The sequence below is a fragment of the Stomoxys calcitrans genome, chromosome 1 (assembly GCF_963082655.1).
Source record: "Stomoxys calcitrans chromosome 1, idStoCalc2.1, whole genome shotgun sequence".
Taxonomy (NCBI): domain Eukaryota; kingdom Metazoa; phylum Arthropoda; class Insecta; order Diptera; family Muscidae; genus Stomoxys; species Stomoxys calcitrans.
The window spans coordinates 251,074,262-251,146,350 of NC_081552.1; the positions used below are offsets into that span (position 1 = coordinate 251,074,262).

At 38.5% G+C, this 72,089-nt stretch overlaps 6 protein-coding genes across 12 annotated transcripts in view; 3 read left to right on the forward strand and 3 right to left on the reverse strand.

Annotated features, from left to right (window-relative positions):
* Positions 1-220: 220 nt before the first annotated feature.
* LOC131997751 (serine protease 1-like) lies at positions 221-1,096 on the forward strand. The gene is made up of 2 exons (XM_059369254.1): positions 221-471; positions 538-1,096. The coding sequence occupies exons 1-2, from the start codon at positions 221-223 to the stop codon at positions 1,094-1,096; spliced, it is 810 nt and encodes a 269-aa protein (XP_059225237.1).
* A 3,300-nt stretch (positions 1,097-4,396) lies between these two features.
* LOC106092594 (serine protease 1) lies at positions 4,397-5,321 on the reverse strand. Its single transcript, XM_059370870.1, has one exon. The coding sequence runs from the start codon at positions 5,264-5,266 to the stop codon at positions 4,439-4,441; it is 828 nt and encodes a 275-aa protein (XP_059226853.1). The 5' UTR covers positions 5,267-5,321; the 3' UTR covers positions 4,397-4,438.
* A 4,651-nt stretch (positions 5,322-9,972) lies between these two features.
* On the reverse strand, positions 9,973-13,888 carry LOC106092590 (serine protease 1). Its single transcript, XM_013259477.2, has 2 exons — positions 13,342-13,888; positions 9,973-10,351 (listed from the first exon to the last, which is right to left on the reverse strand). The coding sequence occupies exons 1-2, from the start codon at positions 13,865-13,867 to the stop codon at positions 10,044-10,046; spliced, it is 834 nt and encodes a 277-aa protein (XP_013114931.2). The 5' UTR covers positions 13,868-13,888; the 3' UTR covers positions 9,973-10,043.
* Positions 13,889-18,548: 4,660 nt separating this feature from the next.
* Positions 18,549-19,985, forward strand: LOC106092591 (methylosome subunit pICln). The gene is made up of 3 exons (XM_013259478.2): positions 18,549-18,741; positions 18,813-19,119; positions 19,458-19,985. The coding sequence occupies exons 1-3, from the start codon at positions 18,623-18,625 to the stop codon at positions 19,665-19,667; spliced, it is 636 nt and encodes a 211-aa protein (XP_013114932.2). The 5' UTR covers positions 18,549-18,622; the 3' UTR covers positions 19,668-19,985.
* Positions 19,986-22,902: 2,917 nt separating this feature from the next.
* Positions 22,903-45,738, forward strand: LOC106092593 (PHD finger protein rhinoceros). Of its 6 annotated transcripts, none has more exons than XM_013259482.2 (8): positions 22,903-25,772; positions 25,853-26,685; positions 26,779-26,973; positions 33,824-34,043; positions 34,145-34,334; positions 34,420-34,985; positions 35,062-45,412; positions 45,443-45,738. In XM_013259482.2, exons 2-8 carry the CDS (start codon positions 26,126-26,128, stop codon positions 45,481-45,483), a joined length of 12,123 nt encoding a protein of 4,040 aa, XP_013114936.2. In that variant the 5' UTR covers positions 22,903-25,772; positions 25,853-26,125; the 3' UTR covers positions 45,484-45,738. The 6 variants fall into 6 exon arrangements, with proteins under 6 accessions (XP_013114936.2, XP_059226789.1, XP_059226792.1 ...); XM_059370806.1 differs by having other exon boundaries at positions 22,903-24,346; positions 24,803-25,772; positions 35,062-45,738; XM_059370809.1 differs by having other exon boundaries at positions 22,903-23,536; positions 24,803-25,772; positions 35,062-45,738.
* A 19,822-nt stretch (positions 45,739-65,560) lies between these two features.
* LOC106092596 (JNK-interacting protein 1) overlaps positions 65,561-72,089 on the reverse strand; it is a 10,850-nt gene continuing 4,321 nt past the window's right edge. The window contains exons 3-5 of one of the 2 annotated variants that reach the window (XM_013259487.2): positions 66,312-67,072; positions 66,013-66,197; positions 65,561-65,931 (exon numbers count right to left, since the gene is read on the reverse strand). In XM_013259487.2, coding sequence (XP_013114941.1) covers positions 65,859-65,931; positions 66,013-66,197; positions 66,312-67,072 — 1,019 coding nt within the window. In that variant the 3' untranslated portion in view covers positions 65,561-65,858. Of the gene's footprint in view, positions 65,932-66,012; positions 66,198-66,311; positions 67,094-72,089 lie in introns of both variants that reach the window. The other variant, XM_013259486.2, reaches the window with a different exon arrangement.

The window sequence follows — 72,089 nt, forward strand, 5'->3', positions numbered from 1 at the left end:
GAAAAGTCTCACATTTTTGCCTGTAAGAATGGCTCGTTGACAACCATCTATTTGTGCTTAAAGATATGAAGTTGTGTAATGGCCTTTATAAGAAATCTCTCCACTTGTATTTGTATATCCAGTCATAGTTAATGGGAAATTTAATGATGGCATGAACCGAACTGGCCTATAAATATGGCTGCGTTATTATATACCATAATCATTTATTATATCAACTACCATGGATATATGGAGATTACTAGCTTTGGCTATCACCTTTGCTTCATCTGAAGTTATCCTTGCTCGCCACCACTTTGTACGTCCTCTATCAAGAATAAGGAATGTGGGAATTACAAATGGCCATGAGGCTGCAGAAGGCCAATTTCCCTATCAAGTGGGTTTGGCATTTTCAAATTCAAATTTGGGCTGGTGGTGTGGCGGTTCATTGATTGGCAATGCTTGGATTTTGACGGCAGCTCACTGTACCAGTGGGTAAGTTTTAGAGTTTTTCATAAGTGAAAGCCTATTTTAATGTTTTCCCATTTTTTCTCGGGTTAGTGCCTTTTCCGGAACAGCTTTTTTAGGCTCTACCAAACGCATCAATCCCAAGATTGTACGCACCTTCTCCAACAGCAGCATTTACCAACATCCAAGCTATGATTCGGTGTACTTGCAAAACGACATCTCACTGATAAAGATACCAGCAGTGGCTTTTAATACTCGCATCGAAAAAATTAAATTACCTGCCAACTCGTATTCAACCTATGCAGGCCAAAGAGCTTTTGCTTCTGGCTGGGGCTTTACCAGGGACTCCGATACATTTCCCAGCTCAAAATTACTCTATGCCTGCTTGGATGTTATCGAGAACAGCAAATGCGCCAAAACCTATGATAAATTTAACATAACGAAGAAAATTCTATGCACTGCCACAGGAAATGGCACGTCTATATGCAACAGAGACGGCGGCGGACCCTTGGTATTGGTTAACCGTAAAATTCTCATTGGTGTAGCATCCTTTATTCACACATCCGGATGTCAATCGGGCACTTCTGCAGGTTTCATGCGTGTTACCGAATATTTGGATTGGATCAAAAACATTTCGCGAATCTCCTACTAAGCGTATTCAGCAGGGCATTTGTAATATTGTGTTGCCCAAAAAGTAATTGCGGATTTTTTATATAGTCGGCGTTGACAAATTTTTTCACAGCTTGTGACTGTGTAATTGCATTCTTTCTTCTGTCAGCTATCAGCTGTTACTTTTAGCCTGCTTTAGAAAAATAGTGTAAAAAAAGTATATTTGATTAAAGTTCATTCTAAGTTTTATTAAAAATGCATTTACTTTCTTTTAAAAAATCCGCAATTACTTTTTGGGCAACCCAATATATTTAGAAGTAAGTTTTTGTACAGTTTATGATTTTTATAAAAATTTGGAATTTACAATGCAAATGTTTTTTTTAAACAATTAAGGCGTTAATTTTGGCCGGGCCGAACTTTGGATACCCACCACCTCGGGTATATATGTAAACCGCCTTTCATCGAAATCCGGTGAAAATTGCATACCTTATGCCCCATAGCAGTTATAATGTACTAATAAGTACAGTTGCTATATCTAAAAATAAACCGATCTGAACCATATACGACACGGATGTCGAAAAGCCTAACATAAGTCATTGTGTCAAATTTCAGTGAAATCGGATTATAAATGCGCCTTTTATGGGGCCAAGACTTTAAATCGAGATATCGGTCTACATGGCAGCTATATCCAAATATGAACCGATTTGGACCACGTTGCAGAAAAATGTCGAAGAGCCTAATACAAAGCACTGTCCCAAATTTTAGCAAAATCGTATAATAAATGTGGCTTTTATGAGCCTAAGACCCTAAATCGAGATATCGGTCTATATGGCAGCTATATCCAAATCTGAACCGATCTTGGCCAAATTGAAGAAGGATGTTGAAGGGCCTAACACAACTCACTGTCCCAAATTTCATCAAAATCGGATAATAAATGTGGCTTTTATGGGCCCATGACCTTAAATCGAGAGATCGGTCTATAAGGCAGCTATATCCAAATCTAGACCGATAGGGGCCAAATTGAAGAAGGATGTCGAAGGGCCTTCCACAACTCACCGTCCCATATTTCAGCAAAATCGGATAATTAATGTGGCTTTTATGGGCCTAAGACCCTAAATCGGAGGATCGGTCTATATGGCAGCTATATCCAAATCTGAACCGATCTGGGCCAAATTGACGAAGGATGTCGAAGGGTCTAACACAACTTACTGTCCCAAATTTCATCAAAATCGAATAATAAATGTGGCTTTTATGAGCCCAAGACCCTAAATCGGAGGATTGGTCTATATGGCAACTAATATAACCAAATCTGGATCGATCTGGGTTAAATGCTCATTAAATCCGGATTTGAAGCTCTCGTCAGCTGATTTTATAAAGATAAAACAGATGATCGAGCCATTAAATCCGGTTTTAAAGTGCAGTGGCGAGACGAAGGCCACCTTGGCGCAGAGATTAGTATGTCCGCCTATGACGCCGCACGCCTGGGTTCACATCCCGGCGTGAACATCAGAAATATTTTAAGGAGACACCCTTACTATTGCTGGCTACATTTTTGAGGTATCCTGTCATGTTACATCTTCTCTACCAAGTGGTGTCCCTATGCGACACGGCGTTCGGACTCGGCATAAAAATGGAGGTCCCTTATCATTGAGCATAAACATTAATCGGACTGCACTCATTGATATGAGAGAAGAATCCCCTGATTCTTAATGGAATGTTCATGGGAAATTTAGTAAGGCTCTGTGCGGTTTTTACTCCCGCAGGATTATGTTCGGTAGGCAGTGGGGCGTAACCCCCAAGATGATTTATTGGTCATCGTGAGACCAGTACTAAGAAGCACTAGTATGGTGGAAGGCCATGGAGAAGAGGACACGTACGAGGGAGTTCGAGAAGGTCCAGAGACAGGCCTGCGTCGGGATCACAGGTGCACTGAGATCCGCAGCGCAGGCATTCCTTGAAGCGATGCTGGATATGCAGCCCATTGAGGCCTATAGCCGGAACTGCGTCTCGCTTAGGCTGAGAGAGCTCCGCATGCTGAAGGAGGACAGTTGCGGCCACAGTTCGATTCTGGGTTTTAGCTATGCGGAGTGTAGACTGAGGAGGATCTCAGACTACCGGGGACCGACTGGGGTGAGGACATTCGGGATTCGTTTTCTTGGAAGGGATGAATGGAGAGCGAATAATTTACTTGAGGAGAATTAAACCTCGATCTACACCGATGGCTCGAAAATGGAGTCAGGGACTGGTTTATGGGTCTACTGTGACGCACCCAATATCGGTATACCTCTGAGACTGTCGGACGACGGTACGGTCTTTAAGGCAGAGGTCTGTGCCATTACAGAAGCCGCAAGAGAAATTCTGATAGGGGATTAACCGCCCTCAAAACTCAGGATCTGTGTGGACAGTATAGCGGTGCTCAAGGCCTTGGGGTCGGGGATGGTGCGATCGAGATGCGTGGCGGATGGTTTGGAGTCCCTGGATAGGCACCGGGTCGACGATTTGACATCGGTTCCTGAACATGAGGGCATTGCAGGAAATGAGAGGGCGGACGAGTGCGCCAGGATCGGTACATCTGGGCCGGGAGGACCGGCCACCGGTCTTGCCTACGTGCAATTTGTCGAGGTACTGAACACAGTAGATGACCAGAGCGGTGTCGGTCGCAAGATGAGACTCGGTGGATGGTTGCCGAACTGCAAAGGCGCTCTGTCCTGGCATTGACCGGAGTAGAACCTTTCCATAAAAGGTCGATGAATAACTTAACAGGGGTCATTACCGGGCCCCGTGCCATAGACCGCATCTCGGCGCGCATGGGAATACCGCACAATGACTTCAGCAGGAGTTGCCTCAATTAGGATAAGGAGGAGACTATCGAGTACTTGCTGTGTTCATGTCCAGGTCTGCAGAAATGTAGGCTCTCCTTTCTGGGGACCCGATTCTTGTGCGATCTGGACGAACTTGCGTACGTACCTCTGGTAGGTCTCCTGAGATTTTTTGACGAAACAGGATGGTTTCGACGGGGGTACCACAAGCTCCGGCGTAGGTACATCCTTGCCCGAGTGGGAATGGACATTTTTGCTTCTATTCTTGTAATACCTCTAGTCCGAGGTCTCACATCTTTTTTGTCTTCCCTTTTTTCTAGGGTACCACAATGCGCCAAACTGAACTCACCTATGGTAGGCATCCCACTCAATCTAACCTAAACCTATGACCTCAATCTAACCTCAAATGACAGACTTTTTACTAGTTTCTTCAATGCCATCCCACTGCGCACAGTGTAGACACGGGTTACCGTTAACTGATCGCCATAATATTTCAAAAATACGTTCTTAAAACAAAAACACCATTCTCGATTTAAATCCCAAATAATTTATTTATTTTTAATGTTTTAGTAAGAAATACCAGTAATACCCTTAACCCAATCCAAGTAGCTGGTGACGCGAACGAAACCGGCAGGAGCACCAGATTGGCAGCCAGCAGTAGAGACGAAGGAGGTAACACCAACCAAGATATTTTCGCTAACCAAGACCAAGGGGCCGCCAGAATCACCACTGCAGGTGGATGTACCCTTGGGGGTGGCAGTGCAAATAGTTTTATCGGTGATGGTCAAGCTGCCATAGGTGTTGGCACACACACTGTTGGTGATGACATCCATGTAGGCATATTGCAATTTGGAGGCAACAGCAGTGGCGGAATCAGAAGTCAAACCCCAGCCGGAGGCAACGGCTCTTTGGCCAGCATAGGTCGAGTAGGAGGAAGCCATAGCGGGAAGACGGACCTTTTGGATGTAGCTGGTGAAGGTCACAGAGGGGATCTTGATCAGGGAGATGTCGTTTCTCAAGAGGATCGAGTTGTAGCTGGCATGTTGATGGAAGTTGCCGCTGGATACGGTGTATTGAACCTTGGGGCTGGTGCGAATGGTGGCGCCCAAGTAGGCGGTAACACTGGAAGCACCGCTGGTGCAGTGAGCAGCAGTCAAAACCCATTCAGTACCAATCACGGAGCCACCGCACCACCAGCCACCGCTGGAGCTGGAGAAGCTTAGACCGACTTGGTAGGGGAATTGACCTTCAGCAGCATCTTGGCCGTTGGTAATGCGTCCTTCGCCGCTGATCACAGCGGGCAATTGACGGGGGTGGATGTAATTCTGCTCGGGCAGGATGGTTCCAGCCGAAACAGAGGCGACAGCCAAAGCGAGAATAACGAATAACTTCATGATGTCCAATACAGAACTCTGATGCCGCTTTCTTTCGTTACTCCCGTATTTATACCAATGGAAAAAGTATCTTTCTCCATTATCGCCCTAGTTCTGGCGAATCATTTAATTGATCTAGCCGCATGTCTGTCGCAGAATTATCGCACTAACGTCATAAATTTTGATAAAATCATAAATAGACAAACAAATTGAAACCTATATAAAAATATATTTTTATATCAAGTATGTACTTCACATCAGAGCGATAACCGATACGCAAAAATTCTTTAGCTACTGTAAAAAGTTATAAACAAAAGTAAAAAAAAAAACCCTTATTGGAAAGACACAACTGTGCATAGGTTTTTACAATTCAACTATTAACGGACTAATGGATTAGCGTGAAAGGTTTATGACAGTATGGTCATAGATGAAGTGGTAAAAAAATATTGGAATTTCATATAGTTTTCAAAAACACTCTCTAGAGTGTGGGAAGGGCGAAAATGTCCCGGCACAGGATGACTATGAGCAAGACAAATTAACCCAGGTAGTGTAGAACAAACAGCTGAGTACAATTTTTTCTCGCAGAGTGCATTATCTGTCAACGAGATTTCACAACATTCGGTTGTGTGTGTGCTTTATATTCACCATAGGACACACAAACAAAGAAAAATGACGCGAACTAATAACATACTCAAAATCAGAGCTCGACTAATCGTTGATTTTGACTAAAAGTCCACTCGTTTTTGTGTTATTGGCCAACTTATCCTACCTGTTACATTTGTGTTGACTATCGGATTTAAAAAGGTGCTCACACGCGAACAACTGTTAGCAGACGGCCAGTTTTGACATTATTAAGATGGCAGATGTTTGTTTGCATTCTCTTTGTTGTTATCTTCTTTCTCCCATATTCTCTGCTCATATACGCACACACAAATTTCTTTGCAAAAGTCGATCAGCTTGATGACAAGATGACGGATTGCATCATATGATTTGTGGTTGTTGTACAAATAGACCACCTTTAATTGTTTCGTCATGGTTGACTATGATCACCACACTAGTTGGAACTCCGAGCTCTGATTTGTGTGGTGTTCATCGTCATCCCGAAAAGCTCAGCATTTAAAAATTGCGGATAATGGAATACACAGAAGGTGTGATTTAATAAAACAACCCTAGAGAAGCAGTCGCGGACAATCAGCGGAATCGAGTGGAGAGTCTCAGCGAGAGGTCGGCCTGCTCTGGCTCATGTTAGATACTGGGGATTTTCTCGGCTAATCTTATCCCCTTCTATTACCGGTGATTATTAATGACTTTGTTGATAACGGTACAAGACGGATTTAAAAAGGTGGTCTCACGCAAACAGCTGTTAACAGCCGGCCAGGTTTGACGGTAGTAAGAAGTCAGATTTTTGTTTGCATTCTCTTTGCATTAAATTTGTATAGTTTTATTGATATTTGAATTATTCCATCAGGACATAATCACCAGGTAGTGCACCGTAAACAGCTGAGTACAATTTTTTTTTCGCGAAGTGCACTATCTGTCAACGAGGTTTGGTAGTGTGTGTAGGTCACAGCCTATACATAAAAAACAGCACTGGCAGAATCAACTGTTTTTGCAAAAGACGAGTTTTGCAAAAGATGTTTGTGTTTGTTGCTATTAGCATCGTTGAATACGTTGGAAAGTTCCTTATAAAAAAATAAGGAAGTAAGATTTGATTCGTTTTCTATTTCGCTTATGAAACAAGTCGTATTAAAGAGCCCTGTTCTAATTTAGATGTGTGCTTTACAAAGTATACATTAAGTACTTTACTTGAACTTGACTTGGAAAATTCCCACATTAAATATTCATAAATGAGACAAAGAAAGAGAGATAGACCCATTGATAAGTATACCGATCGACTCAGAATCACTTTCTGATTCGATTTAGCTATGTCCTTCTGTCCGTCCGTCTGTCTGTCCGTCTGTCCATGTTAATTTGTTTGCAACTACAGGTCGCAATTTTTCATCCGATCGTCTTAAAATTTGGTATGGGCTTGTTTTTTGGCCTAGAGACGAAGCCTATTAAAATTGGAAAAAAATCGGTTCAGATTTGGATATCGCTTCCATATATATGTTCGTCCGATTTGCAGTAATAATGCAATAAAATAGTCATTTGTTAACCGATTCCCTCAAAATTTGGCAGGAAGGATTTTCTTCTGGATCTCGATATTAAAAGTGAAGATTATAGAAATCGGTTCAGATTTGGATATAGCTCCCATATATATGTTCGCCCGATTTGCAGTAATAATTCAATAAAATGGTCATTTGTTAACCGATTCTCTCGAAATTTGGCAGAAAGGATTTTCTTATGACTCCCAATATAACTGGTGAATTGGGTTCGGATTTGGATAAAGCTCCCATATATATGTTCGTCCGATTTGCAGTAATACAGCAATAAAATGGTCATTTGTTAACCGATTCATCACGAAATTTTGCAAGAAGGATTTTTTTTATGACTCTCGATATTGCTGATGAATTTCATAGAAATCTGTTCAGATTTAGGTATAGCTGACATAAATATATATCGCCCGATTTTCACTCCTAGACCCACTGCCAGCGCATTTATTGACCAATCTTCCCAAAATGTGGTACAATGCTTTCCTCGACGAATTCCACAAATCCATAAAGTTTGATCGAAATCGGTTCAGATTTAGATATAGCTCCCATCTCCCGTCATTTGTCAACCGTAGTTACATTATTATTACATTTTGAACATATTTGCTTTTCTCGAAATTTGATAAAGTAATTTTAATAACCTATCTGAATACATCCGCCGAGGTCCTTCAAAATTGGTTCAGAATTAGATATAGTCCCACTTTTGTGTTTAAAGGGTAGGTGTAGGGTATTATAAAGTCGGCACCGCCCGACTTTTGCATTTCCTTACTGGTTTTTTACTTTTTTTATACCCTCCACCATAATTTCGTCATTCCGTTTTTAACACCTCGAAATATGCGTCTAAGACCCCATAAAGTATTGGGTTGCCCAATAAGTAATTGCGGATTTTTTATATAGTCGGCGTTGACATATTTTTCACAGCTTGTGACTCTGTAATTGCATTCTTTCTTCTGTCAGTTATCAGCTGTTACTTTTAGCTTGCTTTAGAAAAAAAGTGTAAAAAAGTATATTTGATTAAAGTTCATTCTAAGTTTTATTAAAAATGCATTTACTTTCTTTTAAAAAATCCGCAATTACTTTTTGGGCAACCCAATATACATTATTGATCGCCATGACATTTTAAGTCAATCTAGCCCTGTCCGTCCGTGTGCCGAAAACACGCTATCTTTCGAAGGAATAAAGCTAGGCGCTTGAAATTTTGCACAAATATTTCTTATTAGTGTTGGGATTGTAAATGGGCCAAACCGGTTCATGTTTTGATATTGCTAGGGGCGCATTTCTCATCCGATTTGGCCTAAATTTAGCATGAGGTGTTTTGTTATGACTTCCAACATCTGCGCGAAGTATGATTGAAATCGGTTCAGAACCTGATATAGCTGCCATTTATAACAATCTTGGATCTTGACTTCTTGAGCTAATAGAGGGCGCAATTCTTATCCGATTTGGCTGCAATTTTGCATGAAGTGTTTTGTTATGACTTCCAACATCTGCGCGAAGAATGCTTGAAATCGGTCCATAACATGATATAGCTGCCGTATAAACCGATCTTGGGTCTTGACTTCTTGAGCCATTAGAGGGTGCAACTCTCTTCCGATTTGGCTGCAATTTAGCATGAATTGTTTTGGTATCACTTTCAATAACTGTGCTGAGTATGCTTCAAATCGGTCCATAACCTAATATAGCTGCCATATAAACCGATCTTGGATCTTGACTTCTTGAGCCACTAGCGGGCGCAATTCTCATTCGATTTGGCTGAAATTTAGCATGAAGTATTTTGTTAAGACTTCTAACAACTGCGATAAATATGGATCAATTCGGTACATAACCTGAAGTAGCTGGCATATAAACCGATCTGGGATCTTGATTCTTAAGTCTCTAGAGGGTGCAATTTTTATCCGACACTTATGTTTGATTTTTCAATATTCGTGTCCAATTTGGTCTTATTCGATCTATAGCCTCATACAGCTCCCATACAAACCGATCTCCCGATTATGCTTCTTGAGGCCCTACAAGGCTCAATTCTTAAACGAATGGACTGAAATATAACCCAATGACTTCTACTATGGTCTTCAACATTCAATTCTCTTATGGTCCAAATCGGACTATAACTTGATATATCTCCAATAGCATAACAATTCTTATCCATTATTTTTTATTTGCCTAAAAAGAGATACCGCGCAAAGAACTCGACAAATGCGACCCATGGTGGAGGGTATATAAGATTCGGCCTGACCGAACTTAGCACGCTCTAACTTGTTATATTTATGATAAAATTTTCTTCACATGTATTAAACAAAGTTTCATAAACATAAGAACATCATAAACGATCAAATAATCGATAAATGTTCCTTTCATTAAGAATTTTCATAATATTTTAGATTTTTTCATAAATATAATAAAACTTTTCATAATATTTATGAAACCCGATCATTACATTTATGAAGGAAAATTCTCTTTGTGCAGGATTTCAAAGACCACGTTGTTTTCGACCAAAAATTGCTTCTTTTTGTGCCTTTAAATGGATATTAGCCCTGGAATCTGATAAATACATGTGGGACGAAGAGTTGGTCAGTTTAATCAGGATTTTTTTTATATTTTATTATTTTTTATTCTATTCATTCATTTTATACTCTAAACACTTATATCCATTATTGCTCATAAGCAATGCCAGTATTGGCCTTGATCCACTCCAAGTAGCGGGTGACACGCACAAAGCCAGCAGGAGCTCCAGATTGACAACCGGCCGATGAAACGAAGGAGGTAATACCAATCAATAGATTATTGTGGACCGTTACCAAAGGACCACCAGAATCACCTTGGCAGGTTGATTTACCATCGGGTGTGTAGACACAGATAGTATTGGCGGTAACTACAGATGTGCCATAGATACCGGCACATACGCTATTGCTCATGACCTGGAAAACCACAAAATTCAAATCTGCGGCAACCGAAGAAACTGTAAAAGAAGAGAAAAAAAGATATACACATTGATATAATCGATAATAGCTTTAAATTATTATGGATAATATGCCCATCGACGTCAAAAAGTTATCCATTTCATATTGATAGACATATTAATTACCTGAACCCCATATAGTCGAGGACAAGACAAGAGAATCCTTGAAGATCTTCAAACCGTTTAAGTCACTCGGACCTGATGGAATATTTCCGGTGTTGCTACAGAAAGAGGTAGACTATCTGGCGTCTCATCTGGCCAATATTTTCACAGCGTTGCTAGGACTTGCATATACTCCGAAAACCTGGCAGGAGGCAAGAATGGTTTTTATACCCAAGTTATGTGAGACCAAAGGCCTACAGACCCATAAGCCTTATGTCTTCTCTACTTAAAACGTATTGTGGACACCATGATAAAGAGTAGGACATCCAACGAACTGCTCAAATACAAACAGCATGCCTATGTCAAGGGAAGGTCGGTGGAGACTGCCCTGCACGAGGTTGTGCATAAAATAGAAGAATCCTTCGATGCCAAAACGTACACCCTGGCCGTATGCATTGACATCGAGGGGGCCTTTAGCAATGTGCGACACACTGATCCAATTCTTAGACCAGTACCGGGGGGACCCGGGCCATAGAGACTGGATAAACCATATGCTAAGGAACAGGTGGATAAATAGTGTGTCACATGGCATAAATATAAGGGAGAAAAGGGCACAAGGCACGCCACAGGGGGGGCATATTATCACCACTCCTATAGGTGACCACCATATATGACCTATTACGGATGCTGACTAAGGAGGGATTTTGAATTTGTTATAATACTTCTAAAGGGCAAGGCTACGAACAAGCTATGCAGAAGGGCCGAAGGGGTCTTGCATATGGTATATGACTGGACTAGATCCAGAGGTCCAAATGTTAACCCAGAGAAAACTGAAATATACCTGTTCACGAGGAAGACGAAGGTGGGCCAATGTAACGCACCACGTTTCCCCAATAACACGATTTCAATATCTGACAAGGGCAAGGTCTTAGGTGTGATCTTGGACAGGAAACTGAATTGGAAGTGTCACATTCAGGAGCGTACTGAGAAGGCTCACAGATGTTGGGCACAATGTAGAAGGGCCGTAGGCTCGAAATGGGGCCTGTATCCGAGCATAGTCCACTGGCTCTACCGGAGCGTGATTAGACCAATATTTACTACGCCTTAGTAGTTTGGTGGACAGCTATGGAGAAAAAGTGCAACATAAGGACCATACAACAGGTTCAGACAACATGTTCAGAGAACATTGACATCAGATTCGGGCTTTACTTCCAAAGACCTTTCATTTGAGTCCACATATTACTTTGGTCGTAAATTTGTCTTCTTTGGGAGATGTTCTCGGGGTGGGGCGCCCACCCTAGGTACCCCATCCGAAATTTGGATACCAAATTTTTCTTGGTAAAATGCAAATTTTGCAAACTTCTCACATATCAATGAGTTCAGTCTGATTCAAATTTTAAGCTCAATGATGAGGGGCCTCCTTTTTATAGCCGAGTCCGAAAGACGTGTCGATGCGACACCTCTTTGGAGAGAAGTTTTACATGGCATAGTACCTCACAAATGTTGCCAGCATTAGGAGGGGAAAACTACCGTTGAAAATTTTTTTCTGTTGGTCTCGCCAGGTTTCGAACCCGGGCGAGCCAGCGTCGTAGGCGACATGCTAACCTCTGCGCTGCGGTGGCCTTTTGTTGGTAGGTTACTATAAGGGAGCACACAAAATTTCGCTTAAATCGCACGACCCATCTCTGAGATCCGGCGTTTCTGAAAATTAGGGTAGGACCCTCGCCCATCAGATATCAAAAAATTTAGTACCCACGGGATTATTATACACCATCAGTGAAAATTTCAAGAAAATCGGTTCAGCCGTTTCTGAGTCTATGAGCAACTCACAAACAAACGAACCTACAAACAAACACAAATTGATTTTTATACCCTCCACCATAGTTTGGGGTATACTAGTTTCGTCATTCTGTTTGTATATATATATATTCTTGATCGTCATGTCGATCTAGCCATGCCCGTCCGTCTGTCCATCCGTCCGTCCGTCTGTCGGTCGAAAGCACGTTAACTTTTAAAGGAGTAAAGCTAAGCGCTTCAAATTTTCCACAAATACTTTTTATTTGCGTAGATCGGTTGGGATTGTAAATGAGTCCAAGTTTTAATATAGCTGCCATATAAACCGATCTTGGGTCTTGACTTTATGAGCTTCTAGAGGGCGCAATTCTCGTTCGATTAGCCTGAAATTTTGCACATGATGTTTTGGTATCACTTCCACCAACTGCGCAAAGTATGGTTCAAATCGGTCCATGTTTTGATATAGCTGCCATATAAACCGATCTTGGGTCTTGACTTCTTGAGCCTCTAGAGAGCGCAATTCTCATCCTATTTGACTGAAATTTTGCACGTGATGTTTTGGTTTTATTTGTAACAACTGTACAAAGTATGGCGTAAATCGGTACATAACCTGATATAGCTGCCATATAAACCGATCTGGAATTTTGACATCTTCAGCTTTTAGAGGGCACAATTCTCGTTTGATTTGACTGAAATTTTGCACGTGGTGTTTTGGTATCACTTCCAACAACTGTACTAAGTATGGTTCCAATCGGTCTATGTTTTGATATAGCTGCCATATAAACCGATCTTGGGTCTTGACTTCATGAGCCTCTAGAGGGCGCAATTCTCATTTCACCACAGTATATCACCGTATTTGACAAATAATGTATGACAAAATTTCGATTTTGTATTAAAAATCCGCACTCTACAGACAAATTGACATCGATATTCACAAAACTTAATGTAGCGCTGAAAAAATTTTTCCTTTACAGGTCTGTCATTAAGTTTTGTGAATAAGGCCGCAAGTGATTTTAGTTAAAAGTACATATTTCCAATATTCTAAACTTCTTATCTAGGCATTGTAGATTTAGCTTTAATATTTTTCTACTTACCATCGGAAGTACGACCCCAGCCCGAGGCAATGGCATAATCTCCAGCATATGTGGAGTGAGAGGAAGAGATAGCTGGCAATCTAACCGGTTGTATTGAACTGCTGAAGGCAACTGTTGGTATTTTGATCAACGAAATATCATTGGACAGATACTGTGCATTGTAACCACTGTGCTGACGAATGTTCGATGCTTCCACCGTAAAGCTGACTTTGGGATTAGTGCGTTCAGTGCTGCCCAAATAGACGATGACACGCATTGCACCATTTGTACAGTGAGCAGCGGTCAGCACCCAATTTTCCCCAATCAAAGATCCTCCACACCAACTCGAAGAGATGATACTCTTTTGCAAAGTCAATCCCACTTGATAGGGGAATTGGTCTTCAACAGCTGGCTCGCCATTGGTTATGCGTCCCGTGTGAATATTCCTGAATTGCAGATCCAACAATGGCACTGCATCATTCACCCTAGGAGGTAAAGACCAAGCATAGGCCAACACGTTAAAAAGTATGAACCAACAAAACTTCATATCTGTATTAAGGGTTTTTTTTTTACTAAATACCATTTTCGCCAGTCTGCTGTTTTTATACAATTCAAGTTCGAAATTTTTGATTTGTTGAATTATTTAAAATCAACAAATACGGAATACAATGCAATCTTGTTCGTGGTAAGTGTTCCATAGATAAGATAATAGTCTGTTGGTATAATCATGTATAGAATGCCTATTTATTTACTTTTTAATATTGGCCATTCTTTGTTTTGACATTTACCACATGTAATACCACCTACCATAGGCAAATTAGGGGACGATGAACAGTTGAACAACCCAGTTATTATAGCCTCCACTATAGGATGGGGGTATACTAATTTCGTCATTCTGTTTGTAACACCTAGAAATATGTGTCTGAGACCCCATAAAGTACATATATTCTTGATCGTCATGTCATTTTAAGTCCATCTAGCCATGTCCGTCCGTCAGTCTGTCTGTCCATAGCACGCTAACTTTTGAAGGAGTAAAGCCAGCCGCTTGAAATTTTACACAAATACTTTTTATTAGTGTAGGGCGGTTGGGATTGCAAATGGGCCAAATCGGTCCATGTATAGCTGCCATATAAAACGATCTTGGGTCTTGACTTCTTGAGCCTCTGGAGGGCGCAATTCTCTTTCGATTTGACTGAAATTTTGCACGTAGTGTTTTGGTATCACATCCAACAACCGTATTAAGTACGATTCAAATCGGTTTATAATCTGGCATAGCTGTCATATAAACCGATCTTGGATCTTGACTTCTTAAGCCGCTAGAGGGCGCAATTATCGTCCGATTTATCTGAAGTCTTGCACGTAGTGTTTTGGTACCACTTCCTACAACTGTGCTAAGTATGATTCAAGTCGGTTCATAATCTGGTATAGCTGTCATATAAACCGATTTTGAAAGCACGCTAACTTTCGAAGGAATAAAGCTAGCCACTTGAAATTTTTGCACAAATACATTTTATTAGTGTAGGTCGGTTGGGATTGTAAATGGGCCAAATCGGTCCATGTTTTAAAAAAAAATTTAATTCACTCAAGGATAGCTGCGATAGAGGTATCCATTAGGCGGTCGCTGGTTGAAGCTGCTTCTGTAGGGGAAAAAAAGCCTCGTTATAGGAAGTGATGCTAATGCACATCACCACATATGGGGAAGTTCGGATGTCAACGAAAGGCGTGAGCTGCTTATTGAATATATGGGTTGCCCAAAAAGTAGTTGCGGATTTTTTAAAAGAAAGTAAATACATTTAAATAAATGCATTAATAAAACTTAGAATGAACTTTAATCAAATATACTTTTTTTTACATTTTTTTTCTAAAGCAAGCTAAAAGTAACAGCTGATAACTGACAGAAGAAAGAATGCAATTAAAGAGTCTCAAGCTGTGAAAAAATTTGTCAACGCAGACTATATGAAAAATCCGCAATTACTTTTTGGGTAACCCAATATTATAAGTTGCAATCTGGCGATTTGTAATAAAGGGGATAAACCGGCCTTTATTACCAGGAACAGGCAGGAGGTACTAGATATTACCATTGTATCGGAAGATATAAGTGGAAGAATATGCTACTGGGAAGTGTTGGATGAACCCAGCTTCTCTAAACATCGTTATATTAGTTTTAGCCTTGGAGAAAATACTGGCGTAGTGGTCCTTCGGCTAAACAGAAGAAAGGCGGATTGAGATAAATTTCTGCACCACTATCCCTTCTAGACTAGAAAAGGAAGTGGAAACTACGAAAGATATAGACATAGTGGTCAAGTGGATCACGAAGGCCCTGAGGGACTCGCTTGTGTCAGCATGCCCTAGTACCAAGCCAAGGGGCAAACAGAGCTGGTTGGTCTAAGGAAGGACTGCAGAAAACTCTTCAACAGCGTAAAAGCCACAAGAGCACCACACGATTAGAACATCTATAAGGCTGAGCTATGAAAATATAAGGACAAGCTTAGAAAGGCTGAAAACAAATCCTGTGTAGAATTCTGCAGCTCGGTGAAGGATACATCTGAGGCCTCCAGGCTAAGGAAGATTCTGTCCTCGAGACCTATTACGGTGGGGTATATCCAGAAGTCAGAGAATGTATGACAATTTCTAGTGAGGAAACACTAGAACTACTCGTTGGTACACATTTCCCGGGGAATTCTCCAACGGACAACGTGGTGCCAGAAGAGGTTGTCACTGATATCCATTCGTCGGAGGCCATTAGGGAAATTGTGCCTGAGCCGAAAATCCTCTGGGCCATAGGAGTTTCGACTCCTTTAAATCGCCAGGCCCTGATGATGTATCACCGTTTGAATTACAAGCTACGTCTGATAGACTGGTTCCCTGGCTTAGGGAGATATACTCTGCTTGTATCAGAATGTCATATATACCTGTGGGATGGAGGGACACGAAGATCATTTTCATTCCGAAAGCAGGAAAACCCTACCACAGGAAGTCGAAAGATTTTCGTACTATTAGTCTGTCATCCTTTAAGCCGAAGACTCTTGAGAGGTTGATAGAAACATATCATAAGGCAAGGATCACTGGAGATCGCCTGTTGGGGCAGCATTACGGCAGGCTTGGGATCTGTGGATCTTAAAGATGGGTCAGCAGAGGAACACCTCAAGAAGATGTACTGTTTCCTCTACTTTTTAATATAGCCATTAACGATATTTTATTGTCTCTCGGAGAAAAGGGAGTAAAAGTGGTCGCGTATGCTGATGACGTGGCAATTGCAGTAAGGGGAAAGTGGGGTACCGAAAGTGGTCTAGGTATAAATCCGTGCAAGACAGAAGTAGTTCTTTTCAGCAGAAGATACAAGTTGCCTACAGTGAAACCTGTTTCCTTGGGTGGAGAGAATGTTTTATTTACATAAAGTGCAAAATATCTGGCTGTTTTGCTGGACAGGAAATTGAACTTCGAATCCAACATTTTGGAAAGGGCAAGAAAGGCCACTCTTGCCCTCTACACCTGCAAGAGAGCCATTGGCAAAAGTTGGGGATTTAGACCGCGTGCCATGCATTGGGTATATACAGCAGTTGTCAGACCTATTATGCTATATGGTGTTGTGGTCTGGTGGACGGCGCTTCAAAAGTCCACTACCGATTAGAACTACGATATCCGTGGTAACAGAAGTTACATAGACTTCTATACGGATGGTTCCAAACTAAATCACCAGGTGGGCTTTGGGCTGTACTCTAAACATTTAGAACTGATCATATCGAAGAGGTTACCCGACCACTGCAGTGTGTATCTGCAGAGATCCTTGCAATTAAGGAAGTGGTGAAATGGCTAAGATATAATGTCATTACGACGATTGGCATAAATATCTTCTCAGACAACCAGGCAGCTATTAAATCCCTGGAGAACGTATTTCTGAACACAAAAACTGCCCTCGACTGTCACAGATCTCTCAACGAGATGGCTGAAATGTTCAAAATTCACCTGTTCTGGGTGCCGGGCCACAGAGATATCCCAGGGAATTCTAAAGCAGACGAGCTTGCGAGACTAGGAACTACCTTACACTGCATTCTGCGGGTATGCCTCTAGCGACATGTAAGGTAAGTTTTCAGGACCAGGCCTGAAGGGCAACGAATGATAGATGGTCTCAAAGAGGGGGCTGTGAGCATTCCAAAACTATGTGGCCTCATCTAGACTTGAAGAGGTCTTCTGCTTTGCTGTCATTGGCTAGAACAGACGTCTCAATCATTGTATCCGTCATGACAGGTCACTGTCTAATTGGAAAACATGCTGACAGACTGAAGGTTGCCAGCAACGACTTTAGCAGAAGCTGTAGGGAGAAGAGACTATAGAACACCTTCTAGCAGTTAGAAGGAGTTGCACTTTAGGTTCTCATTTCTTTGAGAACCTGTCTGATTTAGCGGATGTGAACATTCGCAAGTTACTGGGCTTTTTAAAGCGATCTGGATGGTTCAACGGTAGGAACTAGTAGGTACCTTCCTTCTTCTGTTCCTGTGGTATCACAATGGACGAAAACGTCTAAGTGAGTCTGATGGCAGACTGACACTTAAACCTAACCTAACCTAAAAGGTGGTCTCACGCACGCCAAGATGGATAGTGTCGTGAGTGTGTTTTTTTTTTTTTTGTAAAAACTCCGTTATGCCGTCCGTTATTTTTTTAAACGCTGCAGGCATGGCGAAACAATTAAAGGTGGTATCATTTGTACAATAATCACAAATCATATGGTGCAATCCGCCATCTTGTCATTAAACTGATGAACATTTTGCCAACACACACAAATAAATTTGTGTGCGTGTGCGTACATGAGCAGGGAATATGGAAGAAAGTTTTTATATAATATTCGTAATCTACTCTGAAGGAGTTCTGGGGTTCGATACCCATATTGTCCCGATAAGTCCACTTTTGATTTTGGATGGCGTTTTTGGGATATTTTACTTTTCTAAAAAAAAGCTCCATCTCGAGTTATTTTTGGTATTTTTCCCTGTAAAGATCACTTTAGTAACTATTGCAACCATAGCTAAAAAAAGTTAAAGCACTCGGCGGCAAAACTCGACTTGAAACTAAATCCATTTCCATTTTTATAATATTTGATGATGTTTATTTATTTTTCATTATTTTTTACTCTTTTCTAATTTTCTTGATTTTTTAGCTTTAACTTTTTTAAACAGTAAAAGTCGACTTCGTCTTTTCGATTTTCTTACACAAAAAGTCGATTAATCGATAAGTCGAAAGTCTTTGTTTACTGTGAAATTTGTGTTTTTAATTTTTGCACGTGAATTGAATAAAGGACGAGACAACAATGGTTATTATTGGGCAAGTACATCCTCCAAATGAAGGAATTGTCTTCACCACCGACAATGTTCAATTAAAAGTTGACCAACAAACTGTTGGGAAGGGAAATGTCTATATAAGCCAAAGGTAGAAACAGAGTAATCGGATAATTGTTGGAGAACATCATTTTATTTTTTGTTTTTTATACATGTACATAGTTCCCTTATGTGGAAACCCAACAACAATGGGCTGCAAGGAATTTCAATATTTTGGAAGCGTATTAGTGTGCATGGCATAACAAATGCTCCCACAAAGGCCATATATTTGGTAATTGATCGTCAATTTAAATGGCCAAATACCGATAGTCAAAATGCCGGCAATGGCAATGGTCACGCGGCTGAAGCTAATGGAGATGGAGACAACAGTGATTCGGATGAGGAGGTTTTTCAAGATGCCGAAGAGGATCAAATTACCGAATGCTGGCTTTTGCCAGAAGACACCAATGTGGTGGATACAATGTATCAGGTAGGGGAGGTGAAAATATTCGAAAAAGTTACCCTTTATTCCGGCTGTAGTCGATTGTAAAATTTGGCAAAACAAAAAATCGTTATCAAAGTTATTGGTACTCCCAAGTACATGATGCCTGACCATTTAGGGAGTATGGAATAAGCTTTGACATTTGTTATTTTCTACAAAAAGTTTCTATTGCCAAACAATCGAATGGAAATATACCAATATGTTATATCCTGCCACGAAATATGAATCGATTACAACTGCGGTATATTTTCGCCTTCGACAGCCGGCATAAAGGGAATTAATTTGGCATTTAGTGGTTATAACATTAACTTGCTTTCATGTTTAAGGCCATGACCGAATGCCAGTCATTGCATCCTGACTCAGAGGATAGTATATCCGAAGACAGTGATCTAATGGAGGATGATGAAAATGCCGACTTCGATGATGCTGATGAATATATACATAACTTTAATGGCAGTGGCGAAGTTGATTCAGCTCGAGCAAATATGAATAATTTGTCCTTAGACGATGATCGCTTTGCTGACGCTGATGAATAAATTCTATAGTAGTCGATTTCTCGAATTTCAAGTGGGAATTTTGTGTATGCTGGTTATTTAATAGCAAAAGCGCACACTCACCCAGAGATGACTGTTATTCATTTCATCACTATTGAAAAAGCATTTTTAATAACAAAAATTAATTTATAAGAAAAATTTATTTATAATTATCACTTTTTAATGGTCCCTTTCATGGTCATTTGATAAAAAAAAAAAAACAGACTGAGGTCTAACAAATCTAAAGATAATTTATATGGTAGCGCCTCAAACGGGCACTCAAAATAAAGTCCATTTTTTATGAACAAAAAAAAATACAAATTGACAAAAAGTGTTCGTTTCATCGGAGCTAACCGTTTTTGCCAAAAACAGGATTATATTCACCTTTCAGAAATTTGTTTAAACCCTAATTTAAACAATGTAAGCTTTTGAGCCTCCTAGTGAAATCATCTATTGGTGGACTTCTTATCCAATTTGAAATGATTTACAGAAGCAATTTTTAACAATGTAAGCTATTTAATGGCAGTAATGGCTAGTACTATGTTCGATTTTAGCGAAAATTTTTCATGATTGCATTTTTTAGATAATAGATTTTGAAGCAAATAAACTTGCTGCTTTCATTCGGTATGATATTTCCCCATAACTTATGAAACAATTTTAATAAAAATATTATGTTATAATTGAGATTTTTGAAGTTTTTCAAAAAAGCAATCACGAAAAACATGTGTTTTCAACTGTGAAAAACTAACATTCTACCAGCCATAACAGGCAAACATGGTCCGCAATACAAAAGAAACATTGTTGTTGTAGCCACACATACATGTGGTGGTGGCGATCCTCGTCAAGCTCCTGTAGGTGATCAAGCTCGTTCCGGTCCAAAGGACCAATCGCCGCAAGAACAGGGTTGCCATTGGTTATTTAAAGATGCCAATAACTCGCCTCATCATATCGAGGATCATAGGCACTCCGTATTTGTGCAAGATCCGGTGCCGCCCAACCTCTCACTGAGATTCTCCGCTCGATACTGCTGGTTGTCCGTGACAGCCGTTGCAACTACTCCGTATGGAGAATTCTAATATCCGCAACCTGTGGACGCGAAAAAATGCACTATAAAAAGAATTTTCAAGTTGCAAACATCCACTTTCAATAGCAATGGACAGAGAGCAAGGAATAGAACGTTGTTGTTGCATTGCTAAAACGATTTTCATATAATGGTTGGTACTATGTTCGCTTTTCGCTAACATTTTTCGTGATTACTTTCTTAAGATAATAGATTTTGAACAAAAAAATTCCTGATTTCATTTTGTAAGTCATTCCCCATAGTTTAATAGCAATTTTTAATAAAAATATTATGGTCAAGACATATTAACCAAGGTAGTGTAAAGCAAACAGCTGAGCAAAATTTTATCTCAAAAGGTGCGCTATCTGTCAACGTGTTTCGGTTGTGTGTTATCTTATAGTTATGAACCATACACTCACACGAACAGCTGTTAACAGATGGCCAGGTTTGACGGTATGAAGATTTCAGATTTATGTTTGCGTTCTCATTGTTGTTATCTTTTTTCTCGCATATTCTCCGCTCATGCACGCACACGTATACACACACACACGCACATAAATATGTTTGCGTGTGTTGGCAAAACGACGATCAGCTTGATGGCAAGATGGCGGATTGCACCTTATGATTTGTGGTTGTTGTACAAATGAGTCCACCTTTAATTGTTTCGCCGTGAACACACACAACCAACGAAAATCGCGCGAACTTGTAACATTGTACAATCATAGAAGATAGCGTCACTTGCCCAACAAAACACTAAATCGACTATATAATCCTGTGGGAATGGGGGTAGAAATTCCCACTCATCTGTCAAACTTTTGTACACTGTCAAATTGACATTCTAGTTTTTATTTGTATTGCCACGTCCATCAACCAAAATATTAAAAGATTTGTGATTAGAAACGAATAAATTATAAATTAAAACATAAAAAATGTGAAAAATAAACAAAATGTTGAAAAAACTTTAAAATCTAAATAAACTATTTGACATAAGAGTGTATTTGGATACAACCCTGAAATTGATATATTTAATCAGCTGGGCAAGTGACTTAACCTTCTTTAGTAAACACTGAGTGGTAACACACTCAAAGTCCGAGTTGCAATAAATACTGATTTTGACCGATAGTGCACTCAATTTTTTGTTGTTGGACAACTGCTCCTACTTGTTAAATTTATCTTGATTATGCTATCATTGATATATGTGTAGTATTTCAAAAAGTAATCACGAAAACGTTTGAATAAAGAACATACTACTAGCCAAGATATATTTATTTACATGTATTATAGTTAATAACCATAATACACACAAACAACGATAAATTGCGGGAACTAGCAATGGACACAAAATCAGAGTTACACTAATCACTGACTTCGTCAGATAGTTCACTTAATATATTGCTGTTGGGCAATTGCCACTTCCTTTAAATGAATATATCTTGTGTGTGATATGCACATTCATGTATACGCTTGCACTCTTAAATCCCCAAGAAAGGCAGTGATAAAAGACAGGAATAGGTTGTAAAATAAAGTTTATTTCATAAACCACTTTGCCATTTGTAGTTATGGCATTTGGCAATCAATTTTGTTTCGTTGGGGTATATTTTTGTTGTTGTGTTAATGACGTTAACTCTTAATTGTACTATGTTCAATTGCTTTGTTTGGATTTTGAAGGTTTTTCACAATTTTATTATTTTAATTTATAATTTAGACATTTACGGCATAAATCACGAAACTTAATGTAGATTTGGAATAGTTTTATTTGACAGATATCCTTTATAGAACTGCAAATAAACCTATTTTAAGGCTTCATTAAGTTTTATGGATAAGGCCCTTATAAGTTTAATGAATAAGGCCGTTACATATGATAATGCAAATAAAAACTAGAATGCTAATTTGACAGTGCATCCTAGTGGGAACTTACGTCACCATACCCACAAGATTGTATAATCGATTTCGTTGTTGTTGGGCTAGTGACTTTACCCCGCAAAATTTGCCTAGGTTCGATTCCTTGATGGGTAGACCCCATTTATCTTATTGATTTACATTCCATTGATAATTCACAATTAGCTGTCTATTCTCTACATGCAACACTGTTCTGGCTATTGTGACTTAAAAAATATTTGGGCGAATTGGTTTTGCGGCGAAATCAAAATGGAGTCAAAAATTAATAATGGCGACGACTGCAAAGACGACGTCTTGTAAATATTAAACAAGAAAAGTGTTTTAAAAGTGAAAATTAATAACTATTTCGTGTAAAAAACGAAAGAACAACATAATTCTCAATGCCCGTTAAATAAAATACATTGATATTAAGGTTTATAAACTGCAAAACCTCGAAATTACGGCGGCAAAGTTTTTCCCGTCTTTCAGTGGTAAATTTTTTGGCTAGAAAGAAAAATGTAAAGAAACGTCGATGATAAAAAGAATGAAGCAAAAAATTAAACCTCAAGTAATTACACAAAAAATGTGAAATGCAACCAAAAGGAAGAAAAAATTAAATTTATATGTGAAAATTTTTTATTCCGCATGGAAAAGAATACGACATGAAATTCCCGTGAAGAAAATACGTTGCGGTATAATAATAAAAAAAAAACGAAGAAAAAACAGAAACGGAATGAATGGTGAAGTGGTCAACAGCAAAAAGGGGGATATGAAAATATGTATGGATGAGTGTGTTTGTGTGTGCGGTGGACTATCGTCTCTTCGTTGTTCGTCTCCCTCGAGTTTGTCTAGTAGTGTAGTCTGCTGAGCTTATGCATTTGTATGTATGTGTGTAAGACAAATCGGAAGAGAGGTGGCGCACTTGCGAGACGACGTGAGTGATTGAATTGAGTTTGGCCAACAAGAAGACAAGCAAAATCAAGCAGTAGTAGTAACAACAGAAAACAGAAACACAATATCGCCCCAATGAATGCAAATGTATATAATCTTTTTAATTTATCATCAGCATCGTCGTCGTCATTGCTTTTCAGTGTGCGCCAAACGACCAACCAACCAACCAATGACCAATAATGTGTGTGTTTGTGCAGCATTGTTGTTTTTCTGCTGCACAACACACAGTAAAGACAACAAAATTGAGAGAGTTTGTTCAATAAGTCAAAAATAAAAGAACAATCAAAGAATTTGTTCATGTATTTGTTGTTAAAAAAGCTAATGGCGGGAATCCGATAGATGTTTTTACAGTAAAAGTGTCTGCTTGCATAGCCCCATGGATCCCCCATCCGCCATTAGACCCATTAAAATACGTTTTGATTAATCATCAGGTCTTCTTCATTCTTTAGACTACAGCCGCCGCTGTATGAGGAAGTAATTTACATTTGATTGTTTACTGCAACCAAAGCAAACACATTGCAAAAAAAAAAATTTGCATTGATTTTTCCCAAAAACCTAAAATCCACCTCACGGCGAAAATCGCACATTTCCATTAAAAGAAACAAGAAAGAATAATAAAAAAAAGTGTTGTTTTCGTCGGAAGAGTGCTTAATGTGTACGCGCGTGTATATGTGCATGTTGCTGTTGTTATTTACTTTTCATCGGAACTAGAAGATCCTAGTGCGGGGGGATCATTACCGCACTTCACTCCCTATCCATACATACATACTTATATTGCTTGTTAATGAACTGAGTATGATGTTTTTGGTGTTGTTGCTGAGTGGAAAAAAAAGATTTTTTTGATGGGAGGGAAGAAATAAAGGCAAACTAAAAATATTATCAGAAATATTTCTTGTAGGTACCTAGAATTCCAAAAAAAAATTCTGTCCATAGCTAAATTCCTTTTTGGGGATACAAAAATTGAATTTCTTCTACATCCATCTTTAATGGGGCTGCTTCTTCTTCTTACTTAACTCATAATCATCATCGCCCTCGCCGTTTTGTAGTTAATATGAATCGTAAGGCGAAAAAGCAATGACGGCGAAAAAAGAAACAGAAGAAGAAGAGCAAAGAAACGTCAAAAGACTGTGGACATTTGAGATATTTTTTATGTGTTCTTGTTTGCTGTTCTCCCCCCGCAAAAAAAAAATGTTTTTCAATTTCCACCCTTTTGGGCTAATAGTGTCATTAATTGTTTTCTAATGATTAGGTCTCGTCATCTTATAATAAACGCCACACACGACAACAACAACAACAACAAAGAAAAGAAAAACAAAAAAATTAAAGAAGAAATTCAAGTGCGAAAATACATTGCGACGGACAACAGGGTGTTATTGTGAATGAACAAATGTGAGTGAGTGACAGCAGTAGTGCAAACATTCGTCGTGTGTGCGTACAATTAAAAGTACAACACCATACAAAATATATACACAAAATCATTTGTGGGAATGGACGACGACGAATATTAGTGCACAGAAGAAAGAAGGCGGAAATTGCAAAGCAAAAAGAGCGAAAAAACGAAACGACACATACAAGAAACAATAGAAAAGAAAGTGCTGTTTAAAAATACAACAATTAAGAAACGTAGAAATATTGAAAAAAGGCTAAAAACGACGACGACAAAGTCATCTTACATCTCACCTATATATCTCCTACACCATACATAACAATAATTTAGGAAAAACATTTATCCACCGCAGCTATCCGAAAGGAATTGTTGCAATGCTTTCTTCTACAAAGAGGAAGATTTGACTTCGTTAAACGATTAACCACATAAATATTATTAGAATCTAAAGCACACGCCTTTGCGCACAATTGCAGCCAACAACCAGCCATCAATGAATGATACAACCACCTTACAGCAGCAACTCGCATCAATATAATCATCAGGCAATCATTAACCAACTAACCTTACCAAGTAAGAGGTATACCTTTTCATAATACCACCACACACACGCACTGCAAGAGATCTAGAGACCTAGAGGAATATTTCTGGCCATAGGTCTTCTGCAGCCTCGTAGTATTTTCAGTTTTTTGACTTTAACAAGCCATCAAGTTGGTTGCCGATGCTGTGCGGCGGCTGCATAGCTACTGCGTGTGGCGATCCAACTCCCTCTCTTCTTCGCTAAAACAACCTAATGCAGATGATAACTTCTGGGCAATGTTGTGGCAAAAATGAAGTAAGTACAATAGGGGCTATATAGTATATGCAATCAAGAGTGGTCATGAAAACGTCTATCTGTCTTTCAATACTTTACAGGAATTTAATCGACATACTAACTAGAATACTAACAACCTTCGAGTTTTGTTCTTGCGTTGCCACAAATTGAAAAGTAAGCAGCCGAAGAAGAAGAGGAGGAGAGTTGTGCAAACCAACGACAACGACCAAGTTGATTAACCCAAATAGAGCAATTAATTGGTCGGTATTTTTGCCTTCTAGAGCAAAAATAGTATCTAGCATCTAGAAAGAAAACAACGAAAATAATCCAAAATACATGTGTTTGCCGCTGCTGCTAAACTCCACGGAAATACTATGTCACAAAGAGGAAAACGCGGCAATCATTTGCATCATCCAAGACTTGACGTCGAACCGCAGCCTCCACCCACAAAGAGGCGTAAAGGCAGGCCTCCCAATGGTGGGGGAGGCGGTGGGGGAGGAGGAGGCTGTGGCCTTGGCTTGTCGGGCATTAGCGGCAGTAACGTTGGTGGCGTTGGCAGCGGTGGTGGACCTGGCCCCGGTCCTGGCCTTAACCCTTCCTACAATCCTGCCTATGCCGCTGGTGGCAGCACTAGTTGCACAAGTGCATTAATCTCAAGCAATACTACTACAACCACTCCTACTCCTACTACAGCTAATAACACAACACCCCAACAAGATACCGACAATCCAATACATGGCTCGACATCAGCAGCCGGTGTCCCCAATGATGACATAGCCATGTGCTCCACAAGCTCCAAAGCAGTTGGCATGCAAAGTGCTGTTGGTTGCTCATCATCATCGGCAGCAGCTTGGCAGGCGAGATCGGTATCGGACATCAAAATGTCAAGTATTTACAATCGTAGTTCAACGGAGGCGCCGGCAGAGCTATATCGGTAATATAATGAATAAAAACTGCAGAACACAGGGAATCAAACTTGTAACACTTTTTATTTTGTTTCTACTGTTTCATGTTGAACCCAATGCAGCAAGGATCTCATTAGCGCCATGAAACTGCCGGACTCTGAACAACTGGCCAACTATGAATATCTGGTGGTGAACGATCAATGGAAACAAGAATGGGAACGTGGTGTACAAGTGCCGGTTAATCCAGACTCTCTGCCTGAACCATATGTTGAAGTGTTGACTGAACCTATAGTGCCACCTGCTCATGACTTTAAACTGTAAGTATATATTCTCAATCGCATTGCATTCGATATGATTATAATAATGAACATCTGAATTATTTTGGCTTTCAAAGCAAAATTTGTTGTCACAAATAGGATGTGAAATAGTTGCATTCTATCAATATATAACATTACATCAGCATGTCGTTAGTGCTGTACAAGTTGTAGCCTCAGCGTTGTAATACCTGACGGTTTATGGCCTTTGTTTGTTTTGATGTAAAACTGCAAATATGCCCATGAATATTGCAATAAGTTACAGTGGGCATACATCTCCAATAACAATGAATGTAGTCCAATGATCTACTTTTTGTTGTGTGGCTACAACAACTGTCATGGCAATCACATGGCAGCCGGTTATACCTATTGTAATTACCCGATGGAGTCCTTCATCAGCAAGGGCTGCCGTCTCAGTGCACAACACAATGCTGCAACAACAATTCCCTGACAGCCGGTTGTCCGCACCGGACTGACCCGACAGAGTCCTTCAACGGCAAGGGCTGCCGACTTAGTGTACAACACACTGCTACAACAACATCAACACAATCCCATGTCAGCCGGTTGTACGTACCGGAGCATCAGAATACACCTTATTCTTATGCTTCAAATTCCAAACAAAGGAGGGTGAGTGCCTTCTACAGGGAGCGCACAAAATTCCCTATGAACAAAATGCTTAAAATTGGCTAGTTAGTTAAATAGATGTATTATGTCGTCTGGCCTTTAGTTTCACGAGGGACTTCAACTGTCTGTTCTCCCATCGGGTATGTTTCCCTAGAACGAAATATAGATTTACCTCGAAATTTGTGCCTGGGTTTTTCTCCTATTTTCTTGTTGACATTTACTGGTTAACAGAGGACTGCAAGCGATTAAATGCGGTTTTAGTATGCATCGCTCCCGCAATTGATGCGGTCAGCACACAGATATGAGTGGCGATCATATCAATATACACGTACATTAATTTTCATGCTTCATGTACCACCTCCTTTAACATCGCCTTCGTCCATGGCGGCTTTGTGAATGAATGTGAAACGTTAATGGAAACCCCATGTCAACCCAACACATTGACTCGAATCATTTATGCGGCGTTACTTTTACAACCGTAGCGCAGGGGTTAGCATGTAAGCCATGACGTTTAACGCCTGGTTTCGAATCCTGGCGAGAACATTAGGAAACAATTTTCAGCGGTGGTTATATCCCCTCCTAGTTCTGGCGACATTTGTGAGGAACTATGTCATCTGAGAAAAAATGATATGGTAGTCATGTAAAAATTCTCCCCAAAGAGGTGTCGCACTGCGGCACGCAATTCGGACTCGGCTATAAAAGGAGGCCCCCAATTTTTGAGCTTAAACTTTTTTTTACATGGCATATTACCTCAGAAATGTTGCCAGCAATTAGGAGGGGAAAACCATCGCTGAAATTTTTTTCTGATGGTCTCGCCAGGATTCGAACCCAGGCGTTCAGCGTCATAGGCGCACATGCTAACCTCTGCGTTCTGCGTTGGCCTCCATTCCTGAATACTAATTTTCACAATTTTTCAAACTTTTTCTTTATTTAAAATAAAACTGCGGTGTTTGTGTTGCTATTTCAAAAATTCCTCATACCACGCCATATACCAAAATCACATAAACATAAGTATTTGCGGTGATAGTGTAAACATAGGCGTTGCTCGTTTCCTTGAGGAAATCAAAAATCGTTGAAAACTTTTCAAGCTTATATTATACTACACAGTTTTGAAAGGTTGTGTTTCCCGATTGTGAACTGAGACCGCACGACACACGCTCAGCCAGACCCAGACCCCTTTGGACACACCCCACCTTAGTCGCAGAGTTCCTGTTTCCGGATTTTAGAATCAAGCAGATGAAAAATAGAACAAACACATAGCTACAACAACATTAATCCCACGGTAGCCGGTTGTACGTACCGGATTGGCCCGATGGAGTCTTTCATCGGCAACGGCTGCTGCCTCAGTGTACAACCCACTGCTACAATAACAAAATAACGCTGAGTTATTGCAATTTTTCCAAAGAACTATTTGTAAGAGATGAGAGGAAAATGACTTTGATTGATACAGGTTAAGTTCAGATTTAGGGTGTTACATTGCCTTTACTTATAACAAAGTTTTATAACAAATTTAAACAAAGTTCAGGCAAATTCAACCGCTCCCACACCTACCGGGCTACATTGCTGGTCTGATTACTCTTCACTTCTTAACATTTGTCTGATGTTGTGCCCGGTTTTTTTATGTTAGGCGTTTCATGTTGACATTCTTGGATGTGAAGTGAGAAAACCAAATGTATTTTGGAATAGTTGGTGGAATGCAGTGTTATGTGGTTGACTCTTACGTTTAACTACTGCCGTTCTTCCACTGTCTATAATATAAACCATAGATGAGCAGCAGACACATCCGAACATAAATTCCAATGCTGACTTTAGACATTGGAGATTGTTTTTCTAGATGAAGTAAAACTTCACAGCTTAAAAACAAAATAAAAAAAAATTAAAAACTTAAATAAAAAATTAAAAAAAAAAAATAAAAATAAAAAAAAAATAAAAATAAAATAAAAATAAAAAAAAAATAAAAATAAAAAAAAAATAAAAATAAAAAAATAAAAAAAAACAAATAAAAAAATGTAAAAAAATAAAACAAAACTTAAAAATTTGAATATAAAAAAATTAAAAATTTTAAAATAAATATAAAAAATTAAAATTTTGAAATATATAAAAAAACTTAAAAAAAAAATAAGAAAAATAAGAAAAATCAAAACAAAAATTTAAAAAAAAAAATTTTTTTTTGAATTTTTAAAAAATTTGAAAAAAATTAAAAACAAAAAATTTAAATAAATAAAAAAATGAAAAATGATTAAAAAAAATATTTTGAAAAATTGAAGAAAAAATTTTTTTAAAAAATTAAAAAACTATTTTTTTTTAATTAAAATTTTTTAAATTTGAAAAATATTAAAAACAAAGAAAATTTTAATAAATAAAAAATGAAAAACAATTAAAAAACCTATTTTGAAAAATTAAAAAAACATTTTCTTTTAAATTTAAAAAAAAACAGATTTTTTAAAAAATTAAAAAAATATATTTTTTTTAATTAAAAAAATGGATTTTTCTAAAAAATTAAAAAAAATATATTTTTTTTAATTAAAAAAAATGGATTTTTCTAAAAAATTAAGAAAAAGATTTTTTAAGAAAAAATTAAAAAAGTATTATTTAAAAAACCAAAATTGAGCAGCACTAAAACAGAAATATTAAAAAAAATTAAATTTTAAAAAATTAAACTAAATTTATAAAAATAAAAAAAAATGTAAAAACAAATTAAAAAAACACGTTTTGCGCTCCATTTATCGGTCTTCAATAAATTCATACAATCGGATATTGTCCGGCTGCAGACCAGAGGGTAATCGCAAATAAAAAATAAAAAACCCGTTTTTTTTAAGTTAGGCAGAAAATGTGCTTTGTGCTTTGTAATTGCATTTGACTGGTTTCCCAGATCGCGATTTTGTTTGGTGCCACCCAAACCTATCAGTAGGTATGTCTTCTAGGTTAAAACTGTGCTCTTAATTGTAGCGCAGCAAGAAAGAAAATTACTCCACCTCAGCATTAAAAGTCCGATTAAAGTTGTAAGCTCATTGATAAGGGGCATCCTATTTCATGCCGAAACCGAACGGCGTGCCGCAAAGCGCTGCCACTTGGTAAACAAGTTCCAATATGGCAGGATACCCTACAAATGTGGTCAGCATTAGTAACGGGATAACCACCGCTGAAAATTCTTCTGATGTTCACGCCGGGATTTGAACCCAGGCGTTCAATGTCATGCTGACCTCTGCACCACGGTGGCCTCTACCAAAGATTAAAAATTTAAATTTATAATTCTGTTTTATTATAACTGATGTTCTCGCCGCGATCTGAACCCAGACGTTTGGCGTCATAGGCTGACACGCTAACCTCTGCGCCACGGTGGCCTCCACCAAAGGTTAAAAATTTAAATTTATTATAAATGATGTTCACGCCGGGATTGGAACCCAGGCGTATGGCGTCACGCTAACCTCTGCGCCACGGTGTCCTTCACCAAAGATTAAAAATTTGAAATTATTATTATGCTGTTTTATTATAACTCCACCTTCATATCCATTGTATTATCCAAATATGGGCTGATTTGGATCATATTTGGTTTAGATGGCGAGAAACCTTGTACAAGTTTAAAATTTTAGCGAAATAAGGTAATAAATGCGCCTTTTATGAGCTAAAACACCTGAATTACTAGAACGGTCTACATGGCAGCTATATTTGAATAAGCTTCGATCGTGAGGCTCAATACATTTCTTTGCACATCGGTCTATGTGGTAGTTATATCTGAATATAGTCCGATTGAGACCATATTTGGCATGGACGCCCAGGGGTCTAACAGGTTTCAGCACAATTAGTTAATAAATGCATTCTTTATGGGCTTAAGACTAAATTTCAGTGAAATCGGATTATAAATGCTCCGGCTATGGTCTTAAGACCCTTTGCCGAGAGACCGGTCTATATGGCAGCTATACCTAAATATAGCCCGATCAAGATCACATTTGTCATTGATGTCAAGGCTTCCAAGTTTCAGCGAAATCGGGTAATAAATGAGACTTTTGTGGGCTCAAGACCCTAAATCGTAGTATCGGTCTATATGGCAGCTATATCCAAATATGAATTTTGCTCGTTAAAGAACTTAATCTGGGTATGGAAATAACTGCAAAATTTCAGCTCAATATCTTAAATTTTGAAGCCTCTAGAATGATTACAACTGACAGACGGTCAGACATACAGACACACGGACTTCGTTAAATAGTCTTAGAATATACTTTTTGGGGTCGGAAAAGGATATTTCGATCTATTGTAAATGGATACTAATCTCTAATAAAAATAAATTTAAAAAAGTTGAAAAATAAATTAAAAAAAGTTGAAAAATAAATTAAAAAAAAAAAGTTAAAAAATAATTTAAAAAAAGTAAAAAAAAATTAAAAAATAATTTAAAAAAAGTAAAAAAATTTTAAAAAAATGTTTAAAAATAAAAAAATCTTAAGTAAAATAATGTTAGATGCAAGCTATAGTTAAAATTAAAAAAAAACAATTAAAAAATAAAAAAAATATTTAAACAAAATTAAAAAAAAGTAAAACTAAATTTAAAAAAAGTTGAAAAATAAATTTAAAAAAAAAGTTGAAAAATAAATTAAAAAAAGTTAAAAAATAATTTAAAAAAAGTAAAAAATAAATTTTAAAAAAATGTTTAAAAATAAAATAAAATTAAAAAAATCTCAAGTAAAATAATGTTAGATGAAAGCTATAGTTAAAATTAAAAAAAAAAACAAAAACAATTAATTAAAATTAAAAAAATATATAAACAAAATTAAAAAAAAAATAAAAACAAAAATCTGTCAATATTTTTTATTTAAAATTAAAGAATAACGTAGCATTTTTTTCTTCAATAAAAAAATAGAAAAAAATTACAAAAAAAAAAATAAAAATAAAAAAAAAACAACTACAAAAATTAAAACAAAAAATTTAAATTTAAATTAAGAAATTAAAGATATTAAAAATTAAAAAGATTAAAAGAAAAATTAATAAAACTAAAAACATAATTAAAACAAACTTTAAAAAAGTAACAAAAATTTTAAGAAAATTTTCCAAACAAAAATTTTAAATATGAAATATAGGTGTTAAGAAAAATGTTCTTATTTAAAAGGAAAGGCAAAAATCGGGCGGAGCCGATTACATCGGGCGATACATATATATGGGAGCTAAATCTAAATCTGAACCGATTTTGATGAAATTTTGCAGATATTTTAAAATCAGTAATGAAATAGTCCATGCCAAATTTTGTGCTGATCGGTTGAAAATTGTAGCTACTACAGCCATTTAAGTGCAAATCGGGCGATTCATATATATGGGAGCTATATCCAAACCTAAACTGATTATGACAAAATGTTGCAGATATGTTAGGATCAGTAACAAAACTGTCCATGCCAAATTTTGTGCTGATCGGTTGAAAATTGTTGCTACTACGGCCATTTAAGTGCAAATCGGGCGATACATATATATGGGAGCTATATCTAAATCTAAACCGATTTCAATAAAATTTTGCAGATATGTTAAGATCAGTAACAAAACTGTCCCTAACAAATTTTGTGCTGATCGGTTGAAAATTGTAGCTACTATGGCCATTTAAGTGCAAATCGTGCGGTACATATATATGGGAGCTATATCTAAATCTGAACCGATTTTTACCAAAATCAGTAGCGTTCGTTCCTGAACCCGAAAAGTGATATGTGCAAAATTTCGTGATGATTGGACAACAAATACGACATGCACTTTGATTACAGACGGACATGGCTAAATCGAATCAGAAAGTGATTCCGAGTCGATCGGTATACTTATCAATGGGTCTAGCTCTTCTCCTACTTAGCGTTGCAAACAAATGCACAAACTTATAATACCCTGTACCACAGTGGTGGTGTAGGGTATAAAAATACCTCGTCTAAAAAATATGTTCTCAATAAAAAATTTCGAAAAATATAAAATTTGGAGGAAATATTCACCTTTAACATTTTTTTTCAAAGCTCCAACCAAACCAAAGTTGTCTTCTTACTTTAAACCATTCCTATGACTGTCTGTCATAGCTATTTTTTTACTATTGTATTTATTTAGATTTTAGCAATCCCATGGCAGAGGGTTGTACGTACCGGATTGAACCGATGGAGTTCTCCATCGGCAAGGGCTGCCGTGTCAATGTACAACACACTGCTACAACAACAACTATTTAATTCGTTTTTTACTAATCTACACAACGTTTTTTTTTCTCTTGTATTTGTAGTCCAAAAAATCGCTTCCTGCGCATAACCAAAGACGATACCTACTCTCCAGAGTTACATTGTCTTACAAATGTGGTTGCTTTAGCTGAAAATTCCTGCGCATATGACATTGATCAGGTGGATGAATCATGGCTCAAATTATACAATGCCGATCGTGCACAATACGGTGCTCCCTTTGCCATAAGCGAGACTCAATTCGAGCGTGTTATTGAAGAGTTGGAGGTGAGTTTAGTGTAAGACCATCATCAAAATCGTCATTCGCAAACCAGGCCACAGAAAAAAATCAAAAATTACCCAATTTGCGTTGTATTTGCATTTTACAGGTGCGTTGCTGGGAACAAATTCAGGTTATATTGAAAAATGAAGAGGGTCTGGGCATTGAATATGACGAAAATGTCATATGCGATGTGTGTCGATCTCCCGATTCGGAGGAAGCTAATGAAATGGTTTTCTGTGATAACTGCAATATCTGTGTACATCAGGCGTGTTATGGCATCACTGCCATCCCTTCGGGTAAGTCTAAAATCATAGCCGTTTGGTATGTGGCTTGGTATGGAATGGAATTTTAAATTTGGTTTATATTTTTCATTGGCAACAGGTCAATGGCTTTGTCGAACGTGTTCGATGGGCATTAAACCGGACTGTGTGTTGTGTCCGAACAAAGGAGGTGCAATGAAATCAACCAAATCTGGCAAGCATTGGGCACATGTTTCATGCGCCCTTTGGATTCCGGAAGTCAGTATTGGATGCGTTGACCGTATGGAGCCTATTACGAAAATATCTAGCATTCCACCTAGTCGCTGGTCCTTGGTATGTGTGTTGTGTCGCGGCAAAGTCGGTGCCTGCATACAATGCTCCGTGAAGACATGCAAGACAGCATATCATGTGACCTGTGCTTTCCAACATGGCCTTGAGATGCGAGCCATCATTGAGGAGGGAAACGCGGAAGACGGTGTCAAATTGCGTTCATACTGTCACAAGCATAGTGTCAGTAAAGGCAAGAAGGAAGCCAACAAAAGTTCAAGCAGCGGCAATTGCAAGAACAAACTGGGCACTAGCAATGGCGGCTCTGGTACCGAAGACGATGATTGTCGACGGCGAAAGAGTCGTAAATCCGATATGACTTCTGAGGAAAGGAATCAGGTGCGAGCACGTCGTTTACAGGTATGTTCGCAGAGTTGTGGCTGTTTTAAACCAATAAAGATGAGTTACTTAGACCTTATTTTTTGTGTGTTTGCAGGAGGTCGAATCGGAATTTGACAAACATGTCAACATCAAGGACATCAGCTGTCATCTTTTCGATGTGGATGATGACGCCATCGAAGCCATCTACAATTACTGGAAACTCAAGAGGAAATCGCGTAATAATCGTGCTCTTATACCTCCCAAGTCGGAAGATGTCGAGATGATAGCACGCAAGCAGGAGCAACAAGATCTCGAGAATCACAAACTAGTTGTCCACCTGCGACAGGACTTGGAACGTGTTCGAAATCTGTGCTACATGGTCAGCAGGAGAGAAAAACTCTCACGTTCATTATTTAAACTGCGGGAACAAGTTTTCTACAAACAAATATCTGTGCTTAGCGACGATAGTCAAAGGACCGAGGACCAACACGCAACAAGTGACGAACAGTTTAAGAACGCCGTCATCTATGCGAATGATGGACCAACGCTTTACGATCGCTTTTATTCGTCTTGTGACCGAAACAAAAACTCACAGTACCAAAGTCTAGAATATATATTGGAAAAACTACTGGGCACTACTAAGAATGGACCAAAAAATGCTAACAGGGCGCATAATAGCAGGGCTTCCACCTCGCCAACAAAACGGGCGAATAAGTCAAATTCATCTGCACAACAGGCGGCGACTTCCACAAGTGCGGCAGCGTCATCGAGCACAACGACAACGGCGTCGACAGGTAAGTCTCCGGCTAACAAGCGGGTCAATAATGGTGCGATTGCAGCAAGTAAATCCGTAGCAACATCAGCGAATGCCATCACAGCCGGCGGAGAGAGTGTGGCATTGGAGAAAACATCACAACAGAACAAAAGTTCTGTGGCAAATTCCGTTAGTGCAAATAGGAGACGTGCTTCAATAGGCGTTGATAAAACTGCGAAACCTGCAGCTGCAGCTTCAACGGCGGGGATGGTTTCAACGACGACGACAGCGACGCCAAATACACGGCCGCGTACCAGTACCACAAAGACTCCGCCAAAACTAAACAAACAGGCATCCAAAAGCTCGGATGACAGCTCCAGTTCTTCGGGTAGTTCGTCATCAGACGACGAGGATTCATCTTCTGACAATGGCTCGTCTTCAGGCAGTGGCAGCAGTTCTGAGTCCGAAAGTGGCACTAGTTCAACGGAATCCGCCTCGTCATCGTCCGGCAGCGAAAAATCTCCGAAAGCAGGGGGCAAAACTTCGCCGAAGAAGGTTGTCCAGACGAAACGAGAGAGTTACTCCCGTGCCAAGCAGCGAAGGAAAAGTTCTGCTGTAGAAACGACGATGGAGGAATCAGTAAACAAGCCAAATGCCCACATTGCAACTGCAACAAAACAAAGTCGTGTCAAATCCTCGGAGACTACAACTGTCCTATCAAGTTGTAGCGACATCGAGAATGAAACAGAAGTAAACAAAAAGTCTAAATCGTCAGTACCTGTCAACAAACAACCGCAACAGCAATCAAAGAATAGCCAATCCGGCCCAACGCCGCTCGGTGGTCAAGTCAACAAGTCCACATCGCAAACGTCAGCGCGGACGTCAAAGGACGATATTTCATCGTCAAGCGATGAAAGCCTTGAGCTTATACCCAGCAAAAAGAATAGGAAGATGACCAACACCTCGCTTGATGCAGGGCAAAAGACATTGTCTGCTACCACGACTAGTGGTAGTCGCAAAACAGTTGATCAAATTTATTCCGATTCCGATGATAGTTCACTCGATTCCGACACTAAGGACAAGGAGGAGGAGCGAACTGCGGAAAGTAATGTTAGTGACTCGCAGAATCAACAAACCATACGAACAAAGGCGGCCATGAAAGAATTCACGCTACAACAGCAAACGTGCAGCAAAGCCCAAAAAGACAGCTCTTCATCTACAGTGGCGGCGCACTCGGGCACCAAACTGTCCAAGGGGACTGGGGCAACGTCCAAGGCAAAAGAGAGACCATCTTCGGAAACCAATAGAAAAGGTGCTAACACCTCTTCAGATTTGGAGAAACAGCTTAAGTTCCCACCAGATTTGTTGGTAGTTCCCCAACGCCAAGCCGCCAAAAAGGCTTCCGAAAATATGAGATCGACCGGAGCATCAGTTGCAATATCATCAGCCAGCGCGGCAGTCACAAGCGCTTCGCAAAAGGATGGTGGCGATGGTAAATCGCGCGATAATAGTGCCAAACAAAAGGAAAACTCCAGAGCCGATGACAAATCTGAACGATCACGCGGTGGTGCTAGGAGTTCTGAATCACAAAATGAAAAACCTAGTGCCAATAAACGTGGTAGACCTCCAAAGAATGTTAAAGAAACCTCGGAAGCCACCACTAGTCAATCTTCTACAGCTGTTGCAGCCGCTCTAAGCCAATCTTCCTCGAACTGCTCGAGTAGAAACAAATCTGAGGTGATCGCGTCGATAGCCACTGAGGCCGAGTCAAAGAAATTATCATCATCAATTTCCTCATCATCGTCCTCATCAACAACAGTCGAACAGCATCAAAGCAGCACCAAAGTATCTCCTATTGAAAAATTATCGCAACAATCTTCCTCCTCATCATCCGCAAACACTGCTGGCGATCTCTCGTCCACACAAAAGGCTGGTCCAAATTCTTCGTCATCCATCAATGATGCGATTAAGCCAAATATTCTAGTTGCCTACGTTCCACAACGACAGGCGGCCAAGAAGGCTGCAGAGCAACTCAAGAATAGCAATAAGCCTTTGATGGCAACAGCAGAGATGACCGCGGCAGACGAAAAGGATCGCATCACTAGCAATGAAAAGGAGACCAAAATCAAGACTCCTGAAGGTCGTAGTACCAGGTCATTACCAACGCGTCGAATGTCCGTTCGTGATACCTCACATTCCTCTTCCAAAGATAGGGATAAGCAAGACACCGCAATAGTTACAATGACTGAGGCATTGGCGCTAGCAGCAGCATCATCAGCAGCATCATCAGCAGCTAAAGATCTATCTCCACTGCTGGCGGCAGAAACCACTGTTGTATCTTCTGTGGCAGCTACACTCCAACCACCACCAACAGCGATAGACCACTCTGTCGAATTAGTTCCTCCAGTCTCAGGTGCCAGTTCTGCTGCGGCGCCGGTTCCCGTTTCGGATTCCGCTTCAATTCCAGTCGAAGATTCGACCCCACCTTTAGCTGTTGGTGTAGGGACTAAAACGCCCACAAGCTCCAATCGTCGACGATCCAAGGATGAAGTGGTGGCTTCTGCTGCGACGCAATGCCCCACAGCTGCAATGCCAAAACGAGCACCGCCAATGGATAAGAAGAGAAAAGTATCAGTCACCTCCAGTTCGGCAAGTGATTCCAGTTCCTCGTCTTCATCTTCCGATGGAAGTGAAGACAGTTCCAGCAATAGCGATAGCAGTTATTCCACCTCTTCTTCGGATGATGAGGCTAGCGAGTCCGAAGAGAAGGAAGAAGCGAAACGACAAATTCCTGCTGTGACCAAAAGAAATCTCCGAAAATCAGATGACAGTCGCCTCTCGGCTCCTGTACCGCCACCACCGCCGACTCCGTCTCTCGCCAAATCCCCCAAAGTATCTCCTCAGAAACAGCTAAGGCGTAATACCAGCAGCACAAGTACAAGCAGCCTGGCCAATAGCGACGAGCAACCAGACAATAATAGGTCTTCAATTCAAACGCGCAGAAAGTCAGCCTTGCTAGAGGAGCGCACGCTCAAATCACAAGAAGCGAAGAAGCTCTCCTCCTCCGAACTCCGGGAATCGGAGACATCGCCGCAGTTGAAAGCAAACGAATTGTCTTTGACAAAGTCGACCATTTCTAGTCCTTGCCCGGCTGTTGATAGTAAGTCCCTGAGTCCAGTTGAGCATGCTCTAGCTGCCAGCACAAAATTACCGGAAACCAATCTCGATGGTGGGCACAAAATGCAATTGGACCAAGTCCTGGATAAAATCACTACGTCGCCTGCGATCGAGCCTGCAACTGCGTTAATGTCTAAGCAAAATGAAAAGGACAATGATGATGTCGAAATCATCGAAGAGGGCAAGACAGGAAATGAAAGCCAACGTCTGAATAGACTGGACGATAAACTAGACGAGCACAAAACACAAGGACAAGCACAAGCAAATACGCAGACAAAAGACATATCCTCCGAGAAAGTGGCCATGGAGTGTACAGACGAATGCTCTGATGTGCCTATGGACATTGATGAGGAACTGACGACAGCTCCCACAAATACTGCAATGCCAGAAGGTGAACGTTCCCCGGCTAAGATTGATGAGCTTTTGGTCGATCTAGATGATCATCCACCGGCTGCGCCGATGCCTGCCTCCCCCGTACCCTCGTCGTCATCATCAACTGATGGCGATAATGACGATGATCTTTCGAATGCCAGTGATGAGGGCAACAAGACGCGCCCTCGCAAAACGCGCAATAGGCGCCGTCGTACAAGGCCAGGCAGCCCACCCATGTCGGCAGAAGAGGAGCATACACATCATACGCAACACTTGCTAAATGAAATGGAATTGGTGAAAGCTCTCGAGGAGGAACGCAAATTGGCGGCCGCCAATGCTGGAGCGGGCAAGTATTCAGCTTCATCTTCCTCCTCCGCTGTGGCTGTGGTAGGACCAGAGCCGCCCGAAATAATCGACCTGGATTCCAACTCAAATTCAGAAGGTATCAAAACGCCGCAGAAAGAATCCACATCCTCCGCACTGGCTTTGCCCGATGGACCTTGTTCAGCGGAAACTTCACCCTTGGAGAGTGTAGCGAAGTCGACTTTGGTGCCAGAACTTAATCAAAATGCAGCTACTTTGCAAAAGGAATCTCTATCACCGGCAGCTATGGCAGTTTCATTAATTAATAACACCAACGTTGGCGTGAGCTCTCTCAATACTCAAACTTCTTCGACTCTGGAGAGTGGACATCATCCCATTGTGGACACAATACTCGATTTGGAAGACAACGCCAACAAGAAACAACGGGAGAAACTTGGTTTTCCCAACGATTTGCTATTGCGCAACTCGCCATTCAGTAGTCACGAAGTAGTGGGTCATTTGGCCCAGCAAGCTGAAACCCTCAGCAGTCTACTAGGCACCGAAAACCAGATGGGCAAAGATGTTACGCAGGAGGACAGCAGCCAAGCAACCATGAGCCTCTTGGAGAAATTACGCAAAACCAAACGGACACGCAGTGATGAACCCAAAGAACCCGATCTCATGTTGCCACCGCCTACACCTGCCATTCCCTCGGTGTTTCCTTTCCACAATGCGGCCGATCCTGAAGATATAATCCATGTACAAAAGGAGAATGCCTTGTCGGCGCTGGAATCGAATAGTGCAGGTCATTATGGCTCGGAAAGCGCAGCTCCCACACAGCAAACACAAGGCGGCACTATGGCTGCAGGAAATAATTTGGTGGTAGGATCATCGCCCAACAATGGCGGAGTGGCTTCTTCCGTCATGGCAGCGGCTACAGGCAACAAAGATACTGGTTTGAGTATTTTTGGAAACCTAAGACATGATGCAGACACCGATGTAAATAGAACTCCAAACCGATTGTCCCAATTGCCGAGCGAGGCGCTGAATTACCTGGAGAATAGTGGTTTGCAACGAACTCCAACGCAGCAACAGCAACAAAGCGCACAATTGCCCATATCACCTATGCAGCAGCACACACCAACCCATCTGCATCCACAACAGGGAACAACGCCTACCTCCAGCTACAGCCAACAGGCGCATACGCCCACCCAACAAACCTCACCCAATGTTGCCGAGTTGACATCTCTCATTCAGAAGGAATTGGCAAGCCAAGCGGTCTCCACAACGCTCAGTAAGACGCTGGGTATCGAGAGTTTTGGCCAGAAGCCGCAACAACAACAACACAGTAACAGTAGAATGTCTTCCAGTGCTCCCCTTTCGGCGGGAACAACGCCCGACTTTGTTGATCTACATGCAGCTGCAACGGCTTCCAAGGAAACTTTGGACTTTACACGGTCCGCTTCGGTGGGAAGCAACAAATTGGTGGTCGACTGTGATTTCGATGAGAACACACGCATGCAATCGCCCTATGCGATGCAAGGCAATCGCATTTGGAATGAGAACGATTTGATAGCAGCGAGAAGGTCAACCTCGCCAAGTTCGGTATCGGAGTCAAATGATCAGACACCGTCGCTGGATCTGCAAGCGACCACGCCTACACATCAGCAGCAACAACAGCAAACGCCAGTGCAGCATCAAATGTCCCAAGTGCAGCAAAGTCCGCATATGCAACAACAGCAACAGTCGCAGCAAGGTCAACAGCAACACACCATGGCCCAGAATGTAATGAACAACAACAATGCCATAAATAGCCTTCAGAATGTCACCACATCACCAAACTGCAAGAATAGCTTCTTCAATTCGATAAATAGCTTTGCCATGGCCACCAGTTTCCAGCAACACTCGTTGCAATCGCAATCTCAACAGCAGCAACAGCAACAGTCTCCATTAGTTAACGGCATCGATTCGATGATGTATAGCCAACAGGGTTACAATTCAACGCCCACTACACCCACTAGTCAAACTACGCCACAGCACCAGCAGCAACAGCAAACGCCAACAGGTTTGCAGCAGCAGCAACAACAACAGCAACAGCCTGCGGCTACTCAACAGTACAACGGTGCGGTGGGATTATTTCATGATGCAGCGGCAACTATGGCTACCATGGATCAAATGCCATTTGGACCGAGTGGCCCCAGTAGCGGTGGCAATGCAACTGGCGTGATGTATCCCGCAGGATCGGGTATGGGTACTAATGTTAATGCAGGCCCTAACTCCAGTACCCAACAACCACGGCCGGCCGATATGTTCAATGCAACAAATGCTGCGGCTTCCCTTGGCGTTAGCGGCAACAACAACTCTGCCGGTCAATATGGCGGAGCGGCATTTACGTCTTCCACACACAACATAGCTTTAACGGCGGCAATTGTAGGAGTTTCCAGTGGTCCCGGCAGTCTTATTGTCGATCACAATTCCCCCAGACAACATCATCCCATGCAGAATGCACAACAACAAACGCAGCAGCAGCAAGCGGCGTCTCAGTTCAATTTGACATCGCCAAATAACGCAAACGCTGGGCCAGCGGCAGCGGCGGCTTTCAATAATTTGCACATGAATAGTTGTGGCGATGCGATTATGCCGCCCAGTCAGCAACAACAACAGCAACAGCAACAACAGTCGCATACCACACCCACCAAAGAGTCGCCCTCAAAGGGTAGCCGTTCATCGGCCCGGTATAACCAGCAAGCGCAGCAACAACAGTTAAGAAATTCGCATAAATCACCTCAGGTGGCGCAACACAAGTCACCGGGCAAGTCACCCAGGCAAATGGAATTGCTGAGCAAACAATTGCAGCAACAACAGCAGCAGCAGCATGCCTCGCTCAATGAATACTCCTCGAATATGGGTACGACAAAGTCCAGCAAATATGACCCCTTGACGCACACATTGGCAGGCAAACCACGACAGAGGGCACCGCGTGGCACCGGCGCCGGTTCTCGAGGTAGAGGCCGTGGACGAGGTCGCGGCAGGGGCAGTAGTGTGGCTAATTCCATCATAACTTTACCGCTCACCATGGACTATGTGAGTGCCGATAATCTGGTGGGTACGCCCTTCGAGTTCAGCTACGAAGAGGAGATGGCTACACCCGGCATGGAAAACTTACAGTCCTTAAGAGATCGAAGGCGATCCTTCGATTGTCGCAATGCCCACAATACTGATCCCCAAAAATATCGTAGTCCAGGGTACAGTGCAGCGGCATGTAAGGTGAGGGGCGGCAACAATGCTCTGCCTACGTCTGGTACTACATCAAGCTCCACAGCTAGTGCGGCGGCAGCCTCAGTGGCCGAGTCCTTAGTGAATTGCAACAACTCCCTCAAGAATGCCAGCTCTAATCTTCACTCCATAGTGCCGCCCATGCTACCAGGGCCAGTCGATATGCGTACATACAATATCGGATTTGAACCTCAACATTCCAGTGCATCTCAGGAAGCCTACAACAATAATTTACTAGGGGCTTTCGATTCTGGTACGGCCGATCAAACCTTATCCGAGTTCGATGAGGATGTTGAGAGAGAATTCCAATCGTCACTAAGGGCGACGAGTACTACCAGTTCTTTGGCCACCTCCAAACAACTGCCCAATGTAGGAGTTACCAACAGTTCAACTGCAAGCAACAGTGCGTCCACAATGTCTGGCGCATCCACCATTGAAACGGCAGCGGTAGCATCGAGCGCCAGTCTTATTACCAACACGTACAGCCGTGAGGCTGTACATACGTCTGGAACTTCAGCTGCCGGACTCGAGTTGAGTAGTGGCAGTCTTAATACAACCACTTCCAATCTAACCTCCACCACAACAACCACAATTTGTTCAGCGGAGCTGGTGACGGATTTGCAAACTTCAATGGAAACAACTTCTGAAGATGTATCCATTGACTCTGACACCACGTTAGCAACCAAGGCTTCTCTTTCCGATGCCCGCAATCAGTTGAAACTCAAGATCAAGGGCCCCCTGGCCTACCCTGATATGTACAATAGTTCGAGCACTCTAACTCACTCTCACTCCACAGTGGTCCAGTCGAATATGGGCAATGTGCAATCCATGGTATCGGCCAGCACGGTCATAAACGCTTCAGTAAGTGGTAGTGGCACAAACTCACGGCGCATGCGCAAAAAGGAGCTGCTCAGCCTGTATGTGGTACAAAAGGACAATCATGGCGATGATTCCTCCTGTGGCCTGCCACCCACAGATTCCAGTCTCATGTCCAATTCTCTGGAGGTGACACGTAAAACTGACAGTGTTTGCAGTGAAGTTGATGAATATGTGGCTGAAGTGGCATCCGGAACAAGTTCCAGCAAGAGATTCAAGAAAAATTCCAGCCGTGAGTTGAGATCCTTGGACTCGATTGCTGGAGATAGTGAAATAAGTGCTATGGTACTGAGTTCCGGTACAGATGGACGCAGACGCAGTGCATGTTCTTCGGGCAGCACCGAAAACAGTGGCAAAGCTGGCGCTGCTGGTAGTGCCGGAAAACGACGTGGCCGTAGCAAAACCATGGAGGGTGCTGAGGATGAGCCGGCGCCCAAATTGAAAATCAAAATACGCGGCTTCACCGATGGCAATGTTAGCGCCACCACCACGGTGGGCAGTTGCGAGACCGCGTTTAACAGCTACGAGGTATCCCGCCGAACTGTTGCATGCCCCCCTAAGAAACGCTTGACTTCGAATTATACACCAACACTGGAAGCTCTAATGAGGGATTCCATGAACTATCGCGACCAAGTAATGCAAGATTTTGGGGGTGACGACGACGAGAGAACCAGACGCTCGACAACGGTCAGCAATGTGGGTGCTATGAAATCATTTGCCGATGTCAGTCCCCTGCCGCCAACCAAAAAGGCCAAATCTTCCAAACCAAAGAAAGACAAAAAGGAGAAGAAACGGCACAAGAATCGTGAAGTAGACGATAGTGCAAGTCTCATGTTTGGCGGCATAAACAGCAACAGCATGACGACCACCCTGATCGAGCAACCCATAAGTGCTTCGCCGGGAGATCCGCCTAAGCTGATATTGCGCATCAATAAACGTAAGGCCGAGTCTACGGCAACAGACACAAGCCTTTCATCGCCGGCTACGGCTGTTACGGCCCCAGTAACAGATGAACCTCCAGCAGCGCCCATACGACTGAAATTCGCTCGTGTATCCGATGGCGGTGGTTATGTCATAGGCGATAAGAAACGTAAAAAAGGAAAGAAACATTTGTCACCCGCCCACACCGATGAGCTAAATACGAACACCAATTCGAATGCCAGTTCGGGGGTGCCGCCTCCCTCCACGCTTGTGGTGCCGCATGCCAACATTAGCACAGATTTTGCCAAATTTGCCGAGGATGCAAATGCCAGTGCCAGCATGAATTCTCCACATGTGGCAACATACAGTCACTACAGCAACGATCCCGCCTCCCTTATAGCCAGAGCCGAATCAGATGCAGCCAAGGATTCAAGCACTCCCTCGCCTTGTCTGGTCATTGACTCTTCGAATACGGCAAGTTCGTTGCATGAGCCGCCAGCGGCGCCTTGCAATGCCGAAGCGATGCGCTCACCCATGGTGACGCCAACACTTATGTTGCACCATGGCAGTCTGATGACAGGAGCACCTTCGGCACACTGCAACGAGAACAGCAATAGTCAATCGTCGGCCCTCAGCAGTCATACTCACCTGAGTAATTCCAATTCCAATTCAATGATGAGTGCCGCTGCCCATCAAAACGCAAATAGCAATAGCAACAATCACCACAACAATAACAATAACAGCAACAGCAACAACACCAACAGTAGTAGCGGCGGTGGTGGTGGCGGTGGTGGCAGCAACACCGGCAGTGGTGGAGGTGGTCTACTGTCCTTACCCAAGGATTGTGAGGTTAGATGATGATTGCGTTAAAACACAAGGTCACCAACACCCGCATCCGCACCCGCAGCAGCAGCAGCAGCAGCCACATCCTCAGCGACAGCATTCATCGAGCGCCACCACCCCCTACACCCTATGGTAAATGCCCTTTAATGTCCTTGCTTAGAGCTACCTAAGTTGAACAAATTCGCATCTCTGATGAATTCACTTTCCAAATTGTTGATATTTTAAGTCATAGGTTATAGGTCCATAATGCCTAAAGGAACATTTTTTTTTTGTACATACCAATCCATATCCCTTTTCGCCCCAAGCCCCAAGCCCTAAGCCCTACGCCCTTCGCCCCCTAGACTTCGTCGTCCTCGCCCCGCCCTTTTACCTAAAGGTATGAGTGTGATCTTGTTTCATTTGATATTTTTGTTTCCTTTTTTATTTTTTTTTTACATAATTTATTCGTTACAATTGTTGTGTACTATATTATATGAATTGTAGTTATATATATTTCACATTGAAGCCAAATCATTTAAGAAAACAACAAAAACAAGAAAAAAATAAGAAAAATCTATCGAGAAACTATTACGTTAAAGAAAAAATTAAATTTACAGGCTGACACATAGACATACCCACGAACAAACACCCAATGCACCCACCATATCCAATCAATCCAAAAGTCACCCGCAATCAAAAAGCATTTGTTTAGGGGTATATAGAAATTGTTTAAAATTTTAGAAATTGTTTGAAATTTTAGAAATTGTTTAAAATTTTAGAAATTGTTTACATTTTCGCCCTCATTTCAGTGTTTTATTTAGACTTAACACTATGTCCACGCAATACTTGTTTTCACTCTAGGACATCCGTTTCGGGTTTTTTTTTCATCACAATAGAATTTTGGGTTTATTTATGGGATTGATTCAATTGATTTTTGAGATTGAATGTGCTGAACTTGTAAATTGGACTTTTTTTCATAATCCCATTTCAAGTCTGATTTAATATTAACATTAGTTGTTGAAATCGTTGTCTGCTTTTTTACATAAGAATATTCTCAACACCATTTTCCTAACACTTTTTTCTTTAAATATGTGGGATTAAAAGTTTCCGCAAAAAATAATATTGATCTGAAAAGTTGACTCTGCCTTTACTTTTTACAATTTTACTAAAGATTTTTTCTTTTAATTATGAAAAATTCAGCATTTTTTAAAACATTTTCAATATATTTATTTATTTATTGGTATTAATAAAAAAGAAATCAGTTTAGATTATAAAAAAACAATGTTTTTAACTAAAAAAAATGTAAAGGCTCACAATTTTTATTTTTTGTATTTGTTTTTGTATGTTTTATTTTTTAAATGTTAAAATGTTTTGTAACTAATGATTTTTTTGAATCGAATTTTAAGGCAATAAAAGAAATAAAAATCAATAAAGTAATAATTAAAAAAATAAAAATTAATAAATAATACAAAATAATAAATAAATAATACAAAATAATAAATAAATAATACAAAATTATAAATAAGTAACACAAAATAATAAATAAGTAATACAAAATAATAAATAAATAATACAGTGTTTTAAAAAATTAAAAAAGTAATGCAGCAATGTAGTTTGCTGATAAAACCAAAAATAATTTATATTTTTAATCACATACCAAAATTTCACTTGCCTGTATTAAATCTGTAAATTTTGTACTTTAAAAACGAACAAATAAATTGAAATAAAAAACCTTTATTAAACAAATAAAAACATAAAGAAATTAAATTTAAGAAAATTATGTGTTAATAAAACATAAATAACAATAATAAAAAAATATAACACATTTTACACAATAGGATGTTGTTCGGCTGCAGATCGTAGGGTTCTTTATTGCTATTACAAATATAATAGAAAAAAGTGAAATAATTCATACAATCGGATATTTTCCACCTGCAGACCGTAGGGTTCTCTGTCACTATTTTCTATTATATTTGTAATAGTAACAGAGAACCCTACGCTGCAGCTGGACAATATACGATTGCATGAATTATTTCAAGGCCTAATAAATTTAACGAAAAACTTGTGAAAATATTTTAAGTATAAATAATTATAAATAATTAATAATACAAAAAAATAAGAATAATAAAAAAATAAGCAAATATAAATAACTACAATGCAAATAAAAAATGTACTAACGAAACATATAATTAAAGAATAACGAAACAAAAAAAATAAAAAAAAAATAAAATAAATTAAAAAAAAATAAAATTAAAAATAAATAAAATACATAAATAGTTAAATTAACGACAATAATAAAATTAAAAAAAAACTAAAATAGAAAAAAGGCAAATTAAAATAAAACAAAAACAAATAAAAAGCGAATATATATCTACATAACTACGATGAAAATAATAAAGGTAAACAACAAATAAAATAAACTTAAATAACAAAAATAGTAAAATTAAAGACAATAATAAAATTAAAAAAATAAAATAATAAAATAAAATAAATAAATAAAATAAAAAATAAAATAAAATATAAAAATAAAATAAAATAAAAAAATAAAATAAAATAAAAAAATAAAATAAAATAAAATATAAAAATAAAATAAAAAATAAAATAAATAAATAGTCAAATTTAAGACAATAATGAAATTAAAATTGAAATTAAAAAAAAAAATAAAATTGAAAAAAAAATTAAATTGAAAAAAAAATAAATTTGAAACAATTTAAATTAAAAAAAATAATTTCTAATTTTAGTGTAATAAAATTTTAAATTAAATTAAAGAAGTTAAACTAAAATTAAGAAAAAATGATATTGCAAAAAATATAAAAATTAGATTAAAAACCAAATAATTAAAAAAAAAAATTAAATTAAAAACAGATTAATATTGAAAAAAAAAATAAAATTAAATTAAAAAAATAAAATTCTAAAATCTGTTATAAAATAATAAAATTTTAATTATTGAATTAACAAAAATAAAATAAAAAATTAAAATAAGAAAACAAAAAACTCAAAATGATAAACAAAACTAATTAGAAAAAAGAAATAAAATTAAAATTAAAAAAATAAATAAAATTAAAAAAATAAATAAAATTAAAAAAATACATAAAAAATATAATTAAAAAAAGAAAGCAAAATAAAATTAAAGAAAAACTAAATTAAAAAAAAAAATAAAATAAAAAAAGAAAAAAAAAAACATAATTAAAAAAGAACAATTTAAATTAAAAAAAAAATACTAGAAAAATTAAATTAAACTAAAATTTAAATAAAATGAAAAAATAAAATAAAATTAAAAAACAAATAATATAAAAAAAAATAAAAAATACAAATACAATAAAAAATACAAATAAAATAAAAAAAATAAATGATTAAATTTTTAAAGCTAAATTTGAAAAGTTAAATTTAAAAAAATAAAAATCCAAAATAAAATTTTAAAAATTATATATAAAAAGTTGAATTTTAAAGACAAAAAAAAAAAATAAAATAAAAATTAGAATTAAAAAATTAAATAATATAAAATAAAATAAAACTAAAAAAAATTAAATTAACAAAAATAAAATTGACAAAGTAATAAATAAAAAAAAAATAAAAATTTAAATACAATAATAAAATTAAAACACCTCAAATATATAATTAAATTAAAAAAAACGAGAAATAAAAATTAAAAAAAAATTGTTTTTTTTTAATTAAGTTAAAAATTAAAAATAAAAAATATAATTAAAAATATTTTTTTTTTAATTAAAAAAAAAAATAAAACAAAAAAAAATAAATTTAAATTAAAGTTAAATTGATAATAAAAAAAACTAAACTAAAATTAAAAAATAAAAAAAAAATTATGAAGTTAAATTTGAAAAGTTAAAATTTAAAATTTAAAAATTTAAATTACAAAATAAAGTTTAAAATTAAATTAAAAATTTGAATATTAAAGACTAAAATTAAAAAACAAAAAATAAAATTAACAAATTAAATAAAAAATAATATAAAATAAAATAAAACTAAAAACAAAATAAAATTGGAAAAGAAATAAATAAAAAAAAATTAAATTGAAAAAGAAATAATAATTAAATTAAAAAAAAATTAAAACAAAAAACATAGAATTACAAAAAAAAAATAATTAAAAAATTAAATAAAAAAAAATAAAGTGAAATTAAACAAAAACTAAATTAAAAAAAATAAAATTAAAAAAAAAATTAAATAAATCAATAAATTTATAAAAAAAATTAAATTAATCAAAAAATTTATAAATAAAAATTAAATGAAAAAAATTCAATTAAAAAGAATTATTATAACTATCGCAAACATTTGAAATATAGTGAAAATATTTTATAACAAATTAATAAACAAAATTACAAAAAAATTGTTATATAATAAAAATAAAACATATTAAAAAAGCAATACAAATAATAACAAAATAATAATAATAGTTAAAAAAATAAATAATAATAGCTAAAAACAATTCAAATCAACAACTGCGCTCAGTATAGTTTAATTTGGTCCATGTTACCGATCTTGGGTCTTGAGCCTCTAGAGGGCGCAATTCTCATCTGATTTGGAAGAAATTTTGTACAACGGCTTTTCTCATGACCTTCAACATACGTATCTAATATGGTCTGAATCAATCAATAGCTTAATACAGCTCCCATATAAACCTATCTGCCGATTTTGCTTTCTGAGCCCCTACAAGGCGCAATTCTTATCCCAATGAACTGAAATATTACACAATAGCATATTCTTATTCAATATTCTTCGTTTGCCTAAAAAGAGATACTGCGCATAGAACTCGACATATGCGATCTATGGTGGAGGGTATATAAGATTCGGCCCGACCGAACTTAACACGCTTTTACTTGTTGGTTTGTTCGGCTTGAGGTCACGAAAAAACAATTGTTAAAAAACTGATGTTGTTGTTTTTATACCCACCACCGAATATTCATTTTGTCATTCCGTTTGCAACACATCGAAATATCCATTTCCGACCCTATAAAGTATATATATTCTTGATCAGCGTAAAAATCTAAGACGATCTAGACATGTCCGTCTGTCCGTTAGTCAGTTGAAATCACGCTACAGTCTTCAAAAATAGAGATAATGAGCTGAAACTTTGCGCATATTCTTTTTTTTTGTCCATAAGCAGGTTAAGTTCGAAGATGGGTTATATCGGACTATATCTTGATATAGCCCCCATATAGACCGATCCTCCGATTTAGGGTCTTAGGCCCATAAAAGCCAAATTTATTATTCGATTTCGCTGAAATTTGGGACAGTGAGTTGTGTAAGGCCCTTCGACATCTTTCGTCAATTTGGCCCAGTTCGGTCCAGATTTGAATATAGCTGCCATATAGATCGATCCCTCGATTTGAGGTTTTGGGGCCATAAAAGTCACATTTATTATTCGATTTCGCTGAAATTTGGGACAATGAGTTGTGTTAGGCCCTTCGACATCTTTCGTCAATTTGGCTCAGATCGGTCCAGATTTGAATATAGCTGTCATATAGATCGATCTCTCGATTTGAGGTTTTGGGCCCATAAAAGCCATAATTATTATCTGATTTTGCTGAAATTTGGGACAGTGAGTTGTGTTAGGCCCTTCGACATCCTTCTTCTTGGGGCCATAAAAAGCCACATTTATTATCCGATTTTGCTGAAATTTGGGACAGTGAGTTGTCTTAGGCCCTTCGACATCTTTCTTCAATTTGGCCCTGATTGGATTAGATTTGGACATAGCTTCCATATAGATCGATCCCTCGATTTGAGGTTTTGGGCCCATAAAGGCGCATTTATTGTGCGATTTCGCCGACATTTGGGATAGTGAGTTGTCTTAGGCCCTTTGACATCCTTCTTCAATTTCACTCAGATCGGTCCAGATTTGGATATAGCTGCCATATAGATCGATCCCTCGATTTGAGGTTTTGGGGCCATAAAAGTCACATTTATTATTCGATTTCGCTGAAATTTGGGACAATGAGTTGTGTTAGGCCCTTCGACATCCTTCGTCAATTTGTCCCAGATCAGTCCAGATTTGGATATAGCTGCCATATAGACCGATCCTCCGATTTTGGGTCTTAGGCCCATAAAAAGCTCATCTATTGTCCGATGTCGTCAAAATTTGGGATAGTGAGTTGTCTTAGGCCCTTCGACATCCTTCTTCAATTTCACTCAGAACGGTCCAGATTTGGATATAGCGGCCATATAGATCAATCTCTCGATTTAGTGTTTTGGGCCCATAAAAGGCGCATTTATGGTCCGATTTCGCCGCAATTTGGGACAGAGAGTTAAGTTAAGCCCCTCCACATATTTCTGCAATTTGGTCTAGATCGATAAAGATTTGCATATAGCTGCCATATAGACCGATATCTCGATTTAAAGTCTTGGCTCCAAAAAAGGCGCACTTATAATCCGATTCGACATCCATGTTGTATATTGTTCAGATCGGTTTATTTTTAGATATAGCTACTAAAAAGACCAATATTTTGTTATACACAATTTGGTTTAAATCGTATCATATTTCGATATAACTGCTATGGGACATAAGGTATGCAATTTTCACCGGATTTTGATGAAAGGTGGTTTACCCGAAATGGTGGGTATCCAAAGTTCGGCCCGGCCGAATTTAACGCCTTTTCATTTGTTTAAAATTGTTTTATTATTTCCTTAAACCCATAACCCAACACACATAGTGGGCCATAGTCTACAAAAAAAGTCATATGATACAGAAAAGCCAATCTTACTCAACTTTATGCTTAAAGACTAAGCATAAGGTTGAGTAAGTTTGACTTTTCTGTGGAATCAATCTCCTAATTCTTATGCTATGACCTTTTTTGGGGTTTGTTTTGGGTTTGTGTTTAACCATTTATTACGGCTGACAGGTTTCAATTGACTCATAGACTTTAGGTCTCAATCATTGACAACATAAGCTTGGTATTACTTTCTAGGCGATGCGTAGGAGACTTATGGTTGTGTAGTCTGCCTTCTGGTACGTTAATAGGCTGAGGTTTCAATCATCGGGCATGCGTTCTATAGCAGACACAAATATTGCGTTGGACATTTAAGTCAGTTTAATAGCATCTCTTCCCATACAGAAAAGATTTCATCAGACAATTATCCTTATAGTGGAACAATTTATAAATTAGTAAAAGTTTTTTGCCAAGTATTTGTTAAGATCACTCAGAAAATCAATTATGACAGACCCATGCTCTTATTAAAGAACCCCACACCACCCCCCATTTATTATGACAAGAGTTTAAGACAAAAAATGTTAACCCATCCCCAACCCCTAACCCCCAACCCCTCTTACCACTCTTAAACGATATATATATCCATAAAAACAATTTTTTAGCAAAAATTTAAACAAATTCATATATATGTATAGAAAAGTAAAACAGTTAGGAATTATCAAACAATATGTATATAATAAATAATACATACATACAAATCAATCTATAACAAAATCAAATGTTTTAAGCATTCACTAAAACATCCATAAACACCATACAGACACACCCACACATCCACACCTATTGTATATATTTTAGCAGTAAAGGTCAACATCATTGAATGGTGATAATGATGATGATCTAAACAAAAACGATTGAAATTAATTTAAAAAAAGGCAAATAATAAAAATTTTAAAATAATTTCATTATTATGATACAAACAAGAAACTAAAGCATACGACAAAATTCCAAACTGGTGTATGTATTTATATTTATTTATATAAATATATATAAAACACACAATACATATATACATATAAATATATTTATAAAACAACAACAAGTTAAAGTGTATATACAAAAATATATATATATACCATTACCATGTATATGAGAAAGATGATGGATGATGATGATGAAGAAATTCATTTTAGCTTTTAGTTAGTCTACCTTGTATATGTGTAAATATTTATGCTATTATTAATTAATTATTATGATTATTATTTTTTTATGTAAAATCATTATTGTTGGTTGAAATTTAACAATAACAACAATGCCCGCAACAACAGCAAATAATTATTGTCAAAGCAAAGAAAACAAACGAAGAAAGTGTGAAAGAAAAGCAAAATATTTTATTATTACTATTATTATTATTATTACTATTATTAATTATTAAATATTATTATTGTAAAAGGATTATTATATAAATTAAGTCTTAAGATAGCATAAATTAAAATAATAAATGAAAAATTAAGAAAACACAAAAAATTAAAAAATAAAAACAAAAAGCCTTATTAACAAAATATTATTCAAATTTCTTACTTTTTTTTATTATTCTTTTCTTTTTCTCAAGACATTTTGGTTTGGTTTTCCTAAGCAGGAATCCTTGGCTAAACTCCCTCCCATAAATGTAAAAAGAACAACTCGAGTCATGAGTCAATTATAGTCTGTTTTTGTATAGCAAACACCTAGGACTCGGTTCAAAAGAATCTCATGATAGTTTTATAAAGCAAGGAAAACAAAATCAGTACGGATGGCTTCAAAGTCTTCTATATTAAAAGCAAAAAAGAAAAACAAAAACACTCTCACACACACAATCAGCCGCTGAACAGGTACAGTATAATCCTGGCCCACAAATGAAAAACAAAAAAAAAACCAAAAATTTTATATATAAAATATATAAAATAATGACCACAAATAAACATTTCGCCACAAATCAATCAAAGGATGGCCTTCAAATTTCATTGTCCTCGTTGTACTTGTATCATATCTTTTTTATTTTCATCCATTTCCGGGGCATTTGCTGTACTCTTGTGCCCTACTCCTCCTCATATTGAATGTATTATAGTTATTATTATTATTCTACACATATATTTATATAAAGTTATGTACAGGTTATTTATAAAAGATTTAGATTTACAAAAGCCCCCTCCCCCCCCCCCCCCCAACAACAACATTAACAAAGTAAACAAAATGATATTGCAAAGATGAGATCGTTAATTTTTAGTACTTTTAGTTAAAATAAAGTGAACAAACAAATAATTAAAAACAAAACAAAACAAAACAAAAAAAAAACGAAAAACTCTAGAGAAAATTATAGTCATTTAAATAAATACAAAAAAAAAGTGAAAAAAAACTACGTTTGTAAATACTACCAATAAATGTATTAAACGAGAAATATAAAGATAAATAATTCATAAAAAAAACCAAATGTTTTTATTGGTAGAGAAAATGGCAAAGGACAAATTTATGGGCAACTTAATAGGTCTGTTCGCGTACTTTTCCAGTAAAAATTTGCCGGAGAGTAAAAGCCATTTTACTCTCTTTAAAAAACCAGAACAACATGCAATGAAAATTTGCAGAACAACAACTGATTTATTTGTTTTTAAATAAAACAAGTAAAAGCGTGCTAAGTTCGGCCGGGCCGAATCTTATATACCCTCCACCATGGATCGCATTTGTCCAGTTCTATTCCCGGCATATCTTCTTAGGCAAAAAAGGATATTAGAAAAGATTTGCTCTGCTATTAGAGCGATATCAAGATAAGATGGGGTTTGGACCAGAATTAAATTATATGTTGGGGACCTGTGTAAAATGTCAGCCAATTCGAATAAGAATTGCGCCCTTTGGGGGGCTCAAGAAGTAAAATAGAGAGAGATCGATTTATATGGGAGCTGTATCGGGCTATAGACCGATTCCGATTATATTAAACACGTATGTCATGAGAGGATCCGTAGTACAAAATTTTAGGCAAATCGTATAATAATTGAGACCTCTAGAGGCTCAAGATGCCAAGATCCCAGATCGGTTCATATGGCCGATTTGAACATTATTTGACACAGTTGTTGAAAGTAAGAATAAAATACGTCATGCAAAAGTTCAGCCAAATTAGATAGGATCTGACCTCAAGAAGTCAAGGCCCAAGATCGGTTTATATGACAGCTATATCAGGTTATGGACCAATTTGAACCATACTTGCCACAGTTGTTGGATATCATAACAAAATACTTCGTAGAAAATTTCAGCCAAATCGGATAAGAATTGCGCCCTCTAGAAGCTCAAGAAGTCAAGTCCCCAGATCTGTTTATATATGACAGCTATACCAGGTTATGGACCAATTTGAACCATATTTGGCACAGTTGTTGAATATCATAACAAAACACGTCGTGCAAAATTTTATTCCAATCGGATAAGAATTGCGCACTCTAGAGACTCAAGAAGTCAAGATCCAAGATCGGTTTATATGGTAGCTATATAAGGTTATTAACCGATTTGAACCATACTTGGCACAGTTGTTGGATATCATAACAAAATACTTCGTGCAAAAATGCATTCAATCCGATAAGAATTGCGCTCTCTAGAGGCTCAAGAAGTCAAGACCCAAGATCGGTTTATATGACAGCTATATCAGGTTATGGACCGATTTAAAACATACTTGACACAGTTGCTGAATATCATAACAAAATACTTCGTGCAAAAATTCATTCCAATCGGATAAGAATTGCGCCCTCTAGAGGGTCAAGAAGTCAAGTCCCCAGATCTGTTTATATATGACAGCTATACCAGGTTATGGACCAATTTGAACCATATTTGGCACAGTTGTTGAATATCATAACAAAACACGTCGTGCAAAATGTCATCCCAATCGGATAAGAATTGCGTCCTCTAGAGGGTCAAGAAGTCAAGGCCCAAGATCGGTTTATATGACAGCTATATCAGGTTAGGGACCAATTTGAACCATACTTGCCACAGTTGTTGGATATCATAACAAAATACTTCGTAGAAAATTTCAGCCAAATCGGATAAGAATTGCGCCCTCTAGAAGCTCAAGAAGTCAAGTCCCCAGATCTGTTTATATATGACAGCTATACCAGGTTATGGACCAATTTGAACCATATTTGGCACAGTTGTTGGATATCAAAACAAAATACTTCGTGCAAAAATTCATTCAAATCGGATAAGAATTGCGCCCTCTAGAGGCTCAAGAAGTCAAGACCCAAGATCGGTTTATATGGCAGCTATATAAGGTTATTAACCGATTTGAACCATACTTGGCACAGTTGTTGGATATCAAAACAATATACTTCGTGCAAAAATTCATTCAAATCGGATAAGAATTGCGCCTTCTAGAGACTCAAGAAGTCAAGACCCAAGATCGGTTTATATGACAGCTATATCAGGTTATGGACCGATTTAAAACATACTTGGCACAGTTGTTGAATATCATAACAAAATACTTCGTGCAAAAATGCATTCAAATCGGATAAGAATTGCGCACTCTAGAGGCTTAAGAAGTCAAGACCCAAGATCGGTTTATATGACAGCTATATCAGGTTATGGACTGATATGAACCATACTTAGCATAGTTGTTGGATATCATAACAAAACACGTCGTGCAAAATTTCATTCAAATCGGATAAGAATTGCGCCTTCTAGACACTCAAGAAGTCAAGTCCCAAGATCGGTTTATATGACAGCTATATCAGGTTATTAACCGATTTGAACCATACTTGGCAAAGTTGTTGGATATCATAACAAAACACGTCGTGCAAAATTTCATTCCAATCGGATAAGAATTGCCTTTAGAGGGTCAAGAAGTCAAGATCCCAGATCGGTTTATATGACAGCTGTATCAAAACATGGACCGATATGGCCCATTTACAATACCAACCGACCTACACTAATAAGAAGTATTTGTGCAAAATTTCAAGCGGCTAGCTTCTTTACTCCTTCGGAAGTTAGCGTGCTTTCGACAGACAGACGGACGGACGGACATGGCTAGATCGACATAAAATGTCACGGCGATCAAGAATATATATACTTTATGGGGTCTCAGATGAATATTTCGACTAGTTACAAACATAATGACGAAATTAGTATACCCCCCATCCTATGGTGGAGGATATAAAAATGCTGGCGATACATGTGAGGTATTTTCCTCAAGATAAACGTAAATTTATTGACCCGAGAGTGACAAGGCTAGAAGAGGAGCCATTTGTGGTATCAGTTATCTCCTTGCCGCTGGACAGCCATCACAATTTGGAGTGCACGAAGCTACGAATCGCGCAAGGCGCTGGTCCCATACGGAATCTCTTCACAGATGCTAAAGAATCTGGATCTGCCTGGAGTCGGGTACCTTACTGAAACCTGGTAAGGACACGTGCAAAGGCAAGTCGTACAGACCAATCTGTCAAGACGCATGAGGGATTACTCCTTCCGATCCTCCCGTTGGATAATTTCCATTCGCCAAGCATCAGCATGCATTTCTAAGGCTGCATGGTACTACAACTGCTTTACATGCCATCACCGTACACAAAAGTAGAAACAACGTTCTCAAGTCCCTTGTCGGCAGCACTTGGTGTGCTGACAAAGGAACCTTGGACTAACCACCTAATGCTTCTGGCTATTGTGGCTAGACAAATTGCTGCGACCACAGATGTGTGTGAGCTTTCTATTTGGTTATGTGACGGCTACGGACACTATGTTAGCGGTGAAGATATCTGTATCCGTTCACAACTGGCAGACTAATTTGAACGGTGCGTAACTTTTAACTGTCCAGCTAGACCCAATAAATACCATGGCAGCATCTTCCCTCCCTAACAAATTCAAAGGAACGGTGTTGGTTTCATCGTAGCTCTCTGATGAGTATGATTCAATTAAAACACTTAAGAAACCAATCATTGCTCTTTTCTTGGTGTCTGAAAGGATACAATGTTTTACAATTTATCAAGATTTTCCAAATAATTCCACAAATTTTACACTCAACTTCCAATGTAGAACAACTGACTTGAGGTAAAATTACAACTTCATTTGGCGAGTTTTCTGTAACTGAGCACTGGCTACTGCTTTGAATCTTCATTAAAAGTAAATTAAAATAAAACAATTGTAATAATTACCAATAAACAATATTTTTTATTTTTTACTTAGCTCTTTTTCATGTAACAGCTGTTTTTCATAAAACAGCTGACCTTTACAAAACATCTGTTCAAAGTTGCAAATTTATGCTGGCAAAAAAAGTCCCAGTAGACATTTGCAGGTTCTCTATTTTCGAACTGTCAAATTTGCTCTTTCTCGCGCTCTCTTCTGCAGGCAAATAAAGTATGCGAACGACTTCCAGTCAAAATTTGCACAAATTTTTGAGTGTTCGAACACAGCTAATGAGACTTTGAGGTTTGAGACTTTTATTATTTTTATACCCTCCACCATAAGATGGGGGGTATACTAATACGTCATTCTGTTTGTAACTACTCGAAATATTCGTCTGAGACCCCATAAAGTATATATATTCTTGATCGTCGCGACATTTTATGTCGATCTAGCCATGTCCGTCCGTCTGTCCGTCCGTCCGTCCGTCTGTCTGTCGAAAGCACGCTAACTTCCGAAGGAGTAAAGCTAGCCGCTTGAAATTTTGCACAAATATTTCTTATTAGTGTAGGTCGGTTAGTATTGTAAATGGGCCATATCGGTCCATGTTTTGATATAGCTGCCATATAAACCGATCTTGGGTCTTGACTTCTTGAGCCTCTAGAGTGCGCAATTCTTATCTGATTGGAATGAAATTTCGCGCGACGTGTTTTGTTATGATATCCAACAAACTGTGCCAAGTATGGTTCAAATCGGTCCATAACCTGATATAGCTGCCATATAAATCGATCTTGGGTCTAGACTTCTTGAGCCTCTAGAGTGCGCAATTCTTATCCGATTGGAATGAAATTTTGCACGACGTGTTTGGTTATGATATCCAACAACTTTGCCAAGTATGGTTCAAATCGGTTCATAACCTGATATAGCTGCCATATAAACCGATCTTGGGTCTTGACTTCTTGAGCCTCTAGAGTGCGCAATTCTTATCCGATTTGCCTGAAATTATGTACTACGGATCCTCTCATGACCATCAACATAGATGTTTACTATGGTCTGAATCGGTCTATAGCCCGATACAGCTCCCATATAAATCGTTCTCTCTATTTTACTTCTTGAGCCCCCAAAGGGCGCAATTCTTATTCGAATTGGCTGACATTTTACACAGGTCTCCAACATGTAATAATATAATAATAGCAGAGCAAATCTTTTCTTATATCCTTTTTTGCCTAAGAAGAGATGCCGGGAGAAGAACTCGACAAGTGCGATCCATGGTGGAGGGTATGTAAGATTCGGCCCGGCCGAACTTAGCACGCTTTTACTTGTTTTTTTCAAAATTCTTTAAAGTCAGAATCTATCTAAGGGAAACATTTATTGGAGTTTAGCATAAAGGATGAATAAATATGTATACCCTACACCACTACTGTGGTACAGAGTATTATAACTTAGTGAATTTGTTTGTAACACCCAGAAGTAAGAGAGATAGACCCATTGATAAGTATACCGATCTACTCAGAATCACTTTCTGATTCGATTTAGCTATGTCCTTCTGTCTGTCCATGTAAATTTGTGTACCAAGTACAGGTCGCAGTTTTCATCCGATGGTCTTCAAATTTGGTACAGGCATGTTTTTCGGCCCAGAGACAAAGCCTATTAAAGTTAAAAACAAATATAAAGGCATTACGTTCGGCCGGACCGAACTTTGGATACCCACAACCTCGGGTATATATGTAAACCCCCTTTCGTCGCAATCCGGTAAAAATTGGATAACTCATGAACCCAAATTCGGCACGGACATTGAGTGGTCTACTGTGGTACAGAGTATTATAACTTAGTGAATTTGTTTGTAACACCCAGAAGTAAGAGAGATAGACCCATTGATAAGTATACCGATCTACTCAGAATCACTTTCTGATTCGATTTAGCTATGTCCTTCTGTCTGTCCATGTAAATTTGTGTACCAAGTACAGGTCGCAGTTTTCATCCGATGGTCTTCAAATTTGGTACAGGCATGTTTTTCGGCCCAGAGACAAAGCCTATTAAAGTTAAAAACAAATATAAAGGCATTACGTTCGGCCGGACCGAACTTTGGATACCCACAACCTCGGGTATATATGTAAACCCCCTTTCGTCGCAATCCGGTAAAAATTGGATAACTCATGAACCCAAATTCGGCACGGACATTGAGTGGTCTACCAAATATAAGTCACTGTTGAATTTTGTATTTCAAATTTCAACAAAATAGGGTAATAAATAAAGTTTTTATGAGCTTCAGAGCCTTGATCGGCATACCGGTCTATATGACAGCTATATCTAAATACAGTCCGATCCGAACCATATTTGCGACGGATGTTAGGAGACCTAAAACTACCCACTGTTTCAAATTTCAGCGAAATCGGTTAAAAAATAAAGCTTTTATGGGCTTCAGACCCTTTATAGGCAGATCGGTCTATATGGCAGCTATATCTAAATATAGTCCGACCCTAACCATATTAAGCATGGATATCGAGAGGCTCAAAAAACTCACTGTTTCAAATTTCAGCGATATCGGATAAAAAAATAAAGCTTTTTGAGCTTCAGATCCTTTATCGAGAGATCGGTCTATATGGAGGCTATATCTAAATATAGTCCGATCTGAACCATGCTTGGGTCCTATATTGGGAGGCCTAAATCTACTCACTGTTTCAAATTTCAGCGAAATCCGATAAAAAATAATGCTTTTATGGGCGTCAGACCCTATATTTGGAGATCGGTCTATATGGCAGCAATATCAAAATATAGTCCGATTTAATCCATATTAAGGTCATATGTCGAGAGGCCTAAAACTACTAATTGTTTAAAATTTCAGCGAAATCGGATACAAAATAAACCTTTTTTGAGCTTCAGACGCTTTATCGCCAAATCGGTCTATATATGACGGCTATGTCTAAATATAGTCGGATCTGAACCAGATTTGGGTCCTATGTTGGGAGGCCTAAAACTACTCATTGTTTGAAATTTCAGCGAAATCGATTAAAAAATAATTCTTTTATTCTTCAGACCCTTTATCGGGATATCTGTCAATATGGCAGCTATATCTAAATGTAGTCCGACCCTAACCATATTAAGCATGGATATCGGGCTCAAAAAAACTTACTGTTTCAAATTTGAGCGAAATCGGATAAAAAATAAAGCTTGGTGGGTATAAAAATCGGTTTAGATTTGGATATAGCTCCCATATGCAATAAAGTGCTCATTTGTTAACCGATTCTCTCGAAATTTGACAGGGTGGATTTTCTTATGACTCTCGACATTACTGGTGAATTTAATACAAATCGATACAGAATTATATATAGCAGTCATATATGTAAATTGCCCGATTTTCACTTCTAGAGCCACTGCAAACTCATTTATGGACCAATCTGGAAAAAAACTTTTTACAACGCTTTTCTCGTCAACTGCCACAATATCTTAGAAGTTTTCTCCAAATCGGTTGAGATTTAGATATAGCTTCCATATATAAGTTAGTTCGATTTTTAGAAATATTGGAATAAAGTGCTCATTTGTTAACCGATTCTCTCGAAATTTGGCAGGAGCGATATAGCTGCCATATATGTATATCGCCCGATTTTCACTCCAAGAGCTACTGCAAGCGCATTTATTGACCAATATTGCCACAATTTTGCACAATGCTTTCCTCGAAGACTACCAAAATATCTGAGAAGTAAGCTCTAAATCGGTTCAGATTTAGATATAACTCCCATATATATGTTCGTCAGCTTTTGGGTAATTTGCAATAATGTTGTCATTTGTCAACCGTAGTTATTACAGTTTGAACGTATTTGCTCGAAATTTTATGCGGATTGTTTAATAACCCCATAACCCAGGTGTAGGGTATTACACAGTCGGCACAGCCCAACTTTTTCCCTTCCATATCGAGCATCATAGGCACTCAGTATTTTTGCAAGAGCCGGTGACGTTCGGCCTCTCACTGAGACTCTCCGCTCGATACTGCTGATTATCCGCGACTGTCGTTGCAGCTACTCCGTATGGAGTATTTCACTATCCGCAAACTGTGGACGCTCACAGCTAAGCTTCTCGTGTCAACAATGAACACCACACAGATCGGACCTCAATGTTTCAGCCAGTGTGGTGCTAACAGCTATCTCGTGCTCTTGTCTTACCATTATATCACTTAAAAAATTTGCAGTTGTTCTTGGTGTTACATGACTCATATCATGGTACTATTAAAATGTAGCGTCATTAGCACAACAACAAAAGTCCGAATCGGATAAGAACTGCTCCCTCTAGAAGCTGAAAAAGTCAAGACCTATGACCGGTTTATATGGCAGCTATATCAAAACATGGACCGATTTTGGCCTATTTACAATTTCAACCGACCGATTTGGCAAGTATTTGTGCAAAATTTCAAGCGTCTAGCTTGAAGTTTTGCCCAGAACGGACGGACATGGCTAGGTCAACTTAAAATGTCATGACGATGAAGAATATATATATGTACTTTATGGGTTTTTTATACCCACCACCATTGGATGGGGGCGTACTTATCTAGTCATTTCGTGTGTAACACCTCGAAATATTGACCTAAGACCCTTTAAAGAAAATATATTCTTGATCGTCTCGACATTCTAAGTCGATCATGTCCGTCCGTCTGCTGATATCACGATTGCGGTCGAACGCGTAAAGCTAGCCGCTTGAAACTTTGCACAGATACTTGCTATTGATGTAGGTCGTTGGGGATAGCAAATGGTCTATATCGGTTCAGATTTAGATAATACTCCCATATAGACCGATCTCTCGATTTGATTCTTGAGCCCCTGGAATCCGCAATTTTTGTCCGATTCGGTTGAAATTTCGCTTGTGGTGTTCTGTTATGACTTCCATTATCATATAAACCGATCTCCCGATTTGATTTCTTGAGCCCTTACAAGCCGCAATTTTTGGACGATTTGGCTGAAATTTTGCTTGTGGTGTTCTGTTATGACTTCCATTAACAGTGCTTAGTGCGGTCCAAATCGTTCTATAAGCTGATATAGCTTCCTAAAAAAACGATCTCCCGATTTGACTTCTTGAGCCCTTACAAGCCTCAATGTTTGTCGGATTTGGCTGAAATTTTGCACGTAGTGTTCTGTTATGACTTCTAATAACTATGCCTAGTACAGTCCAGGTCGGCCTTAGCCTCAAATAGCTCCCATATAAACTGATTTCCCGATTTGACATCTTAAGCCCTTGAACTCAGCAATTTTTGTTCGATTTAGCTAACATTTTGCATGTAGTGTTCTGTTATGACTTCCAACAACTGTGCCAAGAATGGTCCAAATCGGTCTATAACCTAGATTAGTTCCCATATAAATCGAGTGCGCTTTCATATCGAATGACAGTTCATATCGTATTATATGGATGTTGTACCACTTTTACACAAATTTTAATGTAAATTTTTTATACCCTCCACCATAGGATGGGGGTATACTTATTTCGTCATTCTGCATGTAATACCTCGAAATATGCGTCTATGACCCCATAAAGTAGACATATTCTTCATCGTCGTGTCATTTTAAGTCAATCTGGCCATGTCCGTCCGTCTGTCTGTCGAAAGCACTCAAACTTTCGAAGGAGTAAAGCTAGTCGCTTGAAATTTTGCACAAATACTTTTTATTAGTGTAAGTCAGTTGGGATTGTAAATGGGGCAAATCGCTCCATGGTTTGATATAGCTGCCATATAAACCAATCTTTGGTCTTGACTTCTTGAGCCTCTAGAGAGCGCAATTCTCATCCGATTTGACTGAAATTTTGCACGTGGTGTTTTGGTATAACTTCCAACAAATGCGCTAAGTATGGTTCAAATCGGTTCATAATCTGGTATAGCTGTGATATAAACCTATCTTGGATCTTGACTTCTTCAGCCTCTAGAGGGCGCAATTCTCGCCCGATTTGACTGAAATTTTGCACGTGGTGTTTTGGTATAACTTAAAACAAATGGCTCAAATCGGTTCATTATCTGGTATAGCTGTCATATTAACCTAACTTGGATCTTGACTTGAAATCGGTTCATGTTTTAATTAAGCTGCCATATAAACCAAACTTGGGTCTTGACTTCTTCAGCCTCTAGAGGGCGCAATTCTCGCCCGATTTGACTGAAATTTTGCACGTGGTGTTTTGGTATCACTTCCAACAACTGCGCTAAGTATGGTTCAAATCGGTTCATAATCTGGTATAGCTGTCATATAAACTTGAAATCGGTTCATGTTTTGATATAGCTGCCATAAAAACCAATCTTGGATCTTGACTTCTTCAGCCTCTAGAGGTCGCAATTCTCGCTCGATTTGACTGAAACTTTGCACATAGTGTTTTGGTATCACTTCCAACAACCGTATTAAGTACGATTCAAATCGGTTCATAATCTGGTATAGCTGTCATATAAACCGATCTTGGATCTTGACTTCTTGAGCCGCTGGAGGGCGCATGAGAATTGCGCGATATGGCTGAAATTTTGCATGAGGTGTTTTGTTATCACTTCCAACAACTGTGCTAAGTGTGGGGCAAATCGGTACATAACCTGATATAGCTGCCATATAAACCGATCTTGTGTATTGACTTCTTGAGCCTCTAGAGGGCGCAATTCTCATACGATTTGGCTGAAATCTTATGAAACGGCTTCTCTCATGACCTGCAATATACGCGTCTAATATGGTCTGAATCGTTCAATAGCTCCCATATAAACCTATCTCCTGATTTTGCTTCTTGAGCCCCTACACGGCGCAATTCTTATCAGAATGAACTGAAATATTACACAATGACTTCTACAACGTTCAGCATTCATTTATGGTCCGAATCGGACTATAACTTGATATAGCGCAAATAGCATAACAGTTCTTATTTAATATTCTTTGTTTGCCTAAAAAGAGATACCGCGCATAGAACTCGACAAATGCGATACATGGTGGAGGGTATATAAGATTCGGCCCTGCCGAATTTAGCACGTATAAGATTCGGCCCGGCCGAACTTAGCACGTATAAGATTCGGCCCGACCGAACTTAGCACGCTCTTACTTGTTAGTTTTGTTCGCCTTTTTTTAGAGATTGAGCTACTTATGCAACGCCTTAAACTATTATAGCAGCTGCCAAATCCCCTAGGGAGGATGCCTTATCACATCAGCTATCATGTGACAGTCGCCAGTTGTTATACCAGGCAATACTTGAGATATGGTCGGTAGTAGTTAACTTAGGAATTTCGAAAAATGAATTTCTTCTTCAAATACACAAGCGAATGACTGCAGAAACGCCCATTCTTACCTTACCTTCAAACACAATATGAATAAATAATAAAACTTGGAGAATTGTGGCCATAAATCCCTTTCATGTATGCACTTTGCTTTTATTTGATTCATTTCGATTTTGTGTGTTTTTATTGTGGGTATTGTTGGTTTTTTTTTTGTTGGTAATTTTTGTTTTTGTTTCTTGGGGGAAGTAGGACTCTAGTCCACGCATAAGAGAGGGGGTTAGTTGAAAGTAAGTATTTTTGTACCTATATATATTTATTATATACATATACATACTTTATATATATATATATTGATGTATGTATTAACTTTCCATATACTAAATACTGAAACGATATGAAAAGTAACGCTTGGTTTATTCAATATAAATGTCCTCAATGGGGTAAGCGGTCTCAATGAATTTCTGATAGAAACGTTGGAAAGCACGTCTGGAAAAAATAAATGGAGAATTTCCACATATATGAGTAGATCCTTTTGCAGCAAATGAGGTCTGTTGGACTTCAACTTACCCGACTGCCTCTGCTACCGGCCTGGTTGATTCGGAGCCCTTAAAGACATGACATGCGAAACGCTGCACTGTTGGATGTTTGGTTATAAAGCCAATGAAACGATGATCCCTTGGATGAAATGCACAAAAAGAGACATTCTTAAGCGAATAGAAGTAGTCAATGCAAGGCTTTTTATCCTTTTTATTCTATACACGACAAAAAGAAGCAGAGAAACAAGAGAAATTAGTAAAAATTAATTCAAAATTCAAAAACGACATCAAAGTGAAAACATTTTCAGAAAAAAGACCATTAACACTCACATTCGGCCCAGAGCGATCCACCATGCGCAAGCCCTGATCGGATATCTCCAGTATACACACCTGTCCCGTGGGCGAGTTACCATATTCACCCACTATCTTACGTACGGCCTGACACACCACTCCAGTGCCCTTGTGCGCCAAAGTCTCCACGGAGCCCAGATAACCCAACAGATAGCGTTCCTTCTTCACCTGCTGCACCGTGGGATCGAACTCATTGTAATCCAAGTCCACAGCATAGGCCGAGGGGAATATACCCTGGCGTCCGGTGCGTAAATTCACTCCCTCACACCACAAGTCATCGGCCTCCTTTTGCACATAGACGGGATCGCCTATCTCGATTTCAATCTCGTCATGATGACGCGGTATAAACTTGTGCAAACCCCGATGTGTAGCCTCGAGCATTTCCAGCTGAGCAAATGGCACACCGCCGAATGGCTGTGGAATGGGTGACTCCGAAACGGGGGATGTGATTTGTGGCGACATACTCTTGAAGTCATTGGGCGAATGGGCAGTGCTGTGACCACTGTCCACATCACCTAAACTTTGCAAACGTTCCGAATCGGGACTTGAGTCCTCGTCCAGAAGGTAGCTGTGTTTGAGCGTTAGAAAAGATCGTTGATTTTGTCGTCCCTGCTGGCCGACGCTGCCATCTGCAGAGCGATTGCGGCCCGAAGACATCTCATCGGCCAAATTGGATTGTTCAAAGCTGCCGCAGCCCATGCCGCTGCCCATACCACCACCGCCTCCGCTAATGTTGCCACCTAAAAGATGTAGAATGGAAGCTGCAAAAAATCGCCATATCGGAAGATAAATTAAATTCCAACTAAACTACAAACAAGACCAAATGATGATGCAATGGGTGGGGGGGGGGGGGGGTGGGGGGGGGCGGAGAAGAAATTAAAAACCAAAATTGACTAACAACTACACTGTTTCCATTGTTGTTGCGTTTAGTTGACGGTACGCAGAATTGTGGTGCTACTGCTTCAGAGCAAGGATACAGACGTTCAGGAAGATTTTTTCTTATTTATGACAACAAAACTGTCAAACTGTCAATATGAAGGCATAGGCAGCTGAAATATTTTATTTGAGGATAAATTTGATAAGCATGTCCGCCTATGATAAGAGCTGGCAAACTATCGATAATCGCAACATTCGATATTTTCGATAGTTCTAATAATTAATATCGATAGCATCGATACTATCGTTCATTCACCTATACTTCAAACGAAAATGAGAAGTAAAGATCGGGAGGATCGAGTTATTTAGAAGCATTGTCAATGCACAGATCGAATAAAACCAAATAAAATCAGTTGGATTCGAACTTTTTGTCGTGTTGATTCGAACTTTTGTCAAAAATGCTACATCGATTTTTTTCGTTTGCTTGATTTTATTTAATTTTCCATACCTTCTTCCATTTTTATACCCACCACCGTAGGATATCGAAATATCCATTTCCAACCCTACAAAGTATATATATTTCGGATCGTCGTAAAATTCTAAGACGATTTAACGATGTCCTTGTGTCTGTCCGTCCGTTTGTTGTAATCACGCTACAGGCTTTAAAAATTGAGATATTGAGCTGATATTTGGCTCAGATACGTATTTTTAATGCACGCTGGTTAAGTTGTTGAAGGAGCCAAATTGTATCATATTTGAATATAGCTGCTATATAGACCGATCTGCCGATAAAGGGTCTAATGCCCATAACAACTTAGATTTTTCATCCGATTTTGTTGAAATTTGAAGCAGTGAGTAGTTTAAGGCTGATCTAAATATGCTTCAGATCGAACTATATTTAGATATAGCTGCCATATAGACCGATCTCCCGATTAAGGGTCTGAAGCCCATAGAAGCTTTATTTTCTAACCGATTTCGCTGAAATCTGAAGCTGTGAGTAGTTTTTCACCTACCAATATAGGACCCAAATATGGTTCAGATCGGACTATATTTAGATATAGCTGTCACAAAGACCGATCAGCCGATAGAGGGTCTGAAGCCCATAAAAGCTCTATTTATTACCCGATTTCGCTGAAATTTGAAACAGTGGGTTATTTTATGCCTCCCGACATCTGACAAAAATATGGATCAAATCGGACTATATTTAGGTATAGCTACCATATGGACCGACCTGCCGATAAAGGGTCTGACGCCCTTAAAAGCCTTATTTTTTAACCGATTTCGCTGAAATTTTAAATAGTGAGTAATTTCACACCTTATAATATCCGTCCCAAATATAATTCAGATTGGACTATATTTAGATATAGCTGCCATATAGACCGATCTGCCGATAAAGGGTCTGACGCCCATAAGAGCTCTATTTATAAACCGATTTCGATGAAATTTGAAACAGTGGGTTATTTTATGCCTCCCGACATCTGACCTAAATATGGATCAAATGGAACTATATTTAGACATAGCAGCCATATAGACCGATCTGCCGATAAAGGGTCTGACGCCCATAAATGCTTTACTTTTTAACCGATTTCGCTGAAATTTGAAACAGTGAGTAGTTTTACGACTCCCAACATTGCACCCAAATATGGTTCAGATCGGACTATATTTAGATATAGACCGATCTGCCGATAAAGGGCCTGAAGCTCAAAAGAGCTCTATTTATTACCCGATTTCGCTGAAATTTGATACAGTGGGTAGTTCTAGGTTTCCCGACATCCATCCCTAATATGGTTCGGATCGGACTATATTAAGACAGCTGCCATACCGATATATTAAGACCGATCTGCCAATAAAGGGTCTGCAGCCCATAAATGTTTTATTTTCAAACCGATTTCGCTGAAATTTGAAACAGTGAGTAGTTTTACGCTTCCCAACATCCGACTCAAATATGGTTCAGATCGGACTGTATTTAGATATAGCTGTCATATAGACCGATATGCCGGTTAAGGGTGTGAAGCCCATAAAAGCTTTATTTATTACACGATTTTGTTGAAAATTGATATACAAAATTCAACAGTGACTTATTAAACCACTCAATGTCCGTGTCGAATTTCAATGCATAAGTTATCCAATTATCATCGGATTGTAACGAAAGTGGGTTTACATATATACCCGAGGTGGTGGGTACCCAAAGTTCGGCCCGGCCGAATTTAATGCCTTTTTACTTGTTATAATTTTATCTTACACATAACTTGTTTTTCAATATCATTTTTGTGTAAACGGTAATCGATAGACGCCAATCATCGAAAAAATCAAATGATTTTGATTTTTCAGCCATGACAGATGGTCATGTGTGCATGTGACTCATACACCTTTATTTTCACCAATACTATTACAATGATCACGCATCATGATGTGCCATGTAAAGTGCCCATAAAAGACTTTTTGATGTCTTGACTACTCATGATGTCATGCACAAATATCTAGTTAAAACAAAATATTTTCTTTCTCAGTTATTCTTTTTACTGTATTTTTGTTATTATTATCGCAACATTCGATAATTTCGATATTTCTGACTATAAATATCGATAGTATCGATACTATAGTTAATTTCCCATCACCTATATTTCTAACGAAATGAGAAGTAACAGTCTGGAGATTGATTTATATAGAAGCAATATCAATGCAGAGACTGAATAAAACCAAATTTAGCAAAGTCAATTGGAAGTATGAGAGAAATCATTGTACAAAAGTTTTGCTCAGTCGGATGAAAACTGCGCCCTCTATAGGTGCAATGTATTTAAAAGCATACATTCAGTGTCGATCGCTTATCTTTCTTTAGTTTTGCGAGAAAATAAACTTTGCCGATAAAAACGATAGGAAAAATATTAATCGATATTCAAACTAAAAATAAAATATCGATAGTGCCATCGATATTTAGTCAATTCTACTGTATTGCGATATTGATTTGCTAATTAATTAAATTGGATAGAAAAACTACGACAAAAATTCCAAATTATTTTTCTGTTATACTTTTCTAATTAATTGGATTGGATGAAACAAACTATTTACTATAAAAGTTAATTATATTATACTACTTTAGAACAAGAAATGAAAACTAATAAAACATTTATTATTAACAATTTATACATATTCTTTATACAGTTTATAAAATCGAAATTGTCCTCATTCGAATGAATTCAAGAAAAAAAAAACTCTACTGTATGAAGTCGGCAAATTCCAGCAAAATCGAAAAAAAGATGCAACAGTTATGGGATTAAGAAGCATAATTGGGAAGCATCGATCTGTATGGGGGTTATATCCAAACATGGCCCGATCGTGAACATATTTGACTCGGACGTCTAGTGATCTAGCGAAACTCCCTTTTTTCAAGTGAGTTATTAGCAGTTATCTAAATTATCTTCACCAACTAAGAGCATAATGGGTTTACATTTGCATACACCCTCCACACTTAGAGAAATTTCTTAGTAAAAAAGTCTGCTGAAAATGTGAAAGCAGTTTTTTTTGTGTAGACACAGCTAAAATGTTCCACTAAAAAATGTTAAAATGTTTGTTTCAAAGATTCACAAGACTTTATGAAGCCTTTAAATAGGTTTATGGAGAGTTCTGTTAATGAAATCTGTCACATAAACCTATTTCAAAGCTACACTTAGTTTTGTGAATACCGTTGTTTAAATTTAGAATCAGCAGAAAATGTTTGCTGATATCAGCAAACTTTGATATATATACGCTTTTTTGCTTTTTTATACCCACCACCGAAGGATGGGGGTATATTCATTTTGTCATTCCGTTTGCAACACATCGAAATATCCATTTCCGACCCTATAAAGTATAGATATATTCTTGATCAGGGTAAAAATTTAAGACGATCTAGACACGTCCGTCCGTCTGTCTGTTGAAATTACGCTACAGTCTTCAAAAATTGAGATATTGAGCTAAAACTTTGCACAGATTTTTTTTTGTCTATAAGCAGGTTAAGTTCGAAGATGGGCTATATCGGACTATATCTTGATATAGCCCCCATATAGACCGATCCACCGATTTAGGGTCTTAGGCCAATAAAAGCCACATTTATTATTCGATTTTGCTGAAATTTGGGACAGTGAGTTGTGTTAGGCCCTTCGACATCCTTCGTCAATTTGGCCCAGATCGGTTCAGATTTGGATATAGCTGCCATATAGACCGATCTCTTAATTTAAGGTTTTGAGCCCATAAAAGGCGCATTTATTGCCCGATGTCGCCGAAATTTGGGACAGTGAGTTGTGTCAAAACTGTCGATATTATTTTTCAATTTGGCTCAGATCGGTCCAGATTTGGATATAGCTGCAATATAGACCGATCTCTTGATTTAGGGTTTTGGGGCCATAAAAGGCGCATTTATTATCCGATTTCGCCGAAATTTGGGACAGTGAGTTGTGTTAGGCTCTTCGACATTTATCTGCAACTTGGTCGAAATCGGGCCAGATTTGGATATAGCTGGCATATAGACCGGTATCTCGATTGGCCCAATAAAAGGCGCATTTATAATCCGATTTCACTGAATTTTGACACAGTGACGTTTGTTAGGCTTTTCGCCATATGTGTCGTTTATGGTTCAGATCGGTTTATTATAGCTACTAAAAAGAGCAAAATTTTGTTTTACACAGTTGAACATTGACTTGTACTTATTAGTATTTGGTCCAAATCGGAACATATTTCGATATAGCTGCTATGGGTCATAAGGTATGCATTTTTCCCCGGATTTGACAAAAGGTGGTTTACATATATACCCGAGGTGGTTGGTATCCAAAGTTCGGCCCGGCCGAACTTAACGCCTTTTTACGTGTTATTTTAATTTGTATGTCTTTTTATGGGTCCCAGACT

Excerpts from the sequence above, each read along its gene's own strand:
- LOC131997751 (XM_059369254.1), top strand. The coding sequence starts at position 221 with ATGGATATATGGAGATTACTAGCTTTGGCTATCACCTTTGCTTCATCT. Across the intron at positions 472-537 it reads GCAGCTCACTGTACCAGTGG|TGCCTTTTCCGGAACAGCTT; the intron begins GTAAGTTTTAGA and ends TTCTCGGGTTAG.
- LOC106092594 (XM_059370870.1), bottom strand. The coding sequence starts at position 5,266 with ATGAAGTTATTCGTTATTCTCGCTTTGGCTGTCGCCTCTGTTTCGGCT.
- LOC106092590 (XM_013259477.2), bottom strand. The coding sequence starts at position 13,867 with ATGAAGTTTTGTTGGTTCATACTTTTTAACGTGTTGGCCTATGCTTGG. Across the intron at positions 10,352-13,341 it reads CTGGGGTCGTACTTCCGATG|TTTCTTCGGTTGCCGCAGAT; the intron begins GTAAGTAGAAAA and ends CTTCTTTTACAG.
- LOC106092591 (XM_013259478.2), top strand. The coding sequence starts at position 18,623 with ATGGTTATTATTGGGCAAGTACATCCTCCAAATGAAGGAATTGTCTTC. Across the intron at positions 18,742-18,812 it reads AATGTCTATATAAGCCAAAG|TTCCCTTATGTGGAAACCCA; the intron begins GTAGAAACAGAG and ends ACATGTACATAG. Across the intron at positions 19,120-19,457 it reads TGGTGGATACAATGTATCAG|GCCATGACCGAATGCCAGTC; the intron begins GTAGGGGAGGTG and ends TTCATGTTTAAG.
- LOC106092593 (XM_059370806.1), top strand. The coding sequence starts at position 26,126 with ATGTCACAAAGAGGAAAACGCGGCAATCATTTGCATCATCCAAGACTT. Across the intron at positions 34,335-34,419 it reads CATCACTGCCATCCCTTCGG|GTCAATGGCTTTGTCGAACG; the intron begins GTAAGTCTAAAA and ends CATTGGCAACAG. Across the intron at positions 34,986-35,061 it reads TGCGAGCACGTCGTTTACAG|GAGGTCGAATCGGAATTTGA; the intron begins GTATGTTCGCAG and ends GTGTGTTTGCAG.